The sequence below is a fragment of the Zea mays genome, chromosome 1 (assembly GCF_902167145.1).
Source record: "Zea mays cultivar B73 chromosome 1, Zm-B73-REFERENCE-NAM-5.0, whole genome shotgun sequence".
Classification (NCBI taxonomy): Eukaryota; Viridiplantae; Streptophyta; class Magnoliopsida; order Poales; family Poaceae; genus Zea; species Zea mays.
In genome coordinates this window covers 85,473,690-85,542,834 of record NC_050096.1, presented here as the reverse complement: position 1 = coordinate 85,542,834, position 69,145 = coordinate 85,473,690, and the positions used below count along the sequence as shown (strand labels likewise).

Genomic DNA, 69,145 nt, shown 5'->3' with positions numbered 1-69,145 from the left:
TGACAGAAAGGAGCTCTACCACCGCAGCCCCTCAGGCATCCTCCAGCGATGCATATCCATCGCCGAAGGTCAGGAGCTATTGCAAGAAATACACTCGGGGGATTGCGGTCATCACGCAGCACCTCGAGCCCTCATTGGAAACGCCTTCCGACAAGGTTTCTACTGGCCAACCGCGGTGGCCGACGCCACTAGGATTGTACGCACCTGCCAAGGGTGTCAATTCTACGCAAGGCAGACGCACCTGCCCGCTCAGGCCTTGCAAACAATTCCCATCACATGGTCGTTTGTTGTGTGGGGTCTGGACCTCGTCGGTCCCTTGCAGAAGGCACCCGGGGGCTTCACGCACCTGCTGGTCGCTATCGACAAATTCTCCAAGTGGATTGAGGTCCGACCCCTAAACAGCATCAGGTCCGAGCAGGCGGTGGCGTTCTTCACCAACATCATCCATCGCTTTGGGGTCCCGAACTCCATCATCACCGACAATGGCACCCAGTTCACTGACGGGAAGTTCCTGGACTTCTGCGAGGACCACCACATTCGAGTGGACTGGGCCGCCGTAGCTCACCCCATGACGAATGGGCAGGTAGAGCGTGCCAACGGCATGATTCTGCAGGGACTCAAGCCGAGGATCTACAACGACCTCAACAAGTTTGGCAGGCGATGGATGAAGGAACTCCCCTCGTGGTCTGGAGTCTGAGGACGGCGCCAAGCCGAGCCACGGGCTTCACGCCGTTCTTTCTAGTCTATGGGGCCGAGGCTATCTTGCCCACAGACTTAGAATACGGTTCCCCGAGGACGAGGGCGTACGACGACCGAAGCAACCAGACCAGCCGAGAAGACTCACTGGACCAGCTGGAAGAGGCTCGAGACATGGCCTTACTACACTCGGCAAGGTATCAGCAGTCTCTGCGACGCTACCACGCCCGAGGGGTTCGGTCCCGAGACCTCCAGTTGGGAGACTTGGTGCTTCGGCTATGACAAGACGCCCGAGGGCGCCACAAGCTCACGCCTCCCTGGGAAGGGCCGTTTATCATCGCCAAGATTTTGAAGCCCGGAACATACAAGCTGGCCAACAGTCAAGGCGAGGTCTACAGCAAAGCTTGGAACATCCGACAGCTACGTCGCTTTTACCCTTAAGATGTTTTCAAGTCGTTCATATGCCTCATTCTCTTTACATACACAAATAAAGTCTAACCATCAAGGAAGGGTCAGCCTTGCCTCGGCAAAGCCCGACCCTCCCTCGGGGGCTAGAAGGGGGGAACCCCCTCTACGTCAAAATTTTTCCTCAGAAAAAGTCTTTATGTCAGAACGTCTTTCGCGCTTTTCGACTACTTCGATAGTGGGATCCTGAAAACGATGGAGTACACGTAAGCGGCAAGGTCGACCGAGCCGAGGGACTCCTACGCCTCCGGGATACGGATACCTCACTCATCACCTTCCGCGATAAGTAACTCACGCTCGGATAAGCGAGTCCGCTGACCGAACAAGTCTTAACGCTCGAAAACTTTTCTGTCGAAATGATTTTTGGTGCCTTCTCGACTATATCGATAATAGAATCCTGCGGACGAGTAAGAGTACACGTAAGCGGCAAGGCCGACCGAGCCGAGGAACTCCTACGCCTCCGGGATACGGATACCTCACTCATCACCTTCCGTGAAAAGTAACTCTCGCTCGGATGAGCGATTCTGCTACCGACAAACAAGTCCTGACACTCGAAACAAGGGGAAAAAGAAACGCAGCTTTACAACACGACAACGGTATGTTTAGGCCTCGGTGGCCGCAAAAAACATACGCATACTACAGACAAACTGATCCTGCAGGTTCAGACATCAATGGGGGGGCAGCAGCACCCTCGGCGTCGACTCCACCTTCGGCGGAATCCGGCCCGACCTCGGACGGCAACACGGTCGGAGGATCTCCACCTCGAAGGAAGATGTCAGCACCGCGCCTGGGCCATCGCCGCCAGGGTCTCCTCCAGGAACCTGGCCCAAGCAGACGGCTTGATCAGCCGCTCCGTAGCCTCAGCCAGCTGACCCCCGAGGACATCAGCCCGGCTCATGGCCTCGGCAGCCCGACTCCAGGGTTGGTCCCGCCAGTGGACGACCTGGCCAGGTTCCAGCCGCCGCTGCTACGCCTCCTCGGCCTGGGAAGTCCCCTGCTCCTGGGCCGACGAAGTTTTCTTCTCCAGCCGACTCCGCCTCTGTCCACGCTCACACCGCTGCCTCCGGCTCCGGCTCATCGCAGAGCGGCCAAAGGTTTTCTTTAACTGAGCAAGAGAAGCCTCGGGCGGCAAGGCCGACCGAGCCGAGGGACTCCTACGCCTCCAGGATACGGATACCTCACTCGTCACCTTCCGCACGAGGCAGCTCACACTTGGTTAAGCGGTCCAGCTAGCCGACAGGCGAGTCCTAGTGCTCGAAATGAGGAAAAAACACGGTATTGCGCTCAAATACCTAGATGTTCAGGCCCCGACAGCCACAATGAACAGACACCGGCACTCAAGGCGCCATTACAAACGAAACTCCGGTTCCACTCCCGCGGGTATGAACAACCTCCACATCGGAGAGCCTGCGGGACGACAAACTCCGGGTGACTCGCCGACGACCTCTGCAGCAGCAGCGATGGTCCCAGGGCGGACGCTACCGCTGGAAGGCTCTCGTTCACGTCCCCACTCGAGGGACGAGAACCAGACATTAAAGCCAAAGAGCCGGAGGTCGGTCCGTGGGTGACACTGACGGTCTTGTCGGTGGACAAGCTTTCTCCAGCTGCCACCACCTCAGCACCGGCGGCGGCGTCCACCTGCCCACCAACACCGCACCAGCGGGCGCCGGCCGCCCCAAAGCGCACCGGCAGGTCCTCACTCCCGTCCTCGCCACGAAAACGAGAATGGGACCGTCCCAGAACACGAGTACCGCCCTCGCGGCGTACGACGTGTTGTGAGACCCCCCGGTGCGGCTGGCCACTGTCGCCCGGACAGAGGACGGAATGTTGCACCCTGGCTGGGCAGCAGCAGTTCGCCTTCCCCGGCATGGCTGGAGGGCGCCTCCTCCGCAGAGCTGGAGGATGGTTTCCACCCCCAGAAGCTGGAGGAAGAAGCGGGATGCCAGCCCACGTGAAGGCAGGCCCCGGCTCGCCCCGCCCTCCTCCCCAGCAAGGATGATGAAGATCCTTGAAGCTGAGGGCAGGGCAGAGGTCGCAGCCCGGCTTGCTTCTCCCCACCATCGAACTGGTGGTCACCGTCTTGGGTGACCATTGGTGAGGGGATGCAGCCGGGCTGCCTGATGAAAATCCTTGAAGCCGAGCGATGGCTGAAAGGTACCAACTTCCGCGAAGTTGCGCTCCTCCAACAACAGCAAGACGAAAGCAATGCGGGCACTCCCCATCCGGGGGCTCGGAAGGTGGAAGGGCGCAATGCATGAGGGGAGTGCGAAGGCATGGCTTCCACCCAAGGGGGTCGCCCCCTTTTTAAAGGCGACTCTCCCCACTTGCGTCCTCAGGCGTCACGGACTAAGTCTTCACCAACACGCTCCAAGGTCCTCCCCCTACGACACGGGGGCTGGGTCCCACGCGTCATGCGAGCTGGCTCAGGACAGAAGAAGCCAAACCGCCGCGCGCGGAGCGTGTAACCGCCCAGCGGTTACAAGCACTCCTCCATCTTCGCCCAAACCAACGGGTGAAAGGGCGGACGCCATGCAGACGGCATGCAACTGCACCATAGGGGCGCACCCTTTCGACTTCGACGCGTCCAGCATGAACGCTCAGGCCCACACGTCATGTAACCGGCGCGCTGGTTACTACGTGCGAAAAACTGCACCGCCTCTTGCGCCAGTACCGTGCCTTCTCGACTGCGGCACCGGTGCCGCGACTCGAGGCAACCCTGCGCATGGCCCAACAGTGCCAAACCGAGCACATCGGTCACGGGTCAGTCAGCCGCGGGAGAAGGCGTGACGGTCGATATGGCCAAAAGTGGGCCGGCAGTAATGGCGGCGACAGGGGGGCGGAAGCAGCAGTCAAATCGTCTGCAGGATCACGTCCCCTCCTGGGACAGCGAGAGAGCCCTCTCCCACAGCGTGAAGACGACGCGCTCGTGTTCCGTTCCTCGAACGGCTCACGCCACGGCTGCCCCGCGAACCACTCGTCCCGTCGCATTAACTCCGCGGCAGGGCAGGCAACACCTTTGGCAGGCGAAGCGGGCAACGCTTCACCTCCGCCATGATGACCGCGTCAAAAAAGGTGCGCCACGTCGTTCAATTTTGTATCCTTTTCCTCTTCCCCTTTCTCTCTCTTGCTACAGGGACCGGGAAAGGGGATACTCCGAAAGGGATCCTTCTCCGCGAAGGAAGCGGGCCCCGAGCCCTCCTACTGATCAGAGGTTCGAAGGCTGGCCCCTCGGAAGGGTTCGACAGCCGCCTCAGAGCACTCGGGCTCCGCGCCCACTACTGGTCAGAGGTTCGAAGGCTGGCCCCTCGGAAGGGTTCGACAGCCGCCTCAGGCCACTCGGGCTCCGCGCCCACTACTGATCAGGGGTTCGAAGGCTGGCCCCCCGAAGGGTTCGACAACCGCCTCAGAACACGCAGAGCGAGGGATGACTCTGGGTACGTCCGATACATGGCCGAGGCTCGGGCTATGCTCCCGAGGTACCCTAGGACATTTCCAAGACCAGCAAGAGTGATTCTATAATGGAATCCCATCAGAGGGAGGCATCGAGCCCTCGGACCCTATCAAACGGGACCGGGTCCGGCAAATCACTTGTAGGTACTTTTGGAGCGCGCCTCTGGGCCACTAGCCGACCCTTATCGAACGGGGCACGGGCGTCCACTCGGATCACCCGTTAGCAACTCACTGGAGACACCATGTTCGACGCCCTCCGAGGGCAACATGGCGCTTTCCCCCCCTCCTCCTTGCGGAAAGGCGACGAAGGGGCGTATGATAAAAGCCGAGTCAGTCCTTGACCGTCCTCTCGCTCTGTGAAGAGGCTCGGGAGCTGCTCTCGCAAACCCGGCTCCGGCCAAACCGTTGACAGCGTCAACATACCAGCCCGAGAACTCAGAACCTGACCATGCACGCGGGTTACGATCAGATCGCATGAGGGAACAACCAGACCGGCCTAGGTCTCACGAAAGACACTAAGACCTCGGAGGAGTCAAACCACTCCTCCGAGGTCTCGGGGGCTACAGCCGGCGGGTGCGCTCGCGCGCACCCACCGGAACGAAATGCAACCGAGAAAGGCCGGTCCCCTTGCAAAAAAGTGCGACAAAGCCTCCAAGCGAGTACCAACACTCCCTTTGAGGCTCGGGGGCTACTGTCGGGGACCATAATTAGGGGTACCCCCAAGACTCCTAAACTCGGCTGGTAACCACCATCAGCACAAAGCTGCAAAGGCCTGATGGGCGCAATACAGGTCAAAGCTCTGTCCACTCAAGGGACACGATCTCGCTTCGCCCGAGCCCAGCCTCGGGCAGGAACAGCAGACCCAGGTGGATTCATGTCTCGCCAGAGGGTCTCCTCAAGCAACGGGCGCACCTTCGACTCGCCCGAGGCCCAGCTCGGGCAGGCTTCGCGGAGAAGCAACCTTGGCCAGATCGCCTCGCCAACCGATCGTATCGCAGGAGCATTCAATGCAAGGATCGCCTGACACCTTATCCTGACGCGCGTTCCTCAGTCGACAGGGCCGAAGTGACCGCAGTCACTTCGCCCCTCCACTGACTGACCTGACAGGAAAACAGCGCTGCCTGCCCTGCTCCGACTGCTGTGCCACCCACCAGGGTGAGGCTGACAGCAGCCAAGTCCAGCCTCGGGCGCCATAGGAAGCTCCGCCTCGCCCGACCCCAGGGCTCGGACTCAACCTCGACCCCGGAAGACGGTCTCCGCCTCGCCCGACCCCAGGGCTCGGACTCAACCTCGACCCCGGAAGACGGTCTCCGTCTCGCCCGACCCTAGGGCTCGGACTCCACCTCGACCTCGGAAGACGGTCTCCGTCTCGCCCAACCCCAGGGCTCGGACTCAGCCTCGACCTCGGGGGAGTCACCGCCTCGCCCGACCTCGGGCTCGGACTGACCACGCAACAGGGGGGTACATCATTACCCTACCCCTAGCTAGCTCAGGCTACGGGGAACAAGATCGGCGTCCCATCTGGCTCGCCCCGGTAAACAAGTAATGATGGCACCCCGCGTGCTCCATGACGAAGGCGGTTCTCAGCCCCCTACGGAAGCAAGGAGACGTCAGCAAGGATCCGATAGCCCCAACAGCTGTGCTTCTACAGGGCTCAAGCGCTCATCCGACGGCCACGACATCACATGAACAGGGCACCAACACCTCTCCAACAGCCACGTCGGCATGTACAAAGGGCTCTGGCTCCTCTCTGTTAGACACGTTAGCACATTGCTACACTCCCTATTGTACACCTGGGCCTTCTCCTTACGTCTATAAAAGGAAGGTCCAGGGCCCTCGTACGAGAGAGGTGGCCGCGCGGGAGGACGGGCTGACGCACAGGCTCTCTCTCTCTCTCTCTCTCGCGAACGCTTGTAACCCCCTACTGCAAGCGCATCCGCCCTGGGCGCAGGATAACACGAGTCGCGGTTCCCTCTTTTGTTCCCCTTGTGTTCCATCTCGCGCCGACCCATCTGGGCTGGGACATGCAGCAACAATTTACTCGTCGGTCCAGGGACCTCCGGGGTCGAAACGCCGACATCTATTTTATTTTCTAACAATTTGAAGGAACACATTATGCTTCGTTTGGATGTTGGGATTTTGTAGCAAGGAATTGAATAGATGCTGAATACCAGATCAGTGAAGGTATTGAAATGGGCTTCAAATCAGATTCTATTGTTTGGTTGCACGAGAAATTGGCTTGTAGAATCAAAAGGAAGCATGCAACTCCAACATACGTTTGGCTAGACAAAGATTGGAGTTCCTTCTAGTTAGACGTAACTCGTCATAGCATATGTCACCTCTGATGCATCATACATTTCTTTGAGCAAATAGCTCCTAAGTGTATGCTTGTGCTCATCATCACTAAAACTGCGTAGCTCCCTTGGTCCCCTTCCCACATCCATATATATATGCTACCGTAGCAACAATGTGTTTCAAAATAGCATTCTGCCAGCACGATTCTTCTTCTCTTCCGTTTTTTTTTAAATTTTGTTTTCTGCAATTATTGTATGAATGCAAATCTATTGCTTGGTCAGACATGGTGGTGAGGCTACGAGGCATGGACAACAATGACGGATAAAAGATGTGCACCAGTGTCAAATTTGCATAGTGTCAAAATGAACACGTCCTATGGAATTGGCTGGGCAGAGCTGATTCCCTATTGCAAATACGTGACAACAACCAAACTGCCGTATTTGCCTCAGCCCAATATCGGTTCCTAGATTCTGAGGGCCAATCCATACATCCAAACGGGGTGTGATTAGAATTTTATTTGAATGCACGGTTTAGTAGCTATGCATGTTTTAAGTTCTAAAAAAAAAATATGACGTCCGCGTGATGGTCCAGCTTGCCCAGGACCCAAGCAGGTGGAAGGTGAAGAGCTTCAGTTTCTCGTCCGCGGTCTGCCGAGTGCCCATCCTCCACGATCAACCAACCATTCAGCAGAGCACCGTGTCTAGGATGGACAGCGATTCTGCTGCAGCACATAATGAGAAGAAAAAAAAGAGGAGGCAAGTCAAATTGATCCCAAGTATGGATTGATTATCCTTGCTGTTGTAGTCCTGCAACTAGCTGATGCTTGGGCCTTCAGTTTACGCCATTCGTTGAATACTACCCAAATTATTAGTACAAAGTTCTTCATATATCAATTTTTTTGTTATACAGTTAATAGGATCTAAGACTAATTTAATAATACAGCATAAAACGTAAAACTTAGATATAATGGTAGATAGTATTCATGATATTAGAACAGAACAAATCTGAACTAACTCAACAAACAAGAATCGATAAATCTAACCATAAAACCATTATTACAGTAAATTGAAAATGCAAAGTAATTTCCACGGGTGGTGGTGAGGAGGCGGCGAGGAGTAGAGGTGATAATGGATCACGATTCAAATGCTCATTTACAAAATGGTAGGGCCCTAAATAATTTGTAGTTTAAAAATAAATATAAATAGGATCTAATTCTAATTCGATCATACATACTTAAATGTTCGATCACATACTTAAATGTTATAGTGTAAAATTTAGAGCTCATGCATCGATCGACAAGTCACGCAAGACGTGCGGTGTGCGCGCGAGTGGAGGACGGCTGGAACTGGAATTGACGCGAACCACGTGATGCGGAGCCGGGCGCATGAGCCGTCGAACGCGGCTGAGCTCACAGGCCAGTGGAGAACTCCACTGCCGGATCCAGCGGCGTCCTCGCCGCCCTGTGTCCGTCAGACAAAGTGTTGGAATCGTGACATGTGGGCCATGGGGGGCGTTGGCGCGAGTGGCAAACGGCTGGAATCGGCGCGAACCACACGAGGGCTTGTTCGGTTAGCTCTCAATCCATGTGGATTGAGTGGGATTAGGTGAGTTTAAATCCCAAGCAAGTTAAAGTTGTTCTAAATTTTTTCCAATCTCATCCAATCCATGTATTGTAGGAATAACCGAACAAGACCTGATGCGGCGGCGGCGGCCGGGTTCACGAGAGAGATGTCGAGTTACTTGTACATCCAGAGGTGCTGAACTGCGGATAAACACGTATGCACACGCAGCTTACCACATGTCAATATGTCATTTAATCCATACCAACTCCTACTATTTCTACATAGTTTTTTACCTATAATTCTACAGTCTTTATCTCTATAGATTACAATTACAGTAGTATAAACAGTCGACTTTAATTCAAAACGAACAGCCCAACTCAATTGGAACATCGCTGATCAGCTCAGCTCGATGCTGCTGCGGCTGCTGTAGTGCTGTACTGTGTTGTGTGATTCTCAGTCTTGTTTTTGTTTTTTCTCCATGACAACAGCATAAACTTAAAAGGTTTCAGAACATTGTTAAATCAAATGAATTCCGCATCTACTGCAGACCAATCAGCTCCCAACAAATAGCAGGGAGTCAAGGTATGTTGTGACCATGTTTTCCCACATGCACAAAGATGAACAAAATCTGTACCATAACTTTATTCTCTTTTGGTTCTGATAATAATGAACAGGGGACTCGTCCAACCATACAAGTGGAATTCTGAACAAAGACCAAAAACGATCAGCTGCTATAACTCTCATTCGTACCAGAACAACGTGCCGGTTAATTGCTCGATTACATTGTGAGCAACCAACAACAAAATGGTGGCCTCAACAAAGGAAGATTAATTAGCCTACACCTCAACAAAAATTTCCTTCCAAAATAATTCTACAAAACTTATTCCGAGATCTATATCGCAAAACACCGATGAGCCGAGCGGAGCAAAACTTCCAACAGACCAAACAACAAAGAAGAGAGAAAAATCCTCCACGACACAAGTTGCAGGCGAAGGTACACTTTCGGAGCTCAAACGTTACTGTCAAGAGCTCCCCTCAGCGTATGCAGCCCTTCCATTGAGATGCTTCTCCGTACCCGGAATCTCGGGACCTCGATCTGAGGGGGCGGGTCATCTGAGAAGCACACGACGACTACGGTTAGGTTATCACAGCAGTCGCGCCTAAGAGCTTCCTGGACAAGCTCCCGCGAGCACCGCTGTGGGTCATTGTGTTCCATCAGCTCTTTCCTGACCATGGAGACAGCAAACTGGCTGCTCATCACGTCCCAGAGGCCATCGCAGCCTATTATCAAGAACTCGTCTTCCTCGGTAAGCCTAACCTCCCTAAACTCAGGTTCCGGTGTGAGAGGGCACGCAGAGCCTTTGGAGCCTTTCATGTGCCAGTCACCGATCGCCCTTGCTACAGCCAGCTGACCGTTGAGGTAGCCATCGAAGACCGTACCGCCAAGGTTTTCGATTCTGAGCTTCTCAACGCTGCAGCTGGGTTTGTGGTCTCTCGAGAGTTCAAAAGCTCGGCCTCGCTTTCCTAATACGGCTCTACAGTCACCAGCATTCGCGACAAGCAGTGTCCTGCACCATTTTAATGAGGTTGGTGAGTGCATACTTTTGAGATGCCATAGTACATAGTACATAGTAATTAATCAAAAAGGTTGTCAACAGCATACAGGCTGTAATGTTGGAATTTATCAACCCATAGTGGCAATATGGCCCCAAGAACAGCTTGGTCCAGCAATGGACCTTTTATGTACAGATGTGATATTGGAGGTTGAGGCAGTAAATGTGAAGAGACTGTCAGAATAAAGGTACTATGAAAGGGGCTTTAACTGATAGTTTGTCCTGGAAACGAAACTCATAAATTTAAAATGAAAGGAAGTGCCTCTACTGATTCATAAATCAGTGAACATGGCTTCAACTAATAGTTTCTCTTGGAAACCAAACTTGTCATCAACTGAGTAATTTCATGTAACAAAAAAAGTACATAGAAACATTAACTTCAAACGTTTTACTCATCTTCGCCACACCAAATCTTCTGGACTACTACTCAATTTATTATGTTACCAGCAAATATTAGGACTATACATATATGGCAACATAATTATATTGACCAATATGTTGAAGTGCCAATAAATTTGTAAAGCATACATATTAACGCACTATCATGGGAATTTACCTGCCAGATATAAGGACCGTCAACGCCGTGGTCCCAGAATTCCGGTCAAGAGACTGAGAATCCGCAATCGCATGGTCAGCCTTTACGAAAGCACTTCTGATTGCCTTCTCGATGCTGTTGGGGAAGTGGCAATCTTCGGTTATGAACTTCAGTATATTCTTCCGGACAAAACAGGCAGCATCACTACCACCATGGCCATCAAACACCTAATTTTTCACAAACAAAACAGTAAAGATTTGCAAGGCCAGGTGGCAAAAGGACAAGACACTTATTTCTCACTAGCAAAATTCCCCATCTGTATCTGCTGTGTGCAGTACCAAAAGGTCCAAAATAGAAAGAAAAGCATTCATCCTCTGGGTTTTTTATCATTGGCCATGTGGAACCGATTCCTCTTCAGTTCAATCATTTCTACCATCATAGTAAGCCTAGAAGCTATCATGGCAACATTATTGCCACTCACAAAAGAACAAATCATAGATCCATAAAGAGTACACATTGTTAAATACTTTAACAGAAGCAGTTAGTCAGTGGTTAGGGCTGATGCAAATACAATTCCAACTCACCCCATAGAAGGCACCCGGTGCAGGGATGCCCGGGCCACGGAGTCCAAGGTGCTCGACGAGGTTGTCCACACAGACATGCTCGTCCTCCATGAAGGATTTGGGTCCAATATCCGCGAAACTCCCCGACCTGAACACAGGCAAGAAGCCCGGACGGATGTCTGCGGTAGGTGAAATCAAGCTGAGCGTCCCCGACTCCAGCCCCTGCAGGAGAACAGAAGGGCAGACATCAAATTCGTGTTAGGGATAGATGGCTTGGGTGGCAGCGAGCTTGCTTACGAATTCGGCGGAGGCAGCGGCGATGCGGGCACTGCTGGCGCAGTGGCGGATGGACGTGAGGTGGTGGCGTGGCGGCTTGCCGCCCACGGGCGTGCTGCCCCCGCTCCTGCTGCTGCTGCTGCTGCTACCGGGCGGGGTATCCGGCTCCACCCCTCCGCTCATGGCTCCGTCTCTCCGTTACTCTGTTGGTGGTCAGGGAGAGCACAGGAAACGAAAGCATTTCAGAGGTGCCGTTCGTTTGGTTCATGAAAGGTAACGTAGGGGGCGCAACTTTTGCACTGGCTACCGTCGTTCCCTGTGCAAGGAGAATGGTTAGAGCAGGGGGAATCGAGTGGGTTTTTTTTATTTGGAAAGTTAAAATCCATTTCTATCAATCTACCATCCATAATGAGGTCTCGAGCATTAGCGGAATGGAATCAAGGGAACAGGGGGCATCCGAAAGGAAAGAAACGGGGAAATTTTATTCCGGTGTTTTGATAGGGAGCAAAAGAGATGACCAAACGACGCCATTTCCGCTGCTCGGAGACCTCTGCGGCAGCCCGAACGGGAGGGAGAACACGTCCTCCGCTGCCCCGGCCGAAGGAGGTCCAGTTTCTCCAGCGACCAGACGAAATCCAACCGAACGAAAGATGCAGAGTCATTTGACAAGATTAGATCACAGAGGGGCGCTCACCACCGGGGAGCGGGACGTTCGCGCGTCGCCGCCGCGAGGGACGCCGGGTGCAGGAGGTGGGTTGCCTGGAGCCTCCGAAGGTGCTTGTGGGTAGCGATGGGGGCGGGGACGGGGAGGCGGAGAGCAGGGAGGGGCGGGGTGTGGACGAGGGGGAAGAGCTCGTGGATTTCAGAGTCGGGTTGGAGACGGGGACGGTGCGACTGGGCGAGAACGAGAGGAGAAGGGGTCGTGTGATTCGTGATCCCGTCGTTATAGCAGCAGCTGGTGTGCACGGGTGGGCCGACGGCGCCGCTCGGTGTGTGTGGTGCTCGGGTGCGCATTCCGTGTCCCTGTCGGGTTCGCTCGTTCGTCCAGTTGCCCTTTTCAGCTCCTTCCTTTTTCATCGTGTGGGTGCTTCTCTTCTCCCGCGCTGGAAGCGGATATGGCCATGTCGGTATGTGAGCAATATTTGGTGTAGATTTTGTACTTCCATTGTCGCTTCTGGCCTCTTTCTCTCTATCTTGCCTCATGCTGTTTTTTCTGGATTCTACTGTGCTAAAAATCTGACTTTAACCTTTATGGATCAGCATGAAAATAGTATTTCATGTCAATAAGCCGCTTATTATGTGTTTTTAAAGGTATATAGACGGTTGTGAATCTATTTGCACTGACATTTTTTAAACCCGTCAGTGCTATAGACTAGTAAAAATAATTATTTGTTTTTACGGATAACTGACAAACGCCATTAAAAATCAATTTTTACTGGCGGTTGGGCTAAGAAACCCGTCAGTGGAAATTGATTTCCACTTACTATCGATGTAATAAAACCGTCAGTGAAAATCTTTTTTAAAATACATAAAATTGGTATAAAAATTAATAAATATATATATATATATATTTTAGGGGAGGCCTCTCACTCAGGCCCCGCCCGTCCAACTCCATAGAAGTCATAAGTCTCGGTATTTTTTTTCCTCAAAATTCGTGGCTACGCCCTTGTGCATAGCCCCTCTACCATCACTTCGTCTATCACTTATTTTGTGTCTATAATGCAGCTTTGTTGCCCACATATTAGAACAATCAGAGTATAAATTGACTATTTGAATTGTAAATGAATTCAAACAAAATAGTTGTCACTACAAAGTTTCATAAATTTTGAAGTTCTACAAATTTTATTTTGGTACTTTTCTCATCCGAGTTCGTTTGCAAAACTTGTGTTTTAAATTTGACAAATTTAGATGCATTTTTTGAGAGACAAAATGATTGTAAATAAAAAAGTTGGCAATTATAAAGTTTCATAACTTTAAGAGAATTATAACTTTTATGTTGGTGGCAACTTAAAAATCAAGATAAAAATAATTTCTAGTGGCGCACTAGAAATTGATTTTTGTGACGGTTCCTTAAGAAAACTGTCTATAGAAATCTAGTGCCGATTTTTTTAAGGAACCGTCCGTAGAAATATGATTTCTACATGCATTTTCTTAAGAAACGACCACTAGAAATAGCACTGACGCTTGATAACTAAAACCGCCTGTAAAAGCTAAACTCTATCGCAGGTTTAGAGCTCTTTGCTACTAATGCGTTTGTTTGATTTCCTTCTTAATGGTCAAATTGACATATAACTGACCATTATTTGTCTACTAATAACTATTGATATGAACATCATTTTTCCTCCTCTAAGGAATGTTTGGTTTTTAGGAACTGATTTTTAGTCCCTTTTATTTTTAGTCCCTTCTAGTCCCTAAATTATCAAACACATGGACCAAAAAATGATTATCTCTATTTTTGTCGTTGTGTGGTAATTTAGTGACTAAAAAAGACTAAAATTAATCTCTAGAAACCAAACACCCCTAAAATAAAGGACTGGATATTATGAGATATTTGTCTATTGTAAAAGGATTAAACTATATTTAATATTTATATATGAATCTTTAATCTATACTATATTTAAAGCATCAGTTTCAACGGTCGTCATGCGTCATTTTTTATAAATAACCCCTCACAGCTATTTTAAATTAATCTATTGCACGTCTATAGATGCCAAACGACGTCCGACACGCGCTAGATGCACGCGGGCCACAACTATAGCACAGGCACATCATACCGGCCTGCTAACTGTGTCGGGCCAGCCCATTAGCCTGTCGATCCATTTAATTAAATCAGCGTAACGACGCCCGACACGGGCTAGATGCACGCGGGCCACAACTATGACACATGCACGTCCTGCCGGCCTGCTAACTGTGTCGGGCGGGCTAGCCCGTTAACCCGTCGATCCATTTAATTAAATCAGCGTAAAATGTTAAAATAAAACCGTGCAGGAGGTGGGGTTCGAACCAATGCCCTGATGGAAGAAGGGCGGGAGACACTGGGTGAAACTGTCTAACCAGTATAACATCACGTTAAGATGTTTTTAATATTGAATATAAATTGTATATAGGTATCACAACAGCACTGTATATCACTTTCGGCGGCTGCTGTTATTTTCGGCGGCCAGGAGGTGGCCGCCGAAAATAAGTAAATAATTTCGGCGGCAGGAGCAAACCGCCGAAAATAAGGTTATTTTCGGCGGCCGTGTCAGAAGCCGCCGAAAATAAGACTGTTTTCGGCGGCTTCTGACACGGCCGCCGAAAATAACCTTATTTTCGGCGGCCAACGCCCTAGCCGCCGAAAATTATGTATTTAAAAATACCCGGTTCCTTCTTCCTCTGTTCTGTTTCTTCTCCGTCGCATTTCTTCTCCGCCGCCGCTTCCTGGCCGCTCGTGCGCCGCCGTGGCTCGCCCCACCGCGCCGCCACTAGCCGAGCCGTGCCGCCTCTCGTCCCGCCACGCCGCCCCTCGCCCCCCCGCAGCGCCGCCCCAAGTCCCACCGCGCAGCCCACCGCGCAGCGGCGCCCCCTCGTGCCGGCGCACCGCGCAGCGGCGCCCCCGGCCCGCCGCGCCGCCCCAAGCCCCCGCAGCGCCGGCCCTCGCCCCGCAGCGCCGGCCCCCGCCCACCACGCCGCAGCGCCGCCCACCCGTGCCCTCGACGTGCCGCCGCCAAGCCCGACGCCTTGCCAGCCGACGCCACCGACGCGCCGTCGACCACGCCGCGCTCTGCCCCGTCCCGTCGTCGACCTCGACTCTCGTCAACCTCGCCTTCATTAAGGTATTTTATTTTGCGTATTTTATTTTGTATTTTCGGTGGCCTTTTATTTAATTGCCGCCGAAATTAGTATATTTTTGTATTTGTGTTTGTTGATTTGTGTGTTTAATTAATATTATTGATTAGTACGTTTGTATATGTGTTATATGTTTAGGGAAGGCATATGGTATATGTGGAATGTATTAGTGGTATATGTGTTTGTTGATTAGTGCGTGTGATTAGTGTTATTGTTTAGTTCGAGACATATTGTATATATGTGGTATATTTGGTTTAGTAAAGACATATGTGGTATATGTGTTATATGTGGTTTATTCTTATATTGTTTAGTGGCAGCGAGGTCATGCTGCCGAATTTTTTTTTGGTCCTGCTATCTTGTTGTGGGTTTAGAACCTATTCTTGCCTGTACATATATATAGGACCGAAACCATTAACGTAGTTGAATAATGTTTTCACGATATGGTTCGGTTTAACAGTCTCAGGCATGGCTGAAGATCGTGCATGGATGTACAATGGCTGGAGTAGAAATGGACGTCATTCTGATGAGTGGGTAGCCAAGACCAAAGATTTTGTGGACCACGTATTCGCCTTGTCCTTAACCGGCACTGTCAGATGCCCTTGTAGGCGTCACGAAAACAGTATATTTCTTAATAAGGAAAGAGTTAGCCTAGATCTTTGTCAGTTTGGATTTATGCCCGGATATGAGGTGTGGGAACATCATGGTGAGGTAGTACCCAACCAGAATGTAGAAGATGAGGAGAACAATGATTGGGCTGGCGATGATGCGATGCATGAGATGCTAGATTCGCTACGTCCAGAATTCAACCTAAGCTCCGAGGATCCTGCCACACCAGAGGTTTCTAGATTTTTTAAACTACTAAAAGACTCTGAAGAGTCGTTGCATGAACACACAGATGTGAGTATACTCGCTTTTGTGACTAGGCTCATGGCCATTAAGTCCAAGTACTTTTTCTCGAACAATTGTTACAATGAGATTTTAAAGTTATTAGGAGATGTGCTCCCAAAGCCCAATAAGTTGCCTAAAGACATGTACCAATCAAAGACAATTATCAAAGGTCTCGGTATGGATTATGAGAAGATTGATGTGTGCAAAAATAATTGTATGCTTTTCATGAAGGAGCATGCGGAAGAGAAAAAATGTCTGAAATGTGGACAATCTAGATTTGTGGAAGTTGTTAATGATGAGGGTGAGAAGGTGATGACAGATGTTGCACATAAGCAGCTCCGCTACTTGCCACTAACTCCTCGAGTGAAACGGATGTTTCTATCTAAAAAAACCGCTATGCACATGCGATGGCACAAAGAAGGTGTCCGTGATAACGATGACCTAATCGTGCACCCTTCAGATGGGGATGCATGGAAGGATCTTGACACGTTTGATCCCGAGTTTGCAGCTGATCCGAGGAATGTTCGAATCGGCCTCGCGACCGATGGCTTCACACCTTTTGGTCAAATGGCATCATCATACTCATGTTGGCCCGTCTTTGTTATTCCATACAACCTTCCACCTTCTCTTTGTATGAAATATGAATTTATATTTCTTTGCTTAATCATTCCTGGCCCAGACTATCCTGGAAAGAACCTCAATGTCATGTTAAAACCCTTGATTGAAGAGTTGAAGGAGCTTTGGAAAGGTGTTGAAGCATACGATGTTTTTTACAAAACAGATATTCAAACTTCGAGTTGCGTATTTGTGGTCGGTGCATGACTTCATGGCGTATGCTATTTTTACCGGTTGGAGTACACATGGTAGATTGACATGTCCATATTGCGGTTCAGATACAGATTGCTTCCGTCTTGCTCATGGTGGAAAGATCACTTACTTCGATTGTCATCGACGCTGGTTGCCCAGGAAACACCCCTTTAGGAGCGATAAGAAAAACTTTATAAAGAACATCGTGGTCACCAAAGGTCCGCCTAAACGTCTTAACGCGGCAGAAATATATGCTCAGCTGAACAACCTTGTCCTAAATGAAAAGGGGGACAAGTACGAAGGATTCGGAGTGGACCACAACTGGACACATATATGTGGTCTCTAGGAGCTCCCTTATATGTCGTCATTGATTCTTGTGCACAACATTGATGTCATGCACCAAGAAAGTAATGTTGTTGAAGCCCTCATACACACCTGCATGCATTTTGACAAAACAAAGGACAATCTGAAAGCTCGAAGAGATCTAGCAATGCTTTGTGACCGACCAACCCAAGTGCTCAATGACAACGGTAGGCCGCCCCGTGCCTTGTTCTGTCTTACCTCTAAAGACAAGATCGAGGTAATGAGATGGATGAAAAAAATTAAATTTCCCGATGGTTATGCTGCGGGCTTGAAAAGAGCTGTGAATTTGAAAACGGGAAAACTAACTGGGTTAAAGAGCCATGACTTCCATATATTAATGGAGAGGATTATCCCTGTCATGTTTCGTGGTTATATGCCCGACGCCATGTGGCAAGCAATAGCTGAGCTAAGTTATTTCTACAGGCAGATCTGTGCTAAAGAAATAAGTAAAAATATGATGGAGAAGTTGGAGAAACAAATACCAGTGTTGTTATGCAAGCTAGAAAAAATATTCCCACCTGGATTCTTCAATCCGATGGAGCATCTACTTATTCACATTCCATATGAGGCAAAGGTTGGTGGACCTGTACAATATAGGTGGATGTATCACATTGAACGTGCACTCAAAAACCTGCGAGGCATGGTTCGAAATAAGGCTAGAGTAGAAGGATGCATCACTGAAGCTTTTTTGCTAAAGGAGGTTTCATACTTCACGAGTGTGTATTTCGCAGAGGAACATAATGTCTATGCTGCTACCATGCGATACAATGTCGATGAGGAACCTCCTGTCAGTGATCTAAACATTTTCCAATGGAGAGGCACAAGTACTAGTAAGGGCACGTTCTACCACCTTAGCATGGATGAAAGAATGTCCGCATTGCTATACATGTACTCTAATATGGAAGAGATGGAGCCATATTTCATGTAAGTCTTTATTTTACCCCTTAATTTCTTTACCAAAGGAGCCATATTTAATTACTTATTTGTCGTACAGTAAGTTCGACGAGGAAAATTGGACTTATTCCCATCAGTCTACAAGCAAACAACTAGATACTATGCGACGACATGGGAGGCAAGGAAGACCTAATTTTGTTGACTGGTTTCGCGAGCATGTAAACTCTCTATATTCCTTACTTTCATGTCATTTAGCCTTTTACGCGAGGTAGTCATTTGAACTGTATATTATTTGCAGTGCACAAAGACTCCTAACATACACGAGGACTTGAGACAGCTATCTTATGGGACGGTCACTTGCAGAACATTTGGTCGATACGATGTGAATGGCTTTCGTTTTCGTTCAGACCAATTTGAAAAGTCTCGTCCTCGTGCAGCCACACGTAACACTGGAGTTCTGACTAGGGCACTCGATGCACTCGGCAGAGAAACTAATTATTATGGCATCATTCAAAACATCCTAGAGTTTAATTTTGCAGGGAACAAACCTTTGAAATTAGTATTCTTTCTATGTGATTGGTTTGACAGCACTAATGGTATTAGACAAAGTCAATATGGTATAACTGAAGTAAAGCACAAGGAACGACTTCGAGGCCATGATAATTTTATCCTTGCACACCAGTGCGAGCAGGTCTACTATATGTCATACCCAAATCCGAAGTTTGAAGCATGGTGGGTAGTTCATAAGGTGAACCCTAGGGAACGTTTACATACTCCTTGCACTGCTGGTTATCAATTCGAAGATGAACAGGCCGATGATGTTTATCAAGAAGAAGAATTGCCAACTACTTTTACTATCGATGAGGGTGTTGCACTGAACTCACTAGTCGGAGACCGTAACGATGTCACTACTGATGAGTGTGTTGCACCGAAACGAAAACGAAATCCAAGGAACAAAAAAGCCACATTGCGAGCTTTGGATCGAAGAAGACTCCTTGATCGTGATTCTGATGAATTTTGATGTGTAATGCAAAATTTCATATTATGTGGTGTATTATTTGATTTTTTATTAGTTCACTTAATTTTATGGAGCTAATACATTTAATGTTTTTCTATTGAACAGGATGAGTGGTAGGAATAAACCAAAGCGCACTGCTAGGGGGTTTCTTAATGCGGCTAGCAGGATACTCCCTGGTGCACGTTCCCTTTTCCAAGGGAGTTCTTCTAGCCAGAGCAGACAGGAGGCGTTGCTGAGACACGCTCGGCCAGAACTACGTGATACACCTATCGCTCTACAACGGAGTACCGATGTAAATGTTTATGTAATTGATCTTATTTGTCAGTCACTTGTGTAATTGATCTTATGTAAATGTTTATGTAAATTTTTACGTGTCTCTATTTCATGTGCATAGGAAGAGGAGGACGACGAGGAGGAGGTGCAACACCATGAGGAGGAGGACGAGGACGAGCAGGCCCATGAGGAGGATGACGAGGAGGACGAGCAGGCCCATGAGGGCATAGATGCTGAGGCGGATGACGATACCACCGAGGCTCCTGTCGTTCGACGAAGGGGCACTCGGAAGGGCCACTTTGTCCTACCTCCGTCAGCGCCTGCACAATCTGAAGCTCGAGTACTGATCATCCCGGTTGGTGATAGGTACTCACGTTTGGCCACTTTGTTCTTACTTATTTGTTTATTTTACACTATATATATGACATGACTTTCTTGTTTTTTGTCATGCAGCCAATGGGAAGACACGTCATTTGACGGTCGAGGTCACCATAGACAGGTTAATCAAGTCTTAGGTAACCTCTGTCGTCTACATAACCCAGGAATTGTCACCGACCCGAAAGGTGTGGTGGTTCCTTGCACTAGCTGGTCGCACTTCGCACTAGCTCCACATGCTACATATGGAACAGCTCAAGGCGCCGTCAAGCACGACTTTTGGGTAATTTTTTCGAACTAACATTTATTAGTTGTTTCAACCTAACATTTATTAGTTGTTTTTGAACTAATTTTATTTTCGATGTTGGACAGAGACGCTATCGTGTGGAACCTGAGGCTCAAGAGCATGCAGACCGAGTATTAGAGAAAAATGCGAAAAAGGTGTGCAGGGATGCATTTTCCAATGCTCGTCTACAGGTTGTGAACGCGTACATGAAGCGCCGAGGTCATTCTATCAACAACTTTCGACAATATTCAGATGTCTACTTGACTGTAGACCAGTACATGGAGGTAAAAATCTAATTTAACAACTCATTCAGATGTGAATGTAATTTTGAGCTAACGCTTTATATGCAGGTAACTCTTCCATGGATGGAACACCGGCCGCAGGCTTACAAGGCTTTGTGTGAGATATGGGCTTCGCCCGAGTGGATTGAGAAGTCAAACAGAAATCGACATAGGCAGCGCCATCAGCAGGACGAGGACGATGATGAGGTCGTAGTCAACCATACCTATGGGGCTGATGGACACATTCGGTTGGCTAAGCGAATGGTGAGTATGTAGTATTCTGTTTTACTCAGAAATGAAACAGGATTGAACTCATATATTTGCAGGAGGCTCAAACTGGAGTTGTCCCGAGCCCAATCGATGTTTATAGGAGAGGGCATCGAGCGAAAAACAGTGAAATCTCCGATGAGCTGTGTAGTCAAGCGGCCGTTGAGCGTATGGTTAGTTGTTGTTATGATTAATGTTTTCTTCCCATATAGCTATAAATTACATGTGTGCTGAACCTTCATATTGTATTGCAGGAGACATACGGGCAGGAGATGGTTAAGAAGTATGGAGAAGACTACGATTGGCGAGGAGCGCCTACCATCGACGCTGAGGTTGTGCATTCACTTGGAGGCAAGGCGCATGGACGGTATGAACTTGTGAATTGTTTTCAATAATATTGGAACTACGACCGAATAGCTAATTTTCTTGTTCTTCAAGATATTCTATGTTTACCGGTGTTATCGATTCGACGGAGTTGCGTTCTCGTGGCGGCTCTTCGTCGCAGGCGGGCTGTGGTAGTAGCAGCCGTAGTCGCCGCTCTGTATCTAGCATGGAGGAAGCTATGAGGGAGCAGCAAGAAAAATTTCGTGAAGAGATGCGGCAACAACAAATGGCATTTCTCCAACAGCAATCAGAGTACATGGCTGCTTACAACGCACAGGCGCAACAAGCAATGAACGTGAGTGTCTTATTTATTCTCAACACGCTCGATATTGGTTCTATAACTAATATATTATATTTGCAACAGTCTTGGTTTCCACAGCCGCAGGCACAACAGCAACCATTTGTTTTCCCTCAATTTCAGTCGTCGATGCCTCAGTGGGGATTACATGCTCCGCCACCTCCACCTCCACCTCAGGTTATTCAATTTAGTTAAGACTTGTCGTTTGTATCAACCTAATTGTCAAATCTTTACTAAACTTGATTTTGTAGGGATCCGGGGTCATGGGCCACAACACGCCACCACCGGTCATACCAGCACCAGGAGGAGCTTATGCAGGGGAGGGAGCTTATGCAGGAGAGGTTAGTTTGAGAAACAATTTGTTTGAATAGTCGTTATACATGTAACTGTAGCCGTTATTAATGTCATCTTTTTTTTAGGATCCAAACCCGTTACACGACTTCGTCGACCAGTTATTGGCTTCTGGAGGTAGTGGACACAACTCCAACGACCCCAATGTGTGATTAAGTTAGCTTTGTGCCGCACTGTGTTGTAATGAACTATTTGTGGACTTTATATTTGTATGGACTCAAGTTTTATGTTATGAACTCAAGTATGAATTTTCTGTTATTGTATGGAATTTCTGTGATTGTATGAATTTTGTATGAAATTCTGTTATTTTTCGCTTTTTTTTTCAATTTTTTTTGCTCTGAAATTAGTAATTTTCGGCGGCCCCCTGGCCGCCGAAAATAAGTGTTTTATTTTCGGCCTTTTTTATTTTCGGCGGCTGGCTCCCTGGCCGCCGAAAGTAAAGCCTTATTTTCGGCCAGTTTTTTTTGGCGGCCAGAAGCCGCCGAAAATAGGCCTTTTGCCGCCGAAAATAGCTTATTTTCGGCGGGAACTGGCTTATTTTCGGCGGCTTCTGGCCGCCGAAAATGACTGTAGCTGTTGTAGTGTATATACGTTTTTTTGTAAAATAAAAAATAATCGTGTCGAGCCGGGCGAGCACTACGGGCCGAGCTACAGCCCAAGCACGGCACGACGTTCTTTGCTTTTGCAAGCATTAGGTCGTTTCTGAGACCACATTGGCGCAATAGACTACACGGTGTTTGAGGTTGCTGAATTGGATGGAGCAGCAATGATTTGTCACACTAATAGCAAAATGAAAGGTCATTTGTTGGTTTTAAACGTTAGTAATTGCTACGAAGTAGCGTAATTTATATGGAGCGTATCCAGTTTTTATTGATGCCTGACTTTAGCAATCACTCCATATTTTGATCTATCTTTTTTATAAGTTTGACTTCATGGGACTTATTTTATAAACTTGATCTCACAAATTTTCTCTTATTTGGTCTCTGTATAATGGAATTATGTCATTTTATAATTTCTGTTCATTCAGTCAATCGTTGTGAACTCTCTTTTAATCGCTCACTTCATTGGTCATGTAGTACCAAGACATATTTGCATGGAGTAAACAATAACATCAGTTAGCCAAATAAAAAATATATTATACAGAGAGCGGAGACAATCAATCAAAAATCTTGATTTTTTTATGAATAGTTTATATGGGTATTGTTGTAAGCCGTTGCAACGCACGGGCAACCGACTAGTATATATAAAAAACAACCGTATGTGACGTGTCCAGTATTACTCGTGTTCGACTTCATTTGTAGAAAGAAATGACTAGGGTATTTATTTGGAATTATAATCTATCTAGATTATATAATCACATTTATTTTTATATTATATAATTTAGAAATATTATAATCCAAATAAACGGATCCTTAGGGTCTCTTTCTTAGGGCTTTAGCTTTTTTTAATGGCTTTGGCTCTTGCTTGTTCGTACCCGCAACTTTTCTAGAGGAGTCAAATCTATTATCAACAATTATTTGGCTACATGGCTTCTAGGATGTTTTGCAAAATAAACTATGTCTAGTTAATTTTTTATATATTCAAGAAGAGACAATCTTAATTATATTATTTTTGAAGCATAATTTTTCTTGAGAATTATGTTCAACCTCAGTTAAAATAGAAAAAAGAATATTGTCAACAATGATTTGTTTGAAATAAAGTCCAAATATAAAGTCACCACAATCTATTATAGACAAATGTGTATGCATATAAAAGTCACGACGATCTAGAAATAAAGATAGCCTTCGCAATATCATATAAAAATATGTCCATGGTCCGATCATTAAATTGTGTAGTTAATGTATCAGATGCATTTTACAAAAGTTGATATCTTACATACCTTTCTGAAATTGCGGGACATAGTCTGGATTTCGATCACACTTCACAAAATCTTTATTGAAAGGGATGTGGACGCCTAAAAGGGGTGAATTAGGACTTCTATTTCTGTTGTAAATATTGTTGCTTATACTCTAAGCTAGTTATGTTGTATGAGGGTCAAACGATCTTGCTCACTGGATTAGAAGATATGGAGGAGGGAAACACGCTCTGTCTTCCAGCGTGAACCCAAGACAAAACTTGCGTCAAGTCATGTCAAATGACCTGATCTCTAGATCACCTTTTGATAAAGGTTAGATCAGGTAATTAGGCTAATCACAGTGAGGATTTTATGTCCCTATTTCCAAAAATACCACATCAGCTTTATGGATGAATGAAACACCCTCTCTCAATCGAGAGTTTTATCTCACTATTTCATATGTCAACATACTTCTTAAATGCTACATATAAATAACTAATAGGATTTACTCAATTATATGAAGATGAAACAAAACACTCTCAGTGGAGGTTTCACGGTTTCCAAGACCTTGGAAACGAGTTAACATGGTTTCATCCCTATGAAACTCCATGAAACTCTTCCTTCTTAAATGATGTGACATGTCATCAAAATAGTTGTTGTGGCAGGCTAATTAATACATGAAACACCTCATGAATCCTCCATTGTGATTAGCCTTAGGCACATCTTTTGTAATTAGGTACAATGGATTTGGGGTTTGTAACTTAGTGAACATGTGGTGTCGTTACTTAAGGGCTGATTTAGGGACTTAGAGAATTTCTGATTTTTCATACCCTTCTCCATACAAGTGACTTGGTTAGGGGTTTTGATATACCTTTTTGGTGACCAATCCTTAATAACTTTTGTTAAGTATTTAGTGGGCTACAACTTTTGTTAATACTTTGTGATCAAGTGTTTTGGGAAGTTTTCTTGTTCACTTTATGTTAGTGCTCCTATGCTTCTCTTAATGGTGTAGGGTTTGGGTTTTGGTCACTCCTTATTTAATCACTATGGAATTTCTAGGTTAAGCCTTCTAAGGTGTTTAGCACCTAATTAGAGTTTGATTCTTAAGTTTGGTGGGTTTTGCCCTCAGTGGTCCACATGTGATAATAGTTTAAGTGGTGTGGGTTTAGCTAACCATCCAAGCTAACACCAGAGGTGTTACAGTTACAAAGGCTAATTGACGTGGAGGCACCAGACTCTTAGTACGGTGGTACACTGGACCGGTCCAGCGTGATGCAGATAGAGTTGCTTTCCTCCAACGGCTACATTTGGATGGGGGCTCTATAAATGCCTCCTTGCCGACTATTTGAAGGTGTGGAGAGTTGAGCAACCTTGCTATTGAAGTGATACACATATACATTGCTCTTACACCCAAGTGCTTAATGTTGGATCTTTTATGGGCTTGGCCCATTTATTGAACAAACTCTATGGTGTGTAATGGTGGAGAATACCAATAGTACCACATTGGAAGTCCAAGGGTCCTTTGCCTTGACTTATATGGTGGGATTTATTCCACTTAACTTGAGAAGTCAAGAAATGGACAAGGGCGTGCCACACGCGCGCGCGCGCCGCCGCCGCCGCCGGCCGGGCCGGGCCGGGCCGGGCGTGGCGTGGCAGGCAGGCAGGCAGGCGAGCGGGCGGGCGGGCGTGGTGTGGTTGTGTTAATTTTTAGCACTCACTAACCGCGTACGTCAGCCGAGTGACCCTGTCTCTTCGTCTGTCGAGTGACTCTGTCTCTTCGTCAGCCAGCCGAGTGACCCTTCTCCTTCAGCTGCCGACTCATGGCGTGACTCGGCGAGAGCTGGCCGACTCATGGCATAACTCGGCTAGAGCTGGCCGACTCTTGGCATGACTCGGCGACCTTTCTCCTTCAGCTTCCCTCTGCGAGAGGTTAAATAGAGGAGCACCCCTGTCATTCGGTACACGCGAGAAACACTTTCAGTCTCACAATCCAGCCGCCGAGTGAGGGTATTCCCATCTCGTGACTCTGCGCGCACAGAGTAGCGAGAGGGCAGGTGCCTCCGAAGCCGGTGCCGTTCGAGACCTTGCACGGGGGATCGGCAATTAGGTTTTTGGGGAGCGTTTACGCGACTGCCCAAAACATCTTCAACATGACAAGGGAAGCTGGACAAGGATCTGGATCAGCAGAGCGCATAGGAGGGTATGATCAGTTTATTTACTTACTGTTTTGTATTCTGGAGATTATATATGTTTCATATATTCATCTATGTTGTTTCATATTTACGAATGATTTTATCTTATCTGTTCTGTCTTATTATAATATGATAGATCTGTCTGTTTTAATTTTACAGTCATGCTATTTATGTTTCTGTCTGTTTATTTCTAGTTGTTCAGTCAGTATACATGTTTATCGTATTTATATGATTTATATAATTCTCATGCTCTATGTTCTCTTGATTCATATTGGTATGGATCAATTTAAGATCACGATTTCTATGGTTAATTATTTATTATATGTCATCATCATAATGTTAATTTATGGAATTAAAATAATACGGAAAATGCCTATAATTCTAACAATCCAAAAACCTAATGTTAGGCATTTTTCTGTCAGAGGTTTTGCTGCTGTGCTAAAGCCTGATCCTTTTGATGGTAAAAACTTCTTGATATGGAAAGCTAAAATGGAATTGTGGCTAACTGCAATGTCTTGTTTTCATGCCGCTGAGGGCAAGCCTGCAAACTTACCTCCTGAGGATGAGGCTAAGTTTAAGGCTGAAGACAACCTCTTTCGAGGAGCAGTAATTAGCGCACTGGATACTAAATTCCAGAAAAGCTATATCATCCTTCCCACGGGGAAAGAGCTGTGGGATGCTCTTGTTGGAAAGTTTGGAGTTACTGACGCTGGTAGCGAGCTGTATCTCATGGAGCAGCTGTATGACTACAAGATGGTTGAGAACCGATCTGTAGTGGAACAGGCTCATGAGTTTCAGGCACTAGCTAAGGAACTCGAACTTTTTCCTTGTCCTTTACCTGACAAGTTTGTGGCTGGCGGTATAATCGCCAAGTTGCCACCTTCTTGGAAGGACTTTGCTACCTCTCTCAAACATAAGAGACAAGAGTTCAATGTGGAAGAGCTCATTGGTACTCTTGATGTTGAGGAAAGGGCTAGAACAAAGGACAGTGGAAAAGGTGTTGAGACCTCTACTGCTAATGTGGTGCAGAAGAGAAACTTCCGCAAGTTTAACAAGAAGAAAAACCAGAACAAACCAGAGAACGTGAATAAACCTGTTCATACAGCACAATTTAAAAAGAAGAACAACAATAACAAGGGAAAGGGAGGTTGCTTTGTCTGTGGCAGTGATCAACATTGGGCAAGAGAGTGCCCTGATCGCAAGTTCACTCAAGACAAGAAATCAGCTAATGTTGTAACCACTGAAACTGAAGAAGGAACATCTGGGTATGGTAATTCTTTACCATTTGTTCTTTCAGTCTGTAATTCACCTGAGTGGTGGATGGACAGTGGTGCAAACATTCATGTGTGTGCTGATGCCTCTATGTTCACTTCCTACCAGGTCGGGAGGTCTGGCGCCTTGTTGATGGGTAATGGGTCGCGTGCTCATGTTCTTGGTGTTGGTACGGTCATTCTGAAGTTTACTTCGGGAAAGACGGTGCCATTGAAGAGCGTGCAGCATGTGCCCTCTATCAAGAAGAATCTCGTTAGCGCTTCGATGCTATGTCGAGATGGATATAAAGTTGTTCTTGAGTCTAATAATTGTGTTGTATCGAAACATGGTACTTTTGTTGGTAAAGGATATGACTGCGGAGGCTTGTTCCGCTTATCTTTGCATGATGTGTGTAATAAACTGGTGAATTCTATTCATTTTTCTGATGAGTCAGATTTATGGCATTCACGTTTTTGTCATGCAAGCTTTGGCTGTCTTATGCGGTTAGCAAATATAAATTTAATTCCTAAATTTAACTTGGTCAAAAAGTCTAAGTGCCATGTGTGTGTTGAATCAAAACAACCCCGCAAGCCTCACAAGGCTGCTGAGGCGAGGAGTTTGGCACCTCTAGAACTTGTTCATTCTGATCTGTGCGAGATGAATGGAATTTTGACCAAAGGTGGTAAAAGATACTTTCTCACTTTTATAGATGACTCCACTAGATTTTGTTATGTGTATCTCTTAAAAACAAAAGATGAAGCGTTCAATTATTTTAAGGCCTATAAAGCTGAAGTTGAGAACCAACTTGAGAGGAAAATAAAACGGTTAAGGTCTGATCGAGGTGGAGAATATTTCTCTAATGTGTTCGATGAGTTCTGTGTGGAACATGGTATTATTCATGAGAGGACACCGCCATTCTCACCACAATCCAATGGGATTGCTGAAAGGAAAAACCGCACTCTAACAGATTTGGTGAATGCCATGTTGAGTACAGCGGGATTATCCAAGGCATGGTGGGGTGAGGCGATTTTGACAGCATGTCATGTCCTGAATAGAGTTCCAACAAAGAACAAAGAGATCACACCATTTGAGGAATGGGAAAAGAGAAGATTAAATCTCTCATATTTGCGCACTTGGGGTTGTTTGGCTAAAGTGAATGTGCCAATCAACAAAAAGCGTAAACTTGGGCCTAAAACTGTTGATTGTGTATTCCTTGGGTACTCTTTTCACAGCACTGGGTATAGGTTCTTAATTATAAAATCTGATGTGCCTGATATGTATGTTGATACTATCATGGAATCAAGAGACGCAACATTTTTTGAGAATGAGTTTCCTATGAAGAATACACCTAGTGATATAAGTCATGAGACTATAATTCCCCATGAGCACGAACTGTCGATTCCTATAGATCATGCTGAGGATTCTCACGTGCACATCCCTAAGGAGGATAACACTATAGTCACTCGAAAGAGCAAGAGACAGAGGGTTGCAAAATCCTTTGGTAATGACTTTATAGTGTACCTTGTGGAAGACACACCAACTACCATTAGTGAGGCATATTCCTCTCCTGATGCTGACTTATGGAAGGAAGCAGTAAGGAGTGAGATGGAATCTATTATGTCTAATGGAACTTGGGAGGTCGTTGACCGTCCTTATGGTTGTCAACCTATAGGTTGCAAATGGATCTTCAAGAAAAAGCTTAGGCCTGATGGTACAATCGAGAGGTACAAGGCAAGGCTTGTGGCCAAAGGATATACCCAAAAGGAGGGTGAAGATTTCTTTGATACCTACTCACCAGTGGCTCGATTGACTACAATTCGCACATTAATAGCCGTGGCAGCCTCTTATGGTCTTATCATTCATCAGATGGATGTTAAGACAGCTTTCCTAAATGGAGAGTTGGATGAGGAGATCTATATGGATCAGCCAGAAGGGTTTATTGCGGATGGTCAAGAGAACAAGGTGTGCAGGTTGATAAAATCATTGTATGGCCTAAAACAAGCACCTAAGCAATGGCATGAAAAGTTTGATAATACTCTTACAGCAGCTGGATTTGTTGTAAATGAATCTGACACGTGTGTATACTATCGGTATGGTGGGGGTGAGTCTGTTATGCTGTGTCTTTATGTTGATGACATTTTGATCTTTGGATCAAATCTCAATGTGATTGAGGAAGTTAAAAATCTTCTATCGAGCAATTTCGAGATGAAAGATTTGGGAGAGGCTGATGTCATTCTAAACATCAAGCTTGTTAGAGAAGCTGATGGTGGGGTAACTTTGTTACAATCCCATTATGTGGAAAAGGTATTGAGTCGCTTTGGTTTTAGTGACTGTGATCCTGCTCCAACACCTTATGACCCCAGTGTGCTATTAAGAAAGAATCGGAGAATAGCAAGGGATCAATTGACATACTCCCAAATCATTGGCTCGCTCATGTACCTTGCAAGTGCAACAAGGCCAGACATCTCTTATGCTGTGAGTAAGCTAAGTCGGTTTGTGTCGAAACCAGGAGATGATCACTGGCGTGCTCTTGAGAGAGTGTTGCGGTATTTGAAAGGTACTATGACATACGGTATTCATTATACCGGAAACCCAAAAGTGCTAGAAGGCTATTGTGATGCCAACTGGATTTCTGATGCTGATGAGCTTTATGCCACAAGCGGATATGTGTTTCTGTTTGGAGGTGGCGCTGTTTCCTGGAAGTCTTGCAAGCAGACTATCTTAACGAAGTCTACAATGGAAGCAGAACTCGCAGCATTAGACACTGCTGGGGCTGAGGCCGAGTGGCTTCGTGATTTCCTATTGGACTTACCGGTAGTTGAAAAACCGATACCGGCTATTTCCATGAACTGTGACAACCAAACGGTGATAACAAAGGTTAACAGTTCTAGGAATAACATGAAGTCTACAAGGCATGTTAAGAGGAGATTGAAATCTGTCAGAAAGTTGAAAAACTCCGGAGTTATAACGGTGGATTATGTCCACACATCGAATAATCTGGCAGATCAATTCACTAAGGGTCTATCACGCAATGTGATAGAAAGTGCATCGAGGGAAATGGGTATGAGACCCATGTGAGATCTACTCTAGTGGTAACCTGCTCTATGTGATCGGAGATCCCGTGAAGTAGAGTGGAGAAACAAGCTAGGAGTAGATTGTGAGGAAAGATCCCTTCTTTAACTCATTTCTGATGCACATCTTTCCTATCTGTAAGGCAGGATGGTTTTTACCTTAATGTATTCCAAGAGTCTTATAAAGGTGAGATGTTGTCCTACAGAACATCTTCTGAGGAATACACCTATATGAGTCAGACTGCTAGTCACAGTCTATGGGATTTGGGTAATCCCTAAATACTCATGAAAGGCACTGAAGTGTGACTTATATGCTTCTAAACAGCGGGAATACCCTTCTGCAGCCTAGTATCAGCAAAGGATTTGAGTGAATCTTATTTCGCACAAAACTGTCAATTCAAGGCATAGTCCATTGTTCAGTTGTGAATGAGTGAAACTCTTATTCTAGATGGATGTTCAACTTAACAGTCTCCATCGAAACACTGGTATATCAAAGGATTGTGATTCTGATACTTCATCATTACAAACCCTAGAGTTTGGTGGGGATTGTTGGATCTTTTATGGGCTTGGCCCATTTATTGAACAAACTCTATGGTGTGTAATGGTGGAGAATACCAATAGTACCACATTGGAAGTCCAAGGGTCCTTTGCCTTGACTTATATGGTGGGATTTATTCCACTTAACTTGAGAAGTCAAGAAATGGACAAGGGCGTGCCACACGCGCGCGCGCGCGCCGCCGCCGCCGCCGGCCGGGCCGGGCCGGGCCGGGCGTGGCGTGGCGTGGCAGGCAGGCAGGCGAGCGGGCGGGCGTGGTGTGGTTGTGTTAATTTTTAGCACTCACTAACCGCGTACGTCAGCCGAGTGACCCTGTCTCTTCGTCTGCCGAGTGACTCTGTCTCTTCGTCAGCCAGCCCAGTGACCCTTCTCCTTCAGCTGCCGACTCATGGCGTGACTCGGCGAGAGCTGGCCGACTCATGGCATAACTCGGCTAGAGCTGGCCGACTCTTGGCGTGACTCGGCGACCTTTCTCCTTCAGCTTCCCTCTGCGAGAGGTTAAATAGAGGAGCACCCCTGTCATTCGGTACACGCGAGAAACACTTTCAGTCTCACAATCCAGCCGCCGAGTGAGGGTATTCCCATCTCGTGACTCTGCGCGCACAGAGTAGCGAGAGGGCAGGTGCCTCCGAAGCCGGTGCCGTTCGAGACCTTACACGGGGGATCGGCAATTAGGTTTTTGGGGAGCGTCTACGCGACTGCCCAAAACATCTTCAACATGACAAGGGAAGCTGGACAAGGATCTGGATCAGCAGAGCGCATAGGAGGGTATGATCAGTTTATTTACTTACTGTTTTGTATTCTGGAGATTATATATGTTTCATATATTCATCTATGTTGTTTCATATTTACGAATGATTTTATCTTATCTGTTCTGTCTTATTATAATATGATAGATCTGTCTGTTTTAATTTTACAGTCATGCTATTTATGTTTCTGTCTGTTTATTTCCAGTTGTTCAGTCAGTATACATGTTTATCGTATTTATATGATTTATATAATTCTCATGCTCTATGTTCTCTTGATTCATATTGGTATGGATCAATTTAAGATCACGATTTCTATGGTTAATTATTTATTATATGTCATCATCATAATGTTAATTTATGGAATTAAAATAATACGAAAAATGCCTATAATTCTAACACTTAATAGAATCACTTGGAACATGATTGGTTGCCCAACCAAATACGCCCAAGTGCACCACATGTTGTTAACCAGACGAAGCACGTGATTCGTTGGCTGTAGAAGATGGTTCTCAGCGGTCCAGACCAACACAAGGCGGACGTTGGATATCCGGTCAACCAATCACGTGGTCAGTGATTAGCGTACGTGTTTTGCGAAATGATTAGGTTAGTTAGACCACTTTATTAGCGCTTACTCTAGGTTTAAGAATTGGTTTTAAATGTTGCGTCGATCGTTGTCCTTATCCTGGTTGTCTAACGTTTATCTAATACTAGGTGAGTGCCCGTGCGTTGCAACGGAACCATATAATAACACGATAACAATATATATTATAGATATGTGTCCGTGCGTTGCGACGGAAGTAAAAGATTTGTATGAAACATTGATACGGAACGACAAACATCACTATAATATGCAAAATACGTGTGGAAAACATTATCAATATCACACAAATTATTTCTAAAAAGTTAATTTAGAATTTTTAATTACAGAAAAATGTGTCGACAACTGTACACTAACCAGCTAATCCTTTTTAGCGATATCGATAAGTCTCTATTGTATGTTTGCAGGAATGGCATATCGGCACGAATTGTCCTCATAACTTAACAGATCAATCACAAAGTTCCTTCGAAGAATCTTTGCATCCTACAGACAAAACATAAGAGAACAAAACATATTATCTTATAGAACGAGATAGCTGAAATGTATGTTTTGAACATAAAATGAACGTACTACACTCACCCCAACAAATTTCAGTCATCTGTCATTCCCCCACATAGCCAGCTTGTAGAACAAGGTAGCTGATATTAAACCTATAGAATAATGTTTGGGTAACTATGTTTTATACAATGATTATCATAGAAAAAATTTAAACTGCTGAGAAGGTGGTACGAAGAAAATACCCTCTTAAGTCAATTGGAACACCAGTATGAATTGTATGTTCCCATTTAAAGATATCCTCTGCCCATCCAGAACGTTTCTTGTTGTAAGCAATCTTATATTTTTTTGAGGCCATGATAATCGCTTCCGCGAACCTCTTGTATGGCATGTGTTTACACCAATCTTGAGTCGGTGTAAAGTTGATAAAAGTCACATGCTTTTTAACATGATCTATTACGAAAAGGGTGTGACATCCATTGATGTACTACTTATGAACTTTGGACAAGTGGAGTTTATGTATGAAGTATGAACTACTTATGAACTTATATGGACTTGATTCGTCATGTATGACGAGTCACTAAAAGCCAGATCAACCCTGGTAGCATCTGGCTAGGTAAATATGGTTGTTTTATAGTTTGTTCCTTCTTGGTTTTTCAAATCGTTTTCTTTTATGTACCTTCCCATTCTGTGCCTTGGTATGAAAGACAACACTGGCTACCTGGTGATTCTTAAAAAAACACTTTCTTTCTGGAACTTCACAGCATGGGAGCATCCATCCTTAGATGGCCTGACTACCTTTATGCATGTGTCCATCTAGTGGATTTTCTGTTTACTTAGTGCTATGGGATTGGGGATCGCTTATGCTATTATTTTTCAGGAGGAAATGATGCGAGGGAAGGCAGGATATGAACACCTGAATGAACCCCTCCATATATTGGTTGAGGCAGAGCTACCTGTTGAAATCATTGATGTGTGTTTGATGCAAGCCCGCGAGATCCTTGAAGGTCTGCTAAAGCCTGTGGTATGCCATTAACACCTTTATCCTTTTTAAAACTCTTGGCTTGCTTGCTTGCTTTGAGTCCATCTTGAAGAACCGGTACCTGAGTACTTGTTTTCTACTCTGCAGGATGAATTCCAGGACTACTTCAAGAAGCAGCAGCTACGGGAGCTTGCGATGCTTAATGGCACCCTTCGTGAGGAAGGGATGCAGAGATCCGGTTCAGCGTCCCCTTTCCACAACAGCCTTGGGATGAAGAGAGCCAAGACAAGAGGGTAATGAACAAAGCTGCAAGCATCATGAAGGAAGAACCAAATGAATCTATTTTGAGACTGATCCTGTGTGCACATGGGGTTGCCTTCCTTGGCTACTGTACTGGCCCAGTACGGCCTCGAGCCACCAGCATCGGGGCAGCCGTACCCAGACGAGCAAATGCAGCAACAAGTGAGCATGAAGCTGCAAAGAGAAAACACGCCAATGCTGGCAAGCAAGGAACCTCAGTAGCCTCCTACCCTGATGGTGATGGATGCAAATCGGTGTTCTCAGAAGTTGCAGGAGCTGAGTAGCAAGAAAGCCAATGTGAAAAAGAAACAAAAGATGTAGAATGGTAAGAAAATCAGCACAAAAGGTGTTTGCAACATATAAAATGAGGTCAATAAAATTGAGATGAAGCAAAGCAGCAGTTCAGTTGATCCAAGAATAGATGTCTTGGAGTTGGTTAGCAGAAGGGTTGATTCTGAAGAAAAGGAGAGGCAGAAGAGCAGTAAACAGGTTGGGTTGAAAGAAAAGCTGAAGTCATGGCCTGTACCTGAAGTGTGCATAGTATACACGAGGAGAAACCGCAAGCAACACAAGAAGGAACTGGGAGATGAAGTAACTGGTGCTACTCCGGGAACAGAGTACCATATGCCTGCCAGATATGGCTGTTTGAACCAAGTATGTCCTGATGCAGGCTCTGACAAAATTCCTGATCCTGATGTAGATTTCTACAGTGTTCCTGATGCAGATTTTTCCAGTTTTGGTGATCATTCTGAAAGTTCATTTCAAAATGATCAAGTCTGGGCCATGTATGATGAGGAAGATGGTATGCCTCCCTATTATGCTTTGATCAGAAAAGTCATTTCCACTCGCCCTTTTAAAGGTAGACTGGTCCACCTCAAAGCAAACGACTCTAATGGGTTCGGAGTCTCCAGTTGGCTCTCGTGTGGATACTCCAAGACCTGTGGTGAGTTCAAGTTTGATGTGTTCAAGTTTGATGCCTCGCTAAATGGTGAGCTGTCGGAAGAATTGAGAAATCGACTGATGAATTAAGCAGAAAAGATCAAGGTGAGCTGTCGGAACATTTTGGTTCAATTCCTTGTGTTTTGGTCACTGCTACACATTTTCATGTAATTTTAAATAACAAAAAACATTTGTTACTAATGAACTGCTAACCACTGAAGAGAGCAACAAAAATTACTCATCTCAGCTAAATGGTTTCATGAAGTGGTTAGAAAGAGAACTGTTGCAGTTCGGCATGCATTCTGAGAGTGCCAATGATTATTTACTGGATCACATATTCTTTTGCATATATTTCTATTCAATCTTGTTAACGCTTTCTTCGCCATAACTTTTAGATTAAAGTACTTCTTTTATGGCGGTGATGCTGCTTAAACTATGAGCATTGTGGATTTATTATTGGAATCTGTTGAGCTGTCTTACAGGCTTGGTTAGTATTGATGAACTTTGCCACTCGTGTTGGGCATCTTGTAGCAGTTTCCTGTGAAGCCGAACTCCTTCTCATGCAAAAGGAATGGGGCACAACAGAAGCTGAACTACTTCTGCCGAGATTTTATTTGGAGACGAGCAGCAAAATAAGGCCTTCGACTCTACAGAGATAACGTCTAATGCCTCCCCACGCACAATTTTATCTAAAAATTAGCATCAACCGATATATACCGGAAGAATGCATATAAACTTTATACCCCAATAAAAACCCCCAATACACACAAGCTCATTGTATTATACTTAACATATGTCATATATATAAAAGTTATATTAGGGGAAGCATTGAAAAGAAGTCAGTTCATTTTATGTTTGAGCGACAAATTCACTAACATATCACAGGCTACTAAAGAACAGTTGCAGCAACAAATTCGTTTCAAAGCTTACCTTGGCCTGAGAAGATGCGGAAGCCGTCGCTGCGTTGCAGCGAATCCCCGACGGTGTCCTGTCGTCCGGTCCGGGTCAACCAAGCACCTTATCCCTTCCTTCTTGCGCACCGGTCGCTAGCCGAAACAACAAACTACTACAATGAAACCCCCATACCCAATTTCAGTAAACACTCTATGATCAATGTAATCAGGCATAACTGAGTTTCAAATGAAATTGTTAAGAAAATACCTGGTTGATGAAGAAACTTAAGATCGACAAATTTTGTTATTTGAGATTCCCTTCGCAACTGCATAAGTTCAGATCTGAATGAGTATAGTATAGTATAATAAACACTTGTAGAACAAGCCTTAAGAGCAAAAAATAGGGTGTCAACTGCATTTAATGACTTCCTTTGCCAGTTTGTCTTAACCAAATTCTATGGTTTCCTATGCCATGAACTCACATCTCGCTGCGAAAAAATGCAGAATTACTTACGCTAATTCTATTTACAAGATTTTGGATGAGAGAAGTAGCAGGTTTGTTAGGAGGTTAGAGAATTAGATCCATATCTACATACAGAAAGTATTTCTTGACCCTAACACTTAGGATTCACAAAATTTATAATGTGATTTTTTTCGCACTATAGGTTATTCACTTCGCGGTGTGCAACAATTAAAGATTGAAAGGAGGCTTGAGTCAATTGAATCATCTAATTCTGTTTAGAAGGAATACTGTTTTCGTTGGTGAAGCTGATAATCCAGTAGGTGGTGTGAGCGCTAAGACGCTGTTGTGTAAACACTTAGCCTCTGTCCAAAAAAGGAAAAAAATACTGATTTTCTCAAGTGTGCAGGAGTGTTATGTGTCTTTAAGTCAAAAAAGAGAGATAAATGGTCTGAAAACACACACTTTCGAAATACAAACTCTCTCACATAAGCACTGACAACAAATGCACACCCCCAGACAGACAGTAAGATCACACAGAAGAAATACTGTCAAAGCTTTTTTTTTAGTTACTCTTTAACAGTGATGTATCCTCTACACCTGTTTGGGCCATTTTCATTTCTCACTTCTTAGCTTAACCTTAACCTACATATGCAAAGACGAAAGCTGACAACAAAGCAATTTTGGAATTTGGACTGCTCCACCGTAGGCTTAAAATTTCAGGGCATATTAGAAACTTGTGTGTGGTGCTATTTTGTTTCCCGAGCAACATTTCGTTTGTTGAAACGAACATGCAGGAAAGCTGCCTGTTTTATTACAAGGAAAATTGGTTTTGGGGGACCAATTTTTTCCCTGATTTTTTCAGCTGATTTTTTCAGTAGGACGCCTACACTAAAGACATAAGGAGTACTCTATAAGTTTTATTACTGAAAATTGGTTTTATTAACCCCTTGTCTGCATGTCTGCAAGACAGTGTCTATAAGTTTTTTCATGTGTCTAGAAGATTTTTCTTGTCCTGTAGAAGGGAAGAGCAAAACACTCTCTGAAGGGGAACTACCATCACAGATTACAATACCACCTTCCAACAGAACATACAAACGTCTTTTAAGGAAAAAGTTGGAACTACTAAAGCGATGGTTGTAAAGATGTGGTGTCTGGAGAGAGATAGGAGGATGAGTAGAGGAGTGGTTACCGTGGAACACCGGCGCTACGCACGGATGCGGAGTGGCGGCACACCGGCTGGCGGGAGCGGGGCTCCTTCTTCGTCGCCGGCAGCGGCACACCGATGATGTGCCCGGATGTGGTGTGCGGAGGGAGGGATTGTGGACGCCAAAACTAATGGGGGGAAGGCAGTCGCGAGAGGATGGGAAGAATCGCGGTGTGGAGGGAGAGGATTGGCATCCGCAAACCGCGCGGAGGGAGCGTATGGGAAGAATTGCGGTGCGCAGAGATCCGCGGCCATGGATGGAAGGGCGCAGAGGGAGTGTATGGGAAGAATCGCGGCGCGCAGGGATCCGCGGCCATGGATGGAAGGGCGCAGAGGGAGCGCGACTGCCATGGAAGGGGGCGACGCCATGAAAGGGGGAGTCGCGTGATTTGCGGGCGCGGCTGCAGGGAAGAATCTTGCGCGGGCTGCCATCGATGGAAGGGGGCGACGCCATGGATGTGGCTGCAATGGAGAACGCGAGGACATGGAAGGGCATGGTCGCGTGATTTGCGGGCGCGGCGGCTGTCCTCGGCTGGCCGCGAGGACGACGGCGGGGGCTACGGGCGTGGGGAGGGGAATCGCGGGCGGAGGAATCGGGATGGAGGAGGTGAATGGCGCGATGACAGAACCGTGCGTCTGTGCACGGCTACAGTAAAGACATAAGTAGTAGTAGAGATTGAAATGTGTATCCGCACACGCTAGGATAGTCTAGCTAGTCTTTCATGGCTGTATTTTCTGAAGTCTCTCTAGGGATCTTTGCTAGAGCTAGCGTGTTCTCTTTATACTCTCGTAAAACTCTTGTATTTTAATTATAACTAAAATAATACGTAAAGTCTTTGCGTATTTCAGAGGATATATATATATATATATATATATATATATATATATATATATATATATATATATATATATAAATAAGAGATAAAATAGAGGGCATCAGTTTGCCTGGAACCCGGGACAAAAAAGAAAAGCCCAAAGTACGACTGGTCCATATGGATGATTTGTTTGACAGAAGCTAGCTATAGCTAGATCATATATTGGTCCTAGCCGAACACGGTGTCTGCAGAGGCGTATTTAATGAGTGGTTCGAGTGGACCATGTTATATCATAAGCCGATCCATCACCAATCTATTAAGTCCTAGCAAAAAAATTAACACTACTAGTAAATTTTTGCATTCTAATGTATACAATTATGGACTTAAATTCTAATTCTGTATTTTTACATGCTATTCTTGTCTTTATATTGTGAAATGTATGCCAACTTATTATAGATTATAAAAAAAATATGGCATACCTCATGAAAAAAATTCTAGCGCGCCACTGGGTGTCTCTGCGTGGAAAGGCCGGGGCGACGCTCCCGTGCCCGTCTGTGCGCGGGACAGCGACGTGAACGGATTGTGCGATGTGCATGTACCGCCGCTACGTGATGAATGAGTCACGGACCCACACTACGGTACTTGCTTGGGCAAACAGAGAGGAGAGAATGCAAGTGTGCAGGGCCCTGGGTCATATGGAGTGTGGACAGTAATGAAGCCAGGACTAGCCAGAGTAAAGATGCTGAACTGGTCATGCCTATCAAGGCTTTGAGTCGCTTTCCTCCTTGTCGGCATCGCACTGCACTGTTTCAACTCACGTCTTTACTTTACGGGAACCTTTTTTTTTTTTGCTTCACCTTAAAATAACGTCGGCTAGGGAATGACTGAGGAGCTAGCTCCAGCTGAGAGCTGCGAGTGCAGTGAATCTACTACTAGCTTGGTGCGAGTGTGACTGTGACCACACATGGGAAAGGCTTCCAGCGATCCAGAGTCCAGAGTCCAGACTGGTTATAGCTGGGGAAAAAAAAATGAGGTCGCTGGTTGGTTTGGTTGTGTGGACCAGCGGTGACCCTGGACTGGAGGCGTAGAAACGGTGGCCGACATGCCATCCATTCCATGGTGAAGTCAAAGTACTAGCATTAATGCAGATTAATTTTATACTTTGATCGATTGAAATACATATATTGGAACAGTTATCCATTTATTGACCTTTTTGTTTAGTATTTTTTATATATTTAAATATTGCTATTTTTGTGGACGATTCCTGTGTATACATGTTACACATTCATATCGTTCATATTTGATCATGTATGTTGTATGAAGCTTCATTCTTCTAAAATCGTCCATGGAACAAATGGATACTTGCCATCACCGCCAGATCGAGTAGATTTCCGAATCTGGGTTCAAACTTGAAGCATCCTTTTTCATATTTTCATTTAAGAAGAAAATATGGGTCGTACACATTAAACTGTACAAAAGTAATGATATCAGAATCTCTATTCCATTCACTTCCATCCCTAGCCACTAGGAAAAATATGTATTGTTGACGTCAGGGTGTCAGTGTTTCGAACATCACTCCGACAAGTAAATTTATTTTGTACGTTCTAGGCTTCGAACAGTGTGCGCGGTGGATGCAAGATTTATACTGGTTCGGGTAGAACGTCCCTACTTTCAGTCATCGGCGGCTTGCGCTACCGGTACTATTGATGATCAAAACTCGTAGTAGGGGTTACAAGAGGGCGAGAGGGCGAGGAGAGGCTCTCAAGTCTCTTATCGAGGTGGAAGTGCAGATTAAGGTTATAGAGTGGAGTCCCAGATATGTCTTGGCTTGGCGGCGGGGCTCTAGCCTCTAGGTCCTCGTCGGTGTGTCCCTCCTCCTGTTTGTCAGTCCGTCTAAACGCCTTTCTCGTCTGTGGTCCATTATTGCGGGTGCATCCGAAATAAAAGAACCAACCCCCAACCTAGGAGCCAACCCCTCCCTTTTATAGGCGGAGAGAGGGGCCGGTCAACGCTGGCTTCCCAAGGAAGGAACCATCAAACAAGGATAAAACCATGCCTTCTACCCGGGATAAAGCCACACATGCTCGTGGACTCCGAGGTCGCCTAGGTGTCTTGTATTTTTTATGGCAGACGGGGCGGGCAGTGTGGGTCCCAAGCGACATCATTTAGGCTATGCGACCCCTGGTCTTCGTAGCCTGTGATTCGACGTGGCTCGTCGTGTTGCCCCACCAGCGGTCTGCACACGATGGCCAAATCCAGATAGATCATGAGTGTGCCGCAGACCGAGGGACGCGTAGGTCGAAAAATGTGCCGCAGTCTGAGGGGTTCGTAGGTCATGAGTGCTTTGCGACCCGAGGGGTTCGTAGGTCATGAGTGGTAGGCGGATCGACGCCTCTGCTGTGGCTCGGCGCTAGACGCAGTTAATGTGGCTGGTCATTTATGACGGGTCGGTCTCAGGCTAGACGTGGGATCTAATCAAGTGGTTTCCCTTCGGCACGCCTGACCCCCTGTCAAGTTCCGCCATGCCTGACCTAGGCTCGGTGTTGTAGGGTTCGTATCTGAAAGTTGCCTAGAGGGGGGTGAATAGGCAAATCTGAAATTTACAAACTTTAAGCACAACTACAAGCCGGGGTTAGCGTTAGAAATAAATGCGAGTCCAAAAGAGAGGGTTAAAACAAATCACAAGCAAATAGCGAGAGTGACACGATTATTTGTTTTACCGAGGTTCGGTTCTTGCAAACCTACTCCCCGTTGAGGTGGTCACAAAGACCGGGTCTCTTCCAACCATTTCCCTCTCTCAAACGGTCACTTAGACCGAGTGAGCTTTTCTCCTCAATCAAGTGGGACACTTAGTCCCCACAAGGACCACCACAACTTGGTGTCTCTTGCTTTGATTACAAATGTCTTGGAAACAAGAAATGGGGAAGAAGAAAAGCGATCCAAGCGCAAGAGCTCAAAGAACACGGCAAAACTCTCTCTTCTAGTCACTAATTGCTTTGAGTGGAATTGGGACTTGGAGAGGCTTTGATTGAATCTAATTGTGTCTTGTATTGAATGCACTAGCTCTTGTATTGAATGTGTTGGCTGAAAACTTGGATGCCTTGAATTGTGGTGGTTGGGGTATTTATAGCCCCAACCACCAAAGTGGCCGTTGGGGAAGGCTGCTGTCGAAGGGTGCACCGGACAGTGTCCGGTGCGCCAGCCACGTCACCCAACCGTTGGGGTTCGACCGTTAGAGCTTCTGACAACTGGGTCACCGGACAGTCTGGTGGTGCACCGGACAGGCACTGTTCACTGTCCGGTGCGCCTTCTGGCGCCTGCTCTGACTTCTGCATGCGCAGTCCGCACTGTTCACTACTGAAAGGGAAATAGGGTCAAACCTTTTCCTAAATAATTTTGGTGGTTGAAATGCCCAACACAAATAATTGGACTAACTAGTTTGCTCTAGATCATACATTCTACATGTGCCAAAGGTTCAACACAAACCAATAAAAAGAACAAGTTATGCTTCAAAAGAAAGGAGCAAAAAGGAAACCGAAGTGTTCCCTGGTCTGGCGCACCGGACTGTCCGGTGCACCAGGGTGAATCAACTCAAACTCCTCAGCTTCAGGTTTCCTAGGCGCAGCTCCGCTATAATTCACCAGACTGTCCGGTGTGCCACCGGACTGTCCGATGCACCAGCGGAGCAACGACTATCTGCACGCAACGGTCGACTCTGACGGGTGAACAGTGCAGCATAGTGTCGCGGCAGAAGTAAGAGCAGCAGGTCAGAGGGGCACCGGACTGTCTGGTGTGACACCAGACTGTCCGGTGCCACATGAGGACAGAGCCTCCAACGGTCGACCAGCTCCCAGCCCTAACGACAGGATGACGTGGCGGCGCACCGGACAGTGTCCGGTGCGCCCATCGCCAGCAGCCTTCTCCAACGGCTACAATTTGGTTGGTGGCTATAAATACCACCCCAACCGGCCACTTCAAGGTGTGGGAGCCCAAGCAACATTCCAAGTCATATAGTTGACATATCCAAGCCCTTCCAACCACCTCTATTCATTGATCCATCCTATACATAAGATTTAGACCACTTCAACCTACACAAGTGCCACAAAAGAGAGAGCAAGCAAAAGAAAGCTTCTCGTGTGAGTTTAGCAATAGTGCCTTGTGAGATTCATCGAGAGAAAGTGTGTGCTACATCTTGTGTTCATTTGTGCGTGGAGTTTTGACTCACATTGAACTTCCTCCAAAGTTTTGGAGGCTTGCAAAGCTAGCAAGAGACACCTAAGTGTGTGGTGATCCTTGCGGGGTCTTAAGTGATCCTTGAGAAGAAGAAGAGCTCGCCGATCTTGGGGATCGGTTGAGAGAGGGAAAGGGTTGAAAGAGACTCGTCCTTAGTGGACTCCTCAACGGGGACTAGGCCTTCGAGGGCCGAACCTCGGTAAAACAAACCACTCATGTCCCTTGTGTTTATTGCTTGTGATTTGTTTGTTCTCTCCCTTTCCAAGTTCTCTTGCGCTACTCTTTGCTAATATTATTTTGAGTTGCTTCAAGTTACATTCACATTTAGAGAAGCAACTCCTTGCAAGAAATAACTTATGTTTCTCCTCTTCTTATCTAAGCCCTCTTGCATTATTCTCCACCAACATTTCTAGTAGTATTGTTATTGATTAAATTCCGAGCTCTTTGAAAACAATACTCGTTGCAAGCAAAGGACTTAGTTTTTATACTCCGATAAGTTGTGAATCTTGTTCTAACCACTAATCAAGGGATCTAGTTTGGATTTAAAGTTATAATTTTCAGGTTTCGCCTATCCACCCCCCCTCTAGGCGACTTTCAACTGCACTGTTCACTTTTGCAGACGACCGTTGGCGTTGTTAGCCATTGCTCCGCTTGGCACACCGGACAGTTCGGTGCTACACCGGACAGTCCGGTGAATTATAGCAGAGTGGCATTTCCAGAAACCCAAAGCTGAGCAGTTCGAGTGGATTCACCATGGTGTCCGGTGGCACACCGGACAGTCCGGTGCGCCAGATCAGTGTTGTCTTCGGTTTCATTTCCTCCTTTTTATTTGAACCCTTTCTTGGGCTTTGTATTGGTTTGTGTTGAACCTTTTGCACCTGTAGAACTTATATTCTAGAGCAAACTAGTTAGTCCAATTATTTGTGTTGGGCAATTCAACCACCAAAATCATTTAGGAAAAGGTTTGACCCTATTTCCCTTTCAATCTCCCCCTTTTGGTGATTGATGCCAACACAAACCAAAGCAAATATATAAGTGCAGAATTGAACTAGCTAGTTTGCATAAGGTAAGTGCAAAGGTTACTTGGAATTAAACCAAATTACATTTCATAAGATATGCATGGATTGCTTTCTTCATTTTAACATTTTGGACCACGCTTGCACCACTTGTTTTGTTTTTGCAAAATCTTTTGGAAATTCTTTTCAAAGTCTTTTTGCAAATGGTCAAAGGTAAATGAATAAGATTTCGAGAAACATTTTCAAGATTTGAAATTTTCTCCCCCTGTTTCAAATGATTTTCCTTTGACTAAACAAAACTCCCCCTTAATGAAATTCTCATCTTAGTGTTCAAGAGGGTTTTAGATATTAATTTTAAAAGAGGTCATACCAATTTGAAATTATATCAAAAATAAGATACCAATTGAAAAACTTTTTTAATACAAATTGAAAGACTACATTTTTGAAATTGGTGGTGGTGCGGTCCTTTTGCTTTGGGCTAATACTTTCTCCCCCTTTGGCATGAATCGCCAAAAACGGATACTTTGAGGGTGAAATATGAGCCCTTTTACTTTGTCCCCCCCCCTTTGGCAAATAATATATGAGTGAAGGATTATACCAAAGTGAAGAGCGATGCAGAGTGACGGCGAAGGGTAAATAACATGATGGAGTGGAGTGGAAGCCTTGTCTTCGCCGAAGGCTCCATTTCCCTTTCAATCTATGACTTAGCATGAAATGCACTTGAAAACACATTAGTCATGGCACATGAAAGAGATATGATCAAAGGTATATAAAGAAGCTATGTGTGCAAAGTATCAATCAAAATTCCTAGAATCAAGAATGTTTAGCTCATGCCTAAGTTTGGTAAAGGTTTTCTTATCTAGTGGTTTGGTAAAGATATCGGCTAATTGTTCTTTGGTGCTAACATAAGCAATCTCGATATCTCCCCTTTGTTGGTGACCCTCAAAAAGTGATACCAAATGGCTATGTGCTTAGTGCGGCTGTGCTCAACGGGATTATCCGCCATGCGGATTGCACTCTCATTATCACATAGGAGAGGAACTTTGGTTAATTTGTAACCATAGTCCCTAAGGGTTTGCCTCATCCAAAGCAATTGCGCGCAACAATGGCCTGCGGCAATATACTCGGCTTCGGCGGTAGAAAGAGCTGCTGGGTTTTGTTTCTTTGAAGCCCAAGACACCAGGGATCTTCCCAAGAACTGACAAGTCCCTGGTGTGCTCTTTCTATCAATTTTACATCCTGCCCAATCAGCATCAGAATATCCTATTAAATCAAAAGTGGATCCCTTGGGGTACCAAAGACCAAACTTAGGTGTATAAACTAAATATCTCAAGATTCGTTTTACGGCCCTAAGGTGAACTTCCTTAGGATCGGCTTGGAATCTTGCACACATGCATACGGAAAGCATAATATCTGGTTGAGATGTACATAAATAGAGTAAAGATCCTATCATTGACCGGTATACCTTTTGATCTACGGATTTACCTCCTGTGTCGAGGTCGAGATGCCCATTAGTTCCCATGGGTGTCTTGATGGGTTTGGCATCCTTCATCCCAAACTTGGTGAGTATGTCTTGAATGTACTTCGTTTGGCTGATGAAGGTGCTATCTAGGAGTTGCTTCACTTGAAATCCTAAGAAATACTTCAACTCCCCCATCATAGACATCTTGAATTTTTGAATCATGATCCTACTAAACTCTTCACATGTAGATTTGTTAGTAGACCCAAATATGATATCATCAACATAAATTTGGCATACAAACAAATCATTTGCAATAGTTTTAGTAAAGAGAGTAGGATCGGCTTTGCCGACTTTGAAGCCATTAGCGATAAGAAAATCTCTTAGGCATTCATACCATGCTCTTGGGGCTTGCTTGAGCCCGTAAAGCGCCTTAGAGAGTTTATAGACATGATTAGTGTACTCATTATCTTCAAAGCTGAAAGTCGCCTATAGGGGGGTGAATAGGGCGAAACTGAAATTTACAAAGTTAATCACAACTACAAGCCGGGTTAGCGTTAGAAATATATTCGAGTCGCAAGAGAGGGTGTAAAACAAATCACAAGCGAATAAAGAGTGTGACACGCGGATTTGTTTTACCGAGGTTCGGTTCTTGCAAACCTACTCCCCGTTGAGGTGGTCACAAAGACCGGGTCTCTTTCAACCCTTTCCCTCTCTCAAACGGTCCCTCGGACCGAGTGAGCTTTCTCTTCTCAAATCAACCGGGAACAAAACTTCCCCGCAAGGACCACCACAATATTGGTGTCTCTCGCCTTGGTTACAAGTGAGTATTGATCACAAGAAAGAATGAGAAAGAAGAAAGCAATCCAAGCGCAAGAGCTCAAAAGAACACTACAAATCACTCTCACTAGTCACTAAAGCTTTTGTGGAATTGGGAGAGGATTTGATCACTTGGGTGTGTCTTGTATTGAATGCCTAGCTCTTGTAAGTGGTTGGAAGTTGGAAAACTTGGATGACTTGAATGTGGGGTGGTTGGGGGTATTTATAACCCCAACCACCAAACTAGCCGTTTGGTGGAGGCTGCTGTCGCATGGCGCACCGGACAGTCCGGTGTGCCAGCCACGTCACCAGGCCGTTGGGTTCCGACCGTTGGAGCTCTCACTGCTGGGCCCGCCTGGATGTCCGGTGGCACACCGGACATGTACTGTAGAGTGTCCGGTGCGCCACTTCGCGCGTGCCTGACTTCTGCGCACTCTGGCGCGCATTAAATGACTCTGCAGGTGACCGTTGGCGCGAAGTAGCCGTTGCTCCGCTGGCTCACCGGACAGTCCGGTGCACACCGGACATGTCCGGTGAATTATAGCGGAGCGAATTACCGAAGCTGGCGAGTTCCAGAGACGCTCTTCCTTGGAGCACCGGACACTGTCCGGTGTACACCGGACAGTCCGGTGAATTATAGCGGAGCGGCTCTGAGTTTTCCCGAAGGTGAAGAGTTTGACTTGGAGTCCCCTGGTGCACCGGACAGTCCGGTGTGCCAGACCAGGGCACACTTCGGTTATCCCTTGCTCTCTTTGTTGAACCCAATTCTTGGTCTTTTTATTGGCTAAGTGTGAACCTTTGGCACCTGTATAACTTATACACTAGAGCAAACTAGTTAGTCCAATTATTTGTGTTGGTCAATTCAACCACCAAAATCAATTAGGAAATAGGTGTAAGCCTAATTCCCTTTCAATCTCCCCCTTTTTGGTGATTGATGCCAACACAAACCAAAGCAAATATAGAAGTGCATAATTGAACTAGTTTGCGTGATGTAAGTGCAAAGGCTGCTTGGAGTTGTGCCAATATGAATATTTATAAGATATGCATGGATTGTTTCTTCTATTTTTAACATTTTGGACCACGCTTGCACCACATGTTTTGTTTTTGCAAATTCTTTTGTAAATCATTTTCAAAGTCCTTTTGCAAATGGTCAAAGGTAAATGAATAAAATTTTGCGAAGCATTTTCAAGATTTGAAATTTTCTCCCTCTGTTTCAAATGCTTTTCCTTTGACTTAAACAAAACTCCCCCTAAATGAAATCTCCTCTTAGTGTTCAAGAGGGTTTTGATATATTAATTTTGAAATACTACTTTCTCCCCCTTTTGAACACAAAGGATACCAATTTGAAATTTCCAATTGAAAATCATTTTTAAAACTAGGGTGGTGGTGCGGTCCTTTTGCTTTGGGCTAATACTCTCTCCCCCTTTGGCATGAATCGCCAAAAACTGAGTCATTAGAGCCCTTTTAACTACTTTCTCCCCTTTGGCAAATAAAACATATGAGTGAAGATTATACCAAAGACAGAGTCCTTTTGCTTTGTACTTAGGCTCTCTCCCCCAAAGATTGAGAGTTGCCCGGAGCGACGACGAAGGATGAGTTACGGAGTGGAAGCCTTTGTCTTCGCCGAAGACTCCAATTCCCTTTCAATACACCTATGACTTGGTTTGAAATAGACTTGAAAACACATTAGTCATAGCGCATGAATGAGACATGATCAAAGGTATATGAATGAGCTATGTGTGCAAATTAACAAAAGAAGTTCCTAGAATCAAGAATATTTAGCTCATGCCTAAGTTTGTTAAAAGTTTGTTCATCTAGTGGCTTGGTAAAGATATCGGCTAATTGATCTTTAGTGTTAATATATGAAATCTCGATATCTCCCTTTTGTTGGTGATCCCTTAAAAAGTGATACCGAATGGCTATGTGTTTAGTGCGGCTATGCTCAACGGGATTATCCGTCATGCAGATTGCACTCTCATTATCACATAGAAGAGGAACTTTGGTTAGTTTGTAACCGTAGTCCCTAAGGGTTTGCCTCATCTAAATTAGTTGCGCGCAACAATGGCCTGCAGCAATGTACTCGGCTTCGGCGGTAGAAAGAGCTACGAAATTTTGCTTCTTTGAAGCCCAAGACACCAAGGATCTTCCCAAGAACTGGCAAGTCCCCGATGTGCTCTTTCTATTAATCTTACACCTGACCCAATCGGCATCCGAATAACCAATCAAATCAAATGTGGATCCCCTAGGATACCAAAGCCCAAACTTAGGAGTATAAACTAAATATCTCAAGATTCGTTTTACGGCCGTAAGGTGAGCTTCCTTAGGGTCGGCTTGGAATCTTGCACACATGCATACGGAAAGCATAATATCCGGTCGAGATGCACATAAATAGAGTAAAGAACCTATCATCGACCGGTATACCTTTTGATCCACGGATTTACCTTCCGTGTCGAGGTCGAGATGCCCATTGGTTCCCATGGGTGTTTTGATGGGTTTGGCATCCTTCATCCCAAACTTGCTTAGAATGTCTTGAGTATACTTCGTTTGGCTTAGGAAGGTGCCCTCTTGGAGTTGCTTCACTTGAAATCCTAAGAAGTACTTCAACTCCCCCATCATTGACATCTCGAATTTTTGTGTCATGATCCTACTAAATTCTTCACATGTAGACTCGTTAGTAGACCCAAATATAATATCATCAACATAAATTTGGCATACAAACAAGTCATTTTCAAGAGTTTTAGTGAAGAGTGTAGGATCGGCTTTTCTGACTTTGAATCCATTAGTGATAAGGAAATCTCTAAGGCATTCATACCATGCTCTTGGGGCTTGCTTGAGCCCATAAAGCGCCTTAGAGAGTTTATAAACATGGTTAGGGTACTCACTATCTTCAAAGCTGGGAGGTTGCTCAACATAGACCTCTTCTTTGATTGGTCCATTGAGGAAGGCACTCTTCATGTCCATTTGATAAAGCTTGAAGCCATGGTAAGTAGCATAGGCTAATAATATACGAATTGACTCAAGCCTAGCTACGGGTGCATAGGTTTCACCGAAATCCAAACCTTCGACTTGGGAGTACCCTTTGGCCACTAGTCGAGCTTTGTTCCTTGTCACCACACCATGCTCATCTTGCTTTTTGCGGAACACCCATTTGGTTCCTTCAACATTTTGGTTAGGACGTGGAACTAAATACCATACCTCGTTCCTAGTGAAGTTGTTGAGCTCCTCTTGCATTGCCATCACCCAATCCGAATCTTGAAGTGCTTCCTCTACCCTGTGTGGCTCAATAGAGGAAACAAACGAGTAATGTTCACAAAAATGAGCAACACGAGATCTAGTAGTTACCCCCTTATGAATATCGCTGAGGATGGTGTCGACGGGGTGATCTCGTTGGATTGCTTGGTGGACTCTTGGGTGTGGCGGCCTTGGTTCACCATCCTCCTTGTCTTGATCATTTGCATCTCCCCCTTGATCATTGCCGTCATCTTGAGGTGGCTCATTTGCTTGATCTTCTCCTTCATCAACTTGAGCCTCATCCTCATTTTGAGTTGGTGGAGACGCTTGCGTGGAGGAGGATGGTTGATCTTGTGCATTTGGAGGCTCTTCGGATACCTTAGGACACACATCCCCAATGGACATGTTCCTTAGCGCGATGCATGGAGCCTCTTCAACACCTATCTCATCAAGATCCACTTGCTCTACTTGAGAGCCGTTAGTCTCATCAAACACAACGTCACAAGAAACTTCAACTTGTCCAGAGGACTTGTTAAAGACTCTATATGCCCTTGTGTTTGAATCATATCCTAGTAAAAAGCCTTCTACAATCTTAGGAGCAAATTTAGATTTTCTACTTCTTTTAACAAGTATAAAGCATTTGCTACCAAAGACTCTAAAATATGAAATATTGGGCTTTTTACTGGTAAGGAGTTCGTATGATGTCTTCTTGAGGATTCGGTGTAGATATAACCGGTTGATGGCGTAGCAGGCGGTGTTGACTGCCTCGGCCCAAAACCGATCCGATGTCTTGTACTCATCAAGCATGGTTCTTGCCATGTCCAATAGAGTTCTATTCTTCCTTTCCACAACACCATTTTGTTGTGGTGTGTAGGGAGAGGAGAACTCATGCTTGATGCCCTCCTCCTCAAGGAAACTTTCAATTTGTGAGTTCTTAAACTCCGTCCCGTTGTCGCTTCTAATTTTCTTGATCCTTAAGCCGAACTCATTTTGAGACCTTTTAAGGTCTCTTGGGTGTGAGATTTTTCCTGCAAAAAGAATACCCAAGTGAAGCGAGAATAATCATCCACAATAACTAGACAGTACTTACTCCCGCCGATGCTTATGTAAGCAATCGGGCCAAATAGATCCATGTGTAGGAACTCCAGTGGCCTGTCGGTCGTCATAATGTTCTTATTTGGATGATGGGTACCAACTTGCTTCCCTGCTTGGCATGCGCTACAAATCCTGTCTTTCTCAAAATGAACATTTGTTAATCCTAAAATGTGTTCTCCCTTTAGAAGCTTATGAAGATTCTTCATCCCAACATGGGCTAGTTGGCAGTGCCAGAGCCAACCCATGTTAGTCTTAGCAATTAAGCAAGTGTCGAGTTCAGCTCTATCAAAATCTACCAAGTATAGGTGACCCTCTAACACTCCCTTAAATGCTATTGAATCATCACTTCTTCTAAAGACAGTGACACTTACATCAGTAAAAAGACAGTTGTAGCCCATTTGACATAATTGAGAAACGGAAAGCAAATTGTAATCTAATGAATCTACAAGAAAAACATTGGAAATAGAATGGTCAAAAGATATAGCAATTTTACCCAATCCTTTGACCAAACCTTGGTTTCCATCCCCGAATGTGATAGCTCGTTGGGGATCTTTGTTTTTCTCGTAGGAGGAGAACATCTTCTTCTCCCCTGTCATGTGGTTTGTGCACCCGCTATCGATGATCCAACTTTAGCCCCCGGATGCATAAACCTACAAAACGATTTTAGTTCTTGACTTTAGGTACCCAAATAGTTTTGGGTCCTTTGGCATTAGACACAAGAACTTTGGGTACCCAAACACAAGTCTTTGATCCCTTGTGTTTGCCCCTAACATACTTGGCAACTACCTTGTCAGATTTGTTAGTTAAAACATAAGATGCATCAAAAGTTTTAAAAGAAATGTCATGATCATTTGATGCACTAGGGGTTTTCTTCTTAGGCAACTTAGCACGAGTTGGTTGCTGAAAGGGAAATGTGCCCTTGGGCCATTTCTAAGTATTTTGGTGATTGAGTGCCAACACAAGTGCTTAAATGTGAATTCATGCTTATGGATGGACAAAGTGCAAAACAAGAGCAAAGGTATGTTTCTAAGTCTTAGTACATTGGTTTTGTGTACTAATATACTTGTCTAAGTATTAGAAACAGAAAGAAGAAGAAAAGAGAAGAGTTGGCTGTGTACAGCCAAAAGGCTGTTTCGGTCTGGGGCACCGGACTGTCCGGTGGTGCACCGGACAGTGTCCGGTGCGCCAGGCTGCCTCGAGCGAAGTGGCCGCTCTCGGGAATTCGCCGACGGCGTACGGCTATAATTCACCGGACTGTCCGGTGTGCACCGGACTGTCCGGTGAGCCAACGGTCGGCCGGGCCAACGGTCGGCCGCGCGATCTGCGCGGGACACGTGGCCGAGCCAACGGCTAGAAGGGGGCACCGGACTGTCCGGTGTGCACCGGACATGTCCGGTGCGCCAACGGCTCCAAGTCTGCCAACGGTCGGCTTCGCTATTTAAGGAAGGAAATCGGGCACCGGACAGTGTCCGGTGTGCACCGGACTGTCCGGTGCACCCGACGACAGAAGGCAAGAAAGGCCTTCCAGATTTGCTCTCAACGGCTCCTAGCTGCCTTGGGGCTATAAAAGGGACCCCTAGGCGCATGGAGGAGAACACCAAGCAACCTTAGAGCATTCTTGATCATCCACACTCAGTCTTTGCGCATTTGTTTGTCATTCTCAGTGATTCGAGCTCCGTTCTAGTGAGAACTTTGAGATAGTCTTTTGAGCTCGATTCTTGGCCGTGTGTGTGCGCATATTTGCTGTGGATTTGTGTGTGTTGCTTCCCTCCCTTACTCCGTATTTCTTTGTGAATCTCAAGTGTAAGGGCGAGAGACTCCAAGTTGTGGAGATTCCTCGCAAACGGGATATTGAAAGGAAAAGCGAAACACTGTGGTATTCAAGTTGGTCTTTGGACTGCTTGAGAGGGGTTGATTGCAACCCTCGTCCGTTGGGACGCCACAACGTGGAGTAGGCAAGCGTTGGTCTTGGCCGAACCACGGGATAAACCACTGTGTCATCTCTGTGTTTGATCTCTTGTGGTATTGTGTTTTGTTAAGACTCCTCTCTAGCCACTTGGCGATTATTGGGCTAACACTTAACAAGTTTTTGTGGCTATAAGTTTAAGTTTCACAGGATCACCTATTCACCCCCCCCTCTAGGTGCTCTCAATTGGTATCGGAGCCGTTCTCTTCAAGAAAGGGACTAACCGCCCGAAGAGATGGATCCTAAAGGCAAGGGGATGGTGATCAACGACAAGGAGAAGGAGTCCTTCGTCAACGAGCCCAATGATGACAAGCCCACCGACTCAGGCTCGGGCCACAAAAGAAAAGACGGGAGGAAGAAGAAGACAAGGCGCATCAAGGAAATTGTCTACTACGACAGCGACGAATCTTCCTCCTCCCAAAAGGACGACGACGACTACGATAGACGAAAGACGGTTAACTCAAACTTTTCTTTCGATTATTCGCGCATCCCGCATAGTTCAAATGCTCAATTGCTCCCTATTCCACTTGGCAAGCCCCCTCACTTTGATGGAGAGGATTACGGATTTTGGAGCCACAAAATGCGTACTCACCTGTTTTCTCTCCATCCAAGCATTTGGGAGATTGTGGAAAGTGGAATGAAATTTGATAGCTCAGATAGCCCTGTGTTTATTAATGAACAGATTCATAAAAATGCACAAGCTACTACTGTGTTGCTAGCTTCTTTGTGCAGGGACGAGTATCACAAGGTGAGCGGCTTGGACAATGCCAAGCAGATCTGGGACACCCTCAAGATCTCTCATGAGGGAAACGACGTCACCTTGCTCACCAAAATGGAGTTGGTGGAGGGCGAGCTTGGACGGTTCGCGATGATAAGGGGCGAGGAGCCGACACAAACATACAACCGGCTCAAGACCCTTATCAACAAAATAAGGAGCTACGGGAGCACGCGATGGACGGACCACGACGTCGTCCGCCTAATGCTAAGGTCATTTACCGTTCTTGATCCTCATTTGGTGAACAATATTCGTGAAAATCCCAGGTACACCAAGATGTCGCCCGAAGAAGTTCTTGGGAAATTCGTTAGCGGGCGAATGATGATCAAGGAGGCGAGGTACGTGGACGACGCCTTGAATGGTCCGATCAACGAGCCGCAACCCCTTGCTCTCAAGGCAACACGAAGCAAGGAGGCGCTACCTAGCAAGGTGGCACAGTTTGAGGCGGCAGGACTTAATGATGAAGAGATGGCTCTCATCATCAAAAGATTCAAGACGGTGCTTAAAGGTCGCAAGGGACAACCAAGCAAGACCAAAGCCAAGGGGAAGCGCTCATGCTTCAAATGCGGTAAGCTTGGTCATTTTATTGCTAACTGTCCCGACAATGATAGTGATCAGGATCAAGGGAACAAGAGGGAGAAAAAGAAGAACTATAAGAAGGCAAAGGGCGAGGCTCATCTTGGCAAGGAGTGGGATTCGGACTGCTCTTCGTCCGACTCCGACAATGAAGGACTCGCCGCCACCGCCTTCAACAAGTCATCCCTCTTCCCCAACGAGCGTCACACTTGCCTCATGGCAAGGGAGAAGAAAGTAAGCACTCATAACACTAGTACTTATGCTTCTTCAAGTGAGGATGAGTCTAGTGATGATGATGAGATAGATTACTCATGCTTATTCAAGGGATTAGATAGAACCAAGGTAGACAAAATTAATGAATTAATTGATGCCTTGAATGATAGGAATATACTCTTAGAAAAGCAAGAGGATTTGTTGTATGAAGAGCATGATAAATTTGTAGAAGCTCAGAAATCTCTTGCTCTAGAAATTAAGAGGAATGAAATGCTCTCCAGTGAATTATCTTCTTGTCATGAAACTATTGCTAAGTTAAAAGGTTTTAATGATGATTTAAATGCTAAACTAGAAGTAGCCTGTAAATCTAATTCTTGTGTAGAGATTGTTGAAACTTGCAATAGGTGTAAAGATTTTGACATTGATGCTTGTAGTGAACACCTAGTTTCAATTTCCAAACTTAATGATGAATTGGCTAGTCTTAATGCCCAACTTAAGACTAGCAAAAGCGAATTTGATAAATTAAAATTTGCAAGGGATGCCTACACAATTGGTAGACACCCCTCAATTAAGGATGGACTTGGCTACAAGAGGGAAGCCAAGAACTTGACAAGCCATAAGGCTCCTATCTCCGCCAAGGAGAAAGGGAAGGCTCCTATGGTTAGTAGTGCTAAAAAGAACCATGCTTTTATGTACCATGATAGGAGAAAAACTAGAAATGCTTATAGGAGTTATAATGCTTTTGATGATTTTGATTCTCATGCTATGTTTGCTTCTAGTTCTTCCTATGTGCATGATAGAAATATTGGTAGGAGAAATGTTGTTCATAATATGTCTAGGAAAAATGTTGTCAATGTTCCTAGAAAAGTTATGAATGGTCCCTCTACAATTTATCGTGCCTTAGATGCTTCCTTTGCTATTTGTAGAAAGGATAGGAAAATAGTTGCAAGAAAATTAGGGGCAAGATGCAAGGGAGACAAAACTTGCATTTGGGTCCCTAAGGATATTTGTGCTAACCTTGTAGGACCCAACATGAGTTGGGTACCTAAGACCCAAGCCTAAATTTGCCTTGCAGGTTTATGCATCCGGGGGTTCAAGCTGGATTATTGACAGCGGATGCACAAACCATATGACGGGGGAGAAGAAGATGTTCACCTCCTACGTAAAGAATAAGGATTCCCAAGATTCAATAATATTCGGTGATGGGAATCAAGGCAAGGTAAAAGGGCTAGGTAAAATTGCAATCTCCAATGAGCACTCTATCTCCAATGTGTTTTTAGTAGAGTCTCTTGAATATAACTTGCTATCTGTTAGTCAGTTATGTAATATGGGATATAACTGCTTATTTACAAATGTAGATGTGTCTGTCTTTAGAAGATGTGATGGTTCACTAGCTTTTAAGGGTGTACTAGACGGCAAGCTTTACTTAGTTGATTTTGCAAAAGAAGAGGCCGGTCTAGATGCATGCTTAATGGCTAAGACTTGCATGGGCTGGCTGTGGCATCGCCGCTTAGCACATGTGGGGATGAAGAACCTTCACAAGCTTCTAAAGGGAGAACACGTAATAGGGCTAACCAATGTTCATTTCGAAAAAGATAGACCTTGTGCAGCTTGTCAAGCAGGGAAACAAGTGGGAGGCTCTCATCACACCAAAAATGTGATGACAACATCAAGACCCCTGGAGCTGCTACATATGGACCTCTTCGGACCCGTCGCCTATCTGAGCATAGGAGGAAGTAAGTATGGTCTAGTTATCGTTGATGACTTTTCCCGCTTCACTTGGGTGTTCTTTTTGCAGGATAAGTCTGAGACCCAAGGAACCCTCAAGCGCTTCCTAAGGAGAGCTCAAAATGAGTTTGAGCTCAAAGTGAAGAAGATCAGGAGCGACAACGGGTCCGAGTTCAAGAACCTTCAAGTGGAGGAGTTTCTTGAGGAGGAGGGGATCAAGCACGAGTTCTCCGCTCCCTACACACCACAGCAAAATGGTGTGGTAGAGAGGAAGAACAGGACACTCATTGATATGGCGAGGACGATGCTTGGAGAGTTCAAGACCCCCGAGTGCTTTTGGTCGGAAGCCGTGAACACGGCTTGTCACGCCATCAACAGGGTCTACCTTCACCGCCTCCTCAAGAAGACGTCGTATGAGCTTCTAACCGGTAACAAACCCAATGTATCTTACTTTCGTGTATTTGGGAGCAAATGCTACATTCTAGTGAAGAAGGGTAGAAATTCTAAGTTTGCTCCCAAAGCTGTAGAAGGGTTTTTGTTAGGTTATGACTCAAATACAAAGGCGTATAGAGTCTTCAACAAATCATCGGGTTTGGTTGAAGTCTCTAGCGACGTTGTATTTGATGAGACTAATGGCTCTCCAAGAGAGCAAGTTGTTGATTGTGATGATGTAGATGAAGAAGATGTTCCGACGGCCGCTATACGAACCATGGCGATTGGAGAAGTGCGGCCACAGGAACAAGATGAAAGAGATCAACCTTCTTCCTCAACAACGGTGCATCCCCCAACTCAAGACGATGAACAGGTTCATCAACAGGAGGCGTGTGATCAAGGGGGAGCACAAGATGATCATGTGATGGAGGAAGAAGCGCAACCGGCACCTCCAACCCAAGTTCGAGCGATGATTCAAAGGAATCATCCCGTCGATCAAATTCTGGGTGATATTAGCAAGGGAGTAACAACTCGATCTCGATTAGTTAATTTTTGTGAGCATTACTCCTTTGTCTCTTCTACTGAGCCTTTCAGGGTAGAAGAGGCCTTGCTAGATCCGGACTGGGTGTTGGCCATGCAAGAGGAGCTCAACAACTTCAAGAGAAATGAAGTTTGGACGCTGGTACCTCGTCCTAAGCAAAATGTTGTGGGAACCAAGTGGGTGTTCCGCAACAAACAGGACGAGCACGGGGTGGTGACGAGGAACAAGGCTCGACTTGTGGCAAAAGGTTATGCCCAAGTCGCAGGTTTGGACTTTGAGGAGACTTTTGCTCCTGTGGCTAGGCTAGAATCAATTCGTATCTTGCTAGCATATGCCGCTCACCATTCTTTCAGGTTGTACCAAATGGATGTGAAGAGCGCGTTCCTCAACGGGCCGATCAAGGAGGAGGTGTACGTAGAGCAACCCCCTGGCTTCGAGGATGAACGGTACCCCGACCACGTGTGTAAGCTCTCTAAGGCGCTCTATGGACTTAAGCAAGCCCCAAGAGCATGGTATGAATGCCTTAGAGACTTTCTAATTGTTAATGCTTTCAAGGTTGGGAAAGCCGATCCAACTCTCTTTACTAAGACATGTGATGGTGATCTGTTTGTGTGCCAAATTTATGTCGATGACATAATATTTGGTTCTACTAACCAAAAGTCTTGTGAAGAGTTTAGCAGGGTAATGATGCAGAAATTCGAGATGTCGATGATGGGCGAGTTGAACTACTTCCTTGGGTTCCAAGTGAAGCAACTCAAGGACGGCACCTTCATCTCCCAAACGAAGTACACGCAAGATCTGCTAAAGCGGTTTGGGATGAAGGACGCCAAGCCCGCAAAGACGCCGATGGGAACCGACGGACACACCGACCTCAACAAAGGAGGTAAGTCCGTTGATCAAAAAGCATACCGGTCAATGATAGGGTCTTTACTTTATTTATGTGCTAGTAGACCAGATATTATGCTTAGCGTATGCATGTGTGCTAGATTTCAATCCGATCCTAAGGAGTGTCACTTAGTGGCGGTGAAGCGAATTCTAAGATATTTGGTTGCTACGCCTTGCTTCGGGCTCTGGTATCCAAAAGGGTCTACCTTTGACTTGGTTGGATACTCAGATTCCGACTATGCTGGATGTAAGGTCGATAGGAAGAGTACATCAGGGACGTGCCAATTCTTAGGAAGGTCCCTGGTGTCGTGGAACTCTAAGAAACAAACCTCCGTTGCCCTATCCACCGCTGAGGCCGAGTATGTTGCCGCAGGACAGTGTTGCGCGCAACTACTTTGGATGAGGCAAACCCTCCGGGACTTTGGCTACAATCTGAGCAAAGTCCCACTCCTATGTGATAATGAGAGTGCTATCCGCATGGCGGAAAATCCTGTTGAACACAGCCGCACAAAGCACATAGACATCTGGCATCACTTTTTGAGAGACCACCAGCAAAAGGGAGATATCGAAGTGTTTCATGTTAGCACCGAGAACCAGCTAGCCGATATCTTTACCAAGCCTCTAGATGAGAAGACCTTTTGCAGGCTGCGTAGTGAGCTAAATGTCTTAGATTCGCGGAACTTGGATTGAATTGTAGCATACATAAGTTTATGCCTTTGATCATGTTCATTCTGCATTTTGTTGCTTATTGTGGTGCTCAAGTTGTACAAACATTCCCTGGACCTCACAAGTCCTTGTGTAAGTGATGCACATATTTAGGGGGAGTTGTGTTACAACTTGACCCTTTGAGACTAACCATATGCTTGAGTTTACTTGATTTAGTCTCGAAGGAGAATTGAAAGGGAAAAGGTGGACTTGGACCATGAAAGACTTCCACTGCACTCCGATGAGAGGGTAACTTATTCCAAGTTCATCTCATGAACTCTTATTGCCATTTGCTCTTAATTGAAGATTTTGGTGAGGCAATGGGGTTATGGGGCCAAGATTGATCCCGTTTTGGTGCTTGATGCCAAAGGGGAGAAAATAAAGGCCAAAGCAATAGATGGATCAGCTACCACTTGAGAAATTTTGAAAATAGTAGAATAGAGCTTTTGGTTTGTCAAAACTGTTGCATTGTCTCTTTTGTCAGAATAGAGCTTTTGCATTGTCTCTTTTGTCAAAAGTTGGCCTCTTGTGGGGAGAAGTGTTGATTATGGGAAATAGGTGGAGTTTTTGAAATCTTTGATCAATCTCTTTTGGAATGACTCTCTTTATGCTTCAACATGTGTGTTTGACTTAGAGATAGAGATTTGAGTTTGATTTGCAAAAACAAACCAAGTGATGGCAAAGGATGATCCATATATGCCAAAAATGAATCAAAATAAATTTGAGTTTTATTCGAAGTGATTTTGCACTTATTCTAGTTGCTTTATGTTGTGTTGGCATAAATCACCAAAAAGGGGGAGATTGAAAGGGAAATGTGCCCTTGGGCCATTTCTAAGTATTTTGGTGATTGAGTGCCAACACAAGTGCTTAAATGTGAATTCATGCTTATGGATGGACAAAGTGCAAAACAAGAGCAAAGGTATGTTTCTAAGTCTTAGTACATTGGTTTTGTGTACTAATATACTTGTCTAAGTATTAGAAACAGAAAGAAGAAGAAAAGAGAAGAGTTGGTTGTGTACAGCCAAAAGGCTGTTTCGGTCTGGGGCACCGGACTGTCCGGTGGTGCACCGGACAGTGTCCGGTGCGCCAGGCTGCCTCGAGCGAAGTGGCCGCTCTCGGGAATTCGCCGACGGCGTACGGCTATAATTCACCGGACTGTCCGGTGTGCACCGGACTGTCCGGTGAGCCAACGGTCGGCCGGGCCAACGGTCGGCCGCGCGATCTGCGCGGGACACGTGGCCGAGCCAACGGCTAGAAGGGGGCACCGGACTGTCCGGTGTGCACCGGACATGTCCGATGCGCCAACGGCTCCAAGTCTGCCAACGGTCGGCTTCGCTATTTAAGGAAGGAGATCGGGCACCGGACAGTGTCCGGTGTGCACCGGACTGTCCGGTGCACCCGACGACAGAAGGCAAGAAAGGCCTTCCAGATTTGCTCTCAACGGCTCCTAGCTGCCTTGGGGCTATAAAAGGGACCCCTAGGCGCATGGAGGAGAACACCAAGCAACCTTAGAGCATTCTTGATCATCCACACTCAGTCTTTGCGCATTTGTTTGTCATTCTCAGTGATTCGAGCTCCGTTCTAGTGAGAACTTTGAGATAGTCTTTTGAGCTCGATTCTTGGCCGTGTGTGTGCGCATATTTGCTGTGGATTTGTGTGTGTTGCTTCCCTCCCTTACTCCGTATTTCTTTGTGAATCTCAAGTGTAAGGGCGAGAGACTCCAAGTTGTGGAGATTCCTCGCAAACGGGATATTGAAAGGAAAAGCGAAACACTGTGGTATTCAAGTTGGTCTTTAGACTGCTTGAGAGGGGTTGATTGCAACCCTCGTCCGTTGGGACGCCACAACGTGGAGTAGGCAAGCGTTGGTCTTGGCCGAACCACGGGATAAACCACTGTGTCATCTCTGTGTTTGATCTCTTGTGGTATTGTGTTTTGTTAAGACTCCTCTCTAGCCACTTGGCGATTATTGGGCTAACACTTAACAAGTTTTTGTGGCTATAAGTTTAAGTTTCACAGGATCACCTATTCACCCCCCCCCTCTAGGTGCTCTCAGTTGCCTAGAACTAGATGTCTCACTCTTATATATGAATGCATGATTAGAGCCAGAGTGAGACTTCCTAGAGTGAATTCTCCTAATTTTGCTCTCAGGATAACCGGCAGGGTACAAAATGTAACCCTCGTTATCTTGAGGCATGGGAGCTTTGCCCTTAACAAAATTAGACAAATTCTTAGAAGGGGCATTAAGTTTGACATTGTCCCCCTTTTGGAAGCCAATGCCATCCTTGATGCCAGGGCGTCTCCCACCATAAAGCATACTACGAGCAAATTTAAATTTTTCATTTTCAAGTTCATGCTCGGCAATTTTAGCATCTAATTTTGCTATATGATCATTTTGTTGTTTAATTAAAGCCATGTGATCATGAATAGCATTAATATCAACATCTCTACATCTAGTACAAATAGAAGTGTGCTCAACGGTAGATGTAGATGGTTTGCAAGATTTTAATTCTACAACCTTAGCATGCAATATGTCATTTTTACTTCTAAGGTCGGAAATGGTAGCATTGCAAACATCAGAATCTTTAGCCTTAGCAAGCAATTTTTCATTTTCATTTTTAAGGCTAGCAAGAGAAATGTTCAATTCTTCAATCTTAGCAAGCAAATCATCATTATCATTTCTAAGATTGGGAATTGAAACATTACAAGCAATAGAATCAACCTTAGCTAACAAATTAGTATTCTCATTTCTAAGGTTGTCTATAGTTTCATGGCAAGTGCTTAGCTCACTAGACAATTTTTCACATTTTTCAACTTCTAGAGCATAAGCATTTTTAACTTTAACTTGTTTTTTGTTTTCCTTGATTAGGAAGTCCTCTTGGGAGTCCAAGAGATCATCCTTCTCATGGATGGCACTAATTAATTCATTTAATTTCTCTTTTTGTTGCATGTTTAAGTTGGCAAAAAGAGTACGCAAATTATCTTCCTCATCACTAGCATTATCATCGCTAGAAGACTCATATCTAGTGGAGGATTTGGATTTAACCTTCTTCTTTTTGCCGTCCTTTGCCATGAGGCACTTGTGGCCGACGTTGGGGAAGAGAAGTCCCTTGGTGACGACGATGTTGGCGGCGTCCTCGTCGTCGGAGGAGTCGCTAGAGCTTTCGTCGGAGTCCCACTCGCGACAAACATGGGCATCGCCGCCCTTCTTCTTGTAGTACCTCTTCTTCTCCTTTCTTCTTCCCTTCTTGTCGTCGCTCCTGTCACTGTCACTAGAAATAGGACATTTCGCTATAAAGTGACCGGGCTTACCACACTTGTAGCAAACCTTCTTGGAGCGGGACTTGTAATTTTTCCTCCTCCTTTGCTTGAGGATTTGGTGGAAGCTCTTGATGACGAGCGCCATTTCCTCGTTGTCGAGCTTTGAGGCATCGATTGGTTGTCTACTTGGTGTAGACTCCTCCTTCTTCTCCTCCGTCGCCTTAAATGCGACCGGTTGTGCTTCGGACGTGGAGGGACCGTCAAGCTCGTTGATCTTCCGTGAGCCCTTGATCATAAACTCAAAGCTCACAAAATTCCCGATTACTTCCTCGGGAGTCATTAGTGTGTATCTAGGATTGCCACGAATTAATTGGACTTGAGTAGGGTTAAGGAAAATAAGTGATCTTAAAATAACCTTAACCACTTCGTGGTCATCCCATTTCTTGCTCCCGAGGTTGCGCACTTGATTCACCAAGGTTTTGAGCCGGTTGTACATGTCTTGAGGCTCCTCCCCTTGGCGAAGACGGAAGCGACCGAGCTCCCCCTCGATCGTTTCCCGCTTGGTGATCTTGGTTAGTTCATCACCCTCGTGCGCGGTCTTGAGCACGTCCCAAACTTCCTTGGCGCTTTTAAATCCTTGCACCTTGTTGTACTCCTCCCTACTTAGAGAAGCGAGGAGTATGGTTGTGGCTTGGGAGTTGAAGTGCTCGATTTGGGCCACCTCGTCCTCATCATAATCCTCATCCCCGACGGATGGTACCTGTGCTCCAAACTCAACAACATTCCATATACTTTTGTGGAGTGAGGTTAGATGAAATTTCATTAAATCACTCCACCTAGCATAATCTTCACCGTCAAAGGTTGGCGGTTTGCCTAATGGAACGGAAAGCAATGGAGTATGTCTAGAGGTGCGAGGGTAGTGTAAGGGAATCTTACTAAACTTCTTGCGCTCATGGCGCTTAGAAGTTACAGAGGGCGTGTCGGAGCCGGAGGTGGAAGGTGATGACGTATCGGTCTCGTAGTAGACCACCTTCCTCATCTTCTTTTTCTTGTCGCCACTCCGATGCGACTTGTGGGAAGAGGCTTTCTTCTCCTTCCCTTTCCCCTTTTTGCGGGACTCTTCCGATGAAGCCTTCCCGTGGCTTGTAGTGGGCTTTTCGCCGGTCTCCATCTCCTTCTTGGCGTGTTCTCCCGACATCACTTCGAGCGGTTAGGCTCTAATGAAGCACTAGGCTCTGCTACCAATTGAAAGTCGCCTAGAGGGGGGGTGAATAGGGCGAAACTGAAATTTACAAAGTTAATCACAACTACAAGCCGGGTTAGCATTAGAAATATATTCGAGTCGCAAGAGAGGGTGTAAAACAAATCGCAAGCGAATAAAGAGTGTGACACGCAGATTTGTTTTACCGAGGTTCGGTTCTTGCAAACCTACTCCCCGTTGAGGTGGTCACAAAGATCGGGTCTCTTTCAACCCTTTCCCTCTCTCAAACGGTCCCTCGGACCGAGTGAGCTTTCTCTTCTCAAATCAACCGGGAACAAAACTTCCCCGCAAGGACCACCACAATATTGGTGTCTCTCGCCTTGGTTACAAGTGAGTATTGATCACAAGAAAGAATGAGAAAGAAGAAAGCAATCCAAGCGCAAGAGCTCAAAAGAACACTACAAATCACTCTCACTAGTCACTAAAGCTTTTGTGGAATTGGGAGAGGATTTGATCACTTGGGTGTGTCTTGTATTGAATGCCTAGCTCTTGTAAGTGGTTGGAAGTTGGAAAACTTGGATGACTTGAATGTGGGGTGGTTGGGGTATTTATAACCCCAGCCACCAAACTAGCCGTTTGGTGGAGGCTGCTGTCGCATGGCGCACCGGACAGTCCGGTGCGCCAGCCACGTCACCAGGCCGTTGGGTTCCGACCGTTGGAGCTCTGACTGCTGGGCCCGCCTGGATGTCCGGTGGCACACCGGACATGTACTGTAGAGTGTCCGGTGCGCCACTTCGCGCATGCCTGACTTCTGCGCGCTCTGGCGCGCATTAAATGACTCTGCAGGTGACCATTGGCGCGAAGTAGCCATTGCTCCGCTGGCTCACCGGACAGTCCGGTGCACACCGGACATGTCCGGTGAATTATAGCGGAGCGAATTCCCGAAGCTGGCGAGTTCCAGAGACGCTCTTCCTTGGAGCACCGGACACTGTCCGGTGTACACCAGACAGTCCGGTGAATTATAGCGGAGCGGCTCTGAGTTTTCCCGAAGGCGAAGAGTTTGACTTGGAGTCCCCTGGTGCACCGGACACTGTCCGGTGGTACACCGGACAGTCCGGTGTGCCAGACCAAGGCACACTTCGGTTATCCCTTGCTCTCTTTGTTGAACCCAATTCTTGGTCTTTTTATTGGCTAAGTGTGAACCTTTGGCACCTGTATAACTTATACACTAGAGCAAATTAGTTAGTCCAATTATTTGTGTTGGTCAATTCAACCACCAAAATCAATTAGGAAATTGGTGTAAGCCTAATTCCCTTTCAAAAGCTGGGAGGTTGCTCAACATAGACCTCCTCCTTGATTGGTCCATTGAGGAAGGCACTCTTCACGTCTATTTGATAAAGCTTGAAGTCATGGTAAGTAGCATAGGCAAGTAATATACGAATTGACTCAAGCCTAGCTACGGGTGCATAGGTTTCACCGAAATCCAAACCTTCGACTTGTGAATATCCCTTGGCCACAAGTCGGGCTTTGTTCCTTGTCACCACACCATGCTCATCTTGCTTGTTGCGGAAGACCCACTTGGTTCCTACAACATTTTGATTAGGACGTGGAACAAGATGTCATACCTCATTCCTCGTGAAGTTGTTGAGTTCCTCTTGCATCGCCAACACCCAATCTGAATCCCTTAATGCGTCTTCCACCCTATATGGCTCAATAGAAGACACAAAGGAGTAATGTTCACAAAAATGAGTGACACGAGATCGAGTGGTTATCCCCTTATGAATATCGCCGAGGATGGAGTTCACGGGGTGATCTCGTTGTATCGCTTGGTGGACTCTTGGGTGTGGCGGTCTTGGACCCTCATCATCTTCCTTGTCTTGATCATTGGCATCTCCCCCTGATTATTGTCCTCCTCTTGAGGTGGCTCATCCTCTTGATCTTCATTTTCATCATCTTGAGCTTGATCCTCATCTTGAGTTGGTGGAGATGCTTGATTTGAAGATGATGGTTGATCTTGTGCTTGTGGAGGCTCTTCCGTTTCCTTAGGACACACATCCCCAATGGACATGTTCCTTAGCGCGACGCACGGGGCCTCTTCATCATCTAGCTCATCAAGATCAACTTGCTCGGTTAGGAGTTCATATGATGTCTTCTTGAGGATTCGGTGATGGTAGAGACGGTTGACGGCGTAGCAAGTAGTGTTGATTGCTTCCGCCCAAAATCGGTCCGAAGTCTTGTACTCATCAAGCATGGTCCTCGCCATGTCAAGTAGAGTTCTATTCTTCCTCTCCACTACACCATTTTGTTGTGGCGTGTAGGGAGAAGAGAACTCATGCTTGATGCCCTCATCCTCAAGAAAGCCTTCTATTTGTGAGTTCTTAAACTTCGTATCATTGTCGCTTCTAATCTTTTTTATTCTTAGGCCGAACTCATTTTGAGCTCGTCTCAAGAATCCCTTTAACATATCTTGGGTTTGTTATTTTTCCTGCAAAAAGAACACCCAAGTGAACCGAGAATAGTCATCCACAATTACAAGGCAATACTTACTCCCGCCGATGCTTATGTAAGCTATCGGGCCGAATAGGTCCATGTGGAGTAGCTCAAGCGGCCTGTCGGTTGTCATGATGTTCTTGTGTGGATGATGAACACCAACTTGCTTCCCTGCTTGACATGCGCTATAAACCCTGTCTTTCTCAAAATGAACATTTGTTAGTCCTAAAATGTGCTCTCCCTTTAGAAGTTTATGAAGATTCTTCATCCCAACGTGGGCTAATCGGCGATGCCAGAGCCAACCCATGTTAGTCTTAGCAATTAAGCAAGTGTCGAGTTCAGCTCTATTAAAATCAACTAAGTATAGCTGTCCCTCTAACACTCCCTTAAATGCTACTGAATCATCACTTCTTCTAAAGACAGTAACACCTATATCCGTAAAAAGACAATTGTAGCCCATTTTGCATAATTGAGATACAGAAAGCAAGTTGTAATCTAAAAAATCTACAAGAAAAACATTGGAAATAGAATGGTCAGGTGATATAGCAATTTTACCAAGTCCTTTGACCAAACCTTGATTTCCATCCCCGAATGTGATAGCTCTTTGGGGATCATGGTTTTTCTCATAGGAGGAGAACATCCTTTTCTCCCCAGTCATGTGGTTTGTGCATCGGCTATAAATTATCCAACTTAAGCCCCCGGATGCATAAACCTACAAAACAAGTTTAGGCCTTGTTCTTAGGTACCCAAACGGTCTTGGGTCCTTTGACATTAGAAACAAGCACCTTGGGTACCCAAACACAAGTCTTGGAGCCCTTGTGTTTTCCCCCAACATATTTGGCAACTACTTTGCCTGATTTGTTAGTTAAAACATATGATGCATCAAAAGTCTTAAATGAAATGTTATGATCATTTAATGCAATAGGAGATTTCTTTTTAGGCAATTTATCATGGGTTGATTGCCTAGAGCTAGATGCCTAGAGCTAGATGCCTCACTCTTATACATAAAAGCATGATGAGAGCCAGAGTGAGACTTCCTAGAATGAATTTTCCTAATTTTGTGTTCGGGATAACCAACAGGATATAAAATATAGCCCTCGTTATCCTCAACCATGGGAGCTTTGCCCTTAACAAAGTTAGACAATTTCTTAGGGGCATTAAGCTTGACATTGTCTCCCTGTTGGAAGCCAATGTCATCCTTAATGCCTGGGTGTCTCCCACTATAGAGCATGCTTCTAGCAAATTTAAATTTTTCATTTTTTAAGTCATGCTCATTAATTTTGGCACTAAGTTGAGCTATGTGATCATTTTGTTGTTTAATTAAAGCTAGGTGATCATGAAAAGCATCAACATTAATGTCTCTACATTTAGTACAAATAGTAACATGCTCAATGGTAGATGTAGAGGGTTTGCAAACATTTAATTCATCAATCTTAGCATGTAACATGACATTTTCATTTCTAAGATTGGAAACAATGTCATTGTAAACATTTAAATTTTTAGCCTTAGCAATTAGCTTATCATTCTCAGTTTTAAGGCAAGAAATTGATTCATTTAATTTGTCTATCTTAGCAAGTAAACTAGCATTATCATTTTTAAGATTGGCAAAAGAATCATCACAAACATTTAACTTCTCAACCTTAGCAATTAATTTAGCATTCTCAAATCTAAGGTTGGAAATAGTGTCATGGCAAGTGCTTAGCTCACTAGTTCATTTTTCACATTTTTCTACTTCCTGAGCATAAGCATTTTTAACCTTAACATGCTTCTTGTTTTCTTTAATAAGGAAGTCCTCTTGGCTATCCAAGAGTTCACCCTTCTCATGAATAGCACCTATCAATTCATTTAATTTTTTTCCTTTTGTTGCATGTTTAGGTTGGCAAAAAGGGCAAGTAAATTATCCTCATCATCACTAGAGTTCTCCTCATCACTAGATGTTGCATATTTAGTGGAGGCTCTAGATTTTACCTTCTTTTTGCCGTCTTTTGCCATGAGGCACTTGTGGCCGACGTTGGGGAAGAGGAAACCCTTGTTGACGGTGATGTTTGCGATGTCCTCGTCGGAGGAGGAGTCAGTGGAGCTCTCGTCGGAGTCCCACTCCCGGCATACATGGGCATCGCCGCCCTTCTTCTTGTAATATTTCTTCTTCTCCTTCCTTCTTCCCTTCTTGTCGTCGCCCCCGTCACTATCACTTGATAATGGACATTTATCAATGAAATGACCGAGCTTACCACACTTGTAGCAAACCTTCTTGGAACGGGTTTTGTAGTCTCTCCCCTTCCTTTGCTTGAGGATTTGGCGAAAGCTCTTGATGATGAGCGCCATCTCCTCGTTGTCGAGCTTGGAGGCATCGATGGGGAGCCTACTTGATGTAGACTCTTCTTTCTCCTCTGTCGCTTTGAAGGCGACGGGTTGCACCTCGGGTGTGGAGGTAGCGCCTCGCTCGATGATTTGTTTTGAGCCTTTGATCATCAATTCAAAGCTCACAAATTTTCCTATAACTTCATCGGGAGACATTAGCTTATATCTAGGATCACCATGAATTAATTGAACTTGAGTAGGGTTAAGAAAAACGAGTGATCTAAGAATAACCTTGAGCATCTCATGGTCATCCCATTTTGTGCTCCCGAGGTTGCGCACTTGGTTTACCAAGATCTTGAGCCGGTTGTACATGGCTTGTGGCTCCTCCCCTTGGTTGAGCATGAATCGACCGAGCTCCCCCTCGATCGTTTCCCGCTTGGTGATCTTGGTCACCTCATCTCCTTCGTGCGCGGTCTTGAGCACGTCCCAAATCTCTTTGGCACTCTTCAACCCTTGCACTTTATTATACTCCTCTCGACTTAGAGAGGCGGGGAGTATAGTAGTGGCTTGGGAGTTGAAGTGCCGGATTTGGGCTACCTCGTCCGAGTCATAACCTTCATCCCCCACGGATGGTTCCTGCGCTCCAAATTCAATAATGTCCCAAATGCTACCGTGGAGTGAGGTTAGATGGTTCCTCATTTTATCACTCCACATACAATAATCTTCACCGTCAAAAACCGGTGGTTTGCCTAATGGGACGGAAAGTAAAGGAGTGTGTTTGGAAATGCGAGGATAGCATAAGGGGATCTTACTAAACTTCTTGCGCTCATGGTGCTTAGAAGTGACGGACGGTGTGTCGGAGCCGGAGGTGGAAGGCGACGAAGAGTCGGTCTCATAGTAGACCACCTTCTTCATTTTCTTCTTCTTGTCACCACTCCAGTGTGACTTGACGCGGGGAGGTGATTCTTCCCTCTTCTTGTTGTCGGACTCCCCCGATGGAGCTTTCCCGTGGCTTGTGGCGGGCTTCTCGCCGGTCACCATCTCCTTCTTGGCGTGAGCTCCTGACATCACTTCGAGCGGTTAGGCTCTAATGAAGTACCGGGCTCCGATACCAATTGAAAGTCGCCTAGAAGGGGGGTGAATAGGCAAATCTGAAATTTACAAACTTTAAGCACAACTATAAGCCGAGGTTAGCGTTAGAAATAAATGCGAGTCCAAAAGAGAGGGCGAAAACAAATCACAAGCAAATAGCGAGAGTGACACGATGATTTGTTTTACCGAGGTTCGGTTCTTGCAAACCTACTCCCCGTTGAGGTGGTCACAAAGACCGGGTCTCTTCCAACCCTTTCCCTCTCTCAAACGGTCACTTAGACCGAGTGAGCTTTTCTCCTCAATCAAATGGGACACTTAGTCCCCACAAGGACCACCACAACTTGGTGTCTCTTGCTTTGATTACAAATGTGTTGGAAACAAGAAATGGGGAAGAAGAAAAGTGATCCAAGCGCAAGAGCTCAAATAACACGGCAAAACTCTCTCTTCTAGTCACTAATTGCTTTGAGTGGAATTGAGACTTGGAGAGGCTTTGATTGAATCTAATTGTGTCTTGTATTGAATGCACTAGCTCTTGTATTGAATGTGTTGGCTGAAAACTTGGATGCCTTGAAGTGTGGTGGTTGGGGGTATTTATAGCCCCAACCACCAAAGTGGCTGTTGGGGAAGGCTGCTGTCGAAGGGTGCACCGGACAGTCCAGTGCGCCACCGGACACTGTCCGGTGCGCCAGCCACGTCACCCAACCGTTGGGGTTCGGCCGTTGGAGCTTCTGACAACTGGGTCACCAGACAGTCCAGTGGTGCACCGGACAGGCACTGTTCACTGTCCGGTGCGCCTTCTGCGCGCGCAGTCCGCACTGTTCACTGCATTGTTCACTTTTGCAGATGACCGTTGGCGCTGTTAGCCGTTGCTCCGCTTGGCAGACCGGACAGTCCGGTGAATTATACCGGAGTGGCATTTCCAGAAACCCGAAGCTGAGCAGTTCGAGTGGATTCACCCTGGTGCACCGGACACTGTCCGATGGCACACCGGACAGTCCGGTGCGCCAGACCAGGGCTG

General features: G+C 45.6%; 1 protein-coding gene across 12 annotated transcripts; it reads right to left on the bottom strand.

The window, feature by feature from the left end:
- Window positions 1-9,086: 9,086 nt before the first annotated feature.
- On the bottom strand, window positions 9,087-38,039 carry LOC100280758 (Ca2+/calmodulin-dependent protein kinase phosphatase). 12 transcript variants are annotated; one of them, XM_020550674.3, is made up of 7 exons: window positions 37,281-38,000; window positions 35,897-35,954; window positions 35,666-35,801; window positions 11,477-11,658; window positions 11,201-11,401; window positions 10,638-10,843; window positions 9,087-10,036 (listed from the first exon to the last, which is right to left on the bottom strand). In XM_020550674.3, the coding sequence occupies exons 4-7, from the start codon at window positions 11,636-11,638 to the stop codon at window positions 9,478-9,480; spliced, it is 1,128 nt and encodes a 375-aa protein (XP_020406263.1). In that variant the 5' UTR covers window positions 11,639-11,658; window positions 35,666-35,801; window positions 35,897-35,954; window positions 37,281-38,000; the 3' UTR covers window positions 9,087-9,477. The 12 variants fall into 12 exon arrangements, 6 of the variants coding, with proteins under 6 accessions (XP_020406263.1, XP_020406264.1, XP_020406267.1 ...); XM_020550675.3 differs by having other exon boundaries at window positions 35,666-35,798; XM_020550678.3 differs by lacking the exon at window positions 37,281-38,000 and adding an exon at window positions 36,380-36,401.
- Between the last annotated feature and the right edge of the window lie 31,106 nt (window positions 38,040-69,145).

What these genes read in the sequence shown, in the direction of transcription:
- LOC100280758 (XM_020550674.3), bottom strand. Translation starts at nt 11,638, where the DNA reads ATGAGCGGAGGGGTGGAGCCGGATACCCCGCCCGGTAGCAGCAGCAGC. An exon ending in CACCGGGTGCCTTCTATGGG is followed by an intron (nt 10,844 to 11,200) that starts GTGAGTTGGAAT and finishes GTGAAAAATTAG; the next exon opens with GTGTTTGATGGCCATGGTGG. An exon ending in ACGGTCCTTATATCTGGCAG is followed by an intron (nt 10,037 to 10,637) that starts GTAAATTCCCAT and finishes AAAATGGTGCAG; the next exon opens with GACACTGCTTGTCGCGAATG.